General features: G+C 43.1%; 1 protein-coding gene and 1 long non-coding RNA gene across 2 annotated transcripts; both read right to left on the bottom strand.

Moving 5' to 3' along the window:
• Positions 1-2,408: 2,408 nt before the first annotated feature.
• On the bottom strand, positions 2,409-13,795 carry LOC309970903. The gene is made up of 3 exons (XR_014326710.1): positions 13,602-13,795; positions 3,725-3,842; positions 2,409-2,509 (listed from the first exon to the last, which is right to left on the bottom strand). It is a non-coding gene; the product is annotated as an uncharacterized lncRNA (long non-coding RNA).
• Positions 13,796-41,733: 27,938 nt separating this feature from the next.
• On the bottom strand, positions 41,734-62,821 carry SPTSSA (serine palmitoyltransferase small subunit A). The gene is made up of 2 exons (XM_082834114.1): positions 62,655-62,821; positions 41,734-42,999 (listed from the first exon to the last, which is right to left on the bottom strand). The coding sequence occupies exons 1-2, from the start codon at positions 62,755-62,757 to the stop codon at positions 42,896-42,898; spliced, it is 207 nt and encodes a 68-aa protein (XP_082690240.1). The 5' UTR covers positions 62,758-62,821; the 3' UTR covers positions 41,734-42,895.
• Positions 62,822-72,089: the final 9,268 nt, after the last annotated feature.

Raw genomic sequence — 72,089 nt, 5'->3', positions numbered from 1 at the left:
TTCTCTGGGGATTATGAATAACTGCTTCTTGAAATGGAAACTCTGCAAAAACAATTGACATTTCTATAATCCTTAAGGAATAGGACTTAGAGGAAAAATGACTATTCAGGTGGCTCTCTGAACATCAGTGTCTGAATAGCTAATATTCATCCTTGCTTTATGTCACCCTCATTAATCAGCTCCTATTAAAGATAATGCCATATATGTAATTATATGGCATAGCATTATGTTAAATATTTAAGACTTTCATATTGCACCATCTCTTAGGTGTGGTGATATATTGCCCTGATTTAAATACATGTGTCAATTTTTCATAGATTTCATCTATATTCATGGCTCAAGGCCCCTTAGCAAATTAATAACCAAAAGAATGAACTCCTCTATTTGTAAGTCCATAGTCGGTTGCTTAGCATACTTCTCCACGCTTGTTTTATCTCTAAAAGTCCTATTCGGCTTTCTAAAAATACGCCTACCCTTTGTTTTCCAATTGCCCTGGTTCCCATGTTACATGTTTTCAATCTAATCACATGTGATTTCAAAATTGCACCACACTTGTAAACCGAGTCATCAAAATAGACGATAAGGAAAATAAACAATACACCATAAGGGAAGCCAGATTAAACCAAGTCCAAGATATTGCAATGAAATTTAACTTATTCCGCATTTTTAACATACAACAAAACTCATCTTTTCAAAAAAATACTCATCTTTATAAAGTTTCCGAGTGCTCACACGGCATTTCATTCATGACTCCTTACAACAACCTTATGAAAAAGAGTCAGCAGTGTCCTAATTATAAAATCAGGAAAACAGAGAAAGCAAGAACCCTTGGCCAAATTTCCATGACGAACAGCTGAATGGGGATTAAAATTCTGTGTTCACACACTTATAGTCCATTTTCTCCTGCACATTTTTTTGTGAAAATTCTGTTATCAGGTACCTGGCCTCCCCAAGGCCACTCACATCAATCATTAACCACCGTTAAATCAATAAACTCCTGCTGCTTCCACCCTAAGCCCAGCCTGCTCTTGGGAAAAGCAGCGTTGTCAGAATTTAGTGCCTGACACTGCTCTGAAGGTGGCTGCCTCTCTGCAAAGGACCCCCTCCTTAGGAACTCCCAAAGTTCATTTCCTTTACCCTGTCTTTTAAGTCAGACAAGCCCAAACATGCTCTTCTAATTTGATGAAAATCTATCCAGCTGTTTTCATTTGATGTAATGACGAACAGGCAGAAACTTTATCCAAGTGGGTAATACTATCCTAGGTGCAAATTCTGTGGCAGTCAGTAATGCATGTTCTAATGCAGTAAACACTGCTTTGGGGCTTCCCTGGTGGCGCAGTGGTTAAGAATCTGCCTGCCAAGGCAGGGGACACGGGTTTGAGCCCTGGCCCGGGAGGATCCCACATGCCACGGAGCAGCTGGGCCTGTGCATCACAACTACTGAGCCTGCACTCTACAGCCCGTGCTCTGCAACAAGAGAAGCCACGACAATGAGAAGCCCTCCCACCGCAAGGAAGAGTAGCACCCCTTGCCGCAAATAGAGAAAGCCTGGGTGCAGCAACGAAGACCCAACACAGCCAAAAATAAAAACAGATAAATAAATAAATTTATATTTTAAACTGCTTTGGTATGTGGTGCTGATTAGAAGGCTAGATTATTATTATATTATATATATATATAACTTTATATATTTTAATATATAATTTATATATATTATATATGTTATATATTATATATATTATTTTTATATAAATAATATTATTATATTATTTTTCCATGGGTGGTCTTAGAACAAGATACTTGTTAAAATGCAGATTCTTAGGCCCCAACACAGACCTACCAAATCAGACTTAGGAGTGACGATACATTTAAACCAACAGCACTGTGATTCTTCTACAGCCGGAAGGAGGAAAGCCCCAGGTTGGACTAGGGCTTCTCACACTAGACTGCACGCTTCTGAGGACAGGAAGCAACTCCTATTCACCCTCATAGTCCCAGTATCCAGCTGAGGTGCTTAACAATGTTCAGTGCTTGAACACATATGAATTGATTGTGTTAATCAGATATGCAATGTAAGTGTTCAAAAGCTTTCATGTTAGAATTAGTTCATGCATAGTTACTTAGGAAGCAGTGTAAACACTTCTAAACACTACATACTGATGTTTAGCTATGTCCTACTCTGGGTCCGTAGAGTACAGGGTTGAATGAGCCAAAGGCATGTCCTCTGCAAAACTCACATGCAGACCTTCTCCATCCCAACCTGAGGCTCAAAGAGTCTCCAGTCCCTCAGAGCATAAAAGTCCTGTGGTCATTTTAGGCAAAAATTCTAGCCTGGTCAAAAAGCCAGTCTCCAAACTCACATTCAGTTAAAACTTCTCTCTTCCCCCAACTGGGACCTACCTTGCTAGGAAAACTGCTGAGAATGGGATGCATGGGCCGTAGTCCGCTCCTTCTATGCCTCCTCCACTGTGCCCTCTGTTGCCTCTGGGTCCCCCAGGGACCAGGAGTGCTAGGAGGGAAGAGAGATGGGGAGAGTGAAATCTTCTTCCACTGGTGGAGTTGTAATCCAAAAGCAGGCCTCAGCACAGCAGACACACAATTACCAACACTTCTTCCTCACAGGGGAACCCTCCTCCCCACCAAGGACCCTGATGTAGTCACCGCTATAGATGGTACTGTTACCTAGTCCGAGCTCAGACTGCTCGCCACAGGACAGGACAGTAAACTGAGAGACGAGTTATTGCGGCAAGAAATAGCAACTTTCAGGGCTTCCCTGGTGGCGCAGTGGTTGAGAGTCCGCCTGCCGATGCAGGGGACACGGGTTTATGGCCCAGTCTGGGAGGATCCCATATGTCACGGAGCAGCTAGGCCCGTGAGCCATGGCCGCTGAGCCTGCGCGTCCGGAGCCTGTGCTTCGCAACGGGAGAGGCCACAACAGTGAGACGCCCGCGTACAGCAAAAAAAAAAAAAAAAGAAATAGCAACTTCCAGAAAGCTGGCAGACCAAGAAGATGGTGGGCTCATGTCCCAAAGAACCATCTTGCCTGAGTTAGAATTCAGGCTTCTTTTATACTAAAACGGGCAGGCGTAAAGTCAAGCATTTCCTGGTTCCCATCAGCCTTCGGAGGGGATGTGTTAATTTTTTCCTCCCTGCAGTCATTCACAGGTGGGCCTGGTCAGGATGTTTCCTGTGAGCTAAACAAAGGTATTTTAGCTTAGTGCTCATTACCTGGGAGGCAGAGTTCCCAGAAATTGGCTATTATGTATAATTTAAGCTTACAGGAAACATCCCTTTAGTGGTTAACTTGTAATAGAATACAAAGGTTCTTCCCTATTCTGGCCACAGATGCCATCCCCTCAGCTCTAGTGTCCCTACTGTCCACCTCCAGACTCTTGATGCTGGGTTCACCTTGCCCCTCCATGAGATTCTCTTTATTATGGTAAAGTTCCACTCCCTCTGTCATGGGTCCTCACCTGTTCACACCTTAGTTCCTGCACCCACGGGAGTCCAGCTCCTCCATCAGTGCCTTCTTGCTTCATTCTGCCAGCTCTTGTGAAAACAGGCACCAGTCCCTCCACCTGAAACTCTGAAGGCCCCCCAATTTGGCTTACTACGCTGGGGGAGACAGCTCCCCCATCCCCGAGGAAGACACACTGACAACTCTTTCTCCAAAGGATTCTCACTGTCCACCCCCATGATGATTCTCCCTCCTCTTCCCCCTCACCTGAAGCACACGAGGGGTGAATACTGGCCACACCAGTTCCGCGGTCTCTTAGCACATCCCACATAGGTGGTCCAACGTCTCACAAGGAAGTAGGGACATTTGTCACTGGTCGTAGTATCTGGGGAGACACAGCTAACATCCAGTTACATTAGTCAGTCTCTTAGTTACCAGTAAAAAGACTCAATTCATCTTAAAGAGTGGAGGTTTGAGATAGGAATACTGGTGGAAATAAGGAACTCTAAAATACCATGGCAGCCCAAGGACAGACCTTGGCTCACGACAACTAGAATGCAGTTTGGAGTGTGGAACAGATCTGACGACCCGGAACTCGACAGAGCCACCACTCTGTTTCTGCTGCCATTTCTCCTTTTACTCCCACCCACATGCCAGCTCCCACTCCAAACATCGTTCCCTGGAACATGGTAAAATGGGAACAGGTGAGAGTTCCGTGGTCAAATATATCTGGGAAACACTGAGTTAACAGTGTGTAGACAAGTTTCTTGCTGTGGGATCTTCAGAATCTTTAAAATACTAAAGCACCTTGTGACTCTCCAAGAGACGATATGCATGTGGTGTTTCCCAAATGCACTGGCCTAGGAAGTCCCATTCAAGGAACACCTGTTACCATGATGGCTGGAAGCTCTACATGCCCTTCCTCTACCTCTTGACTTCAGCTTACTTGTGGCTTTGAGGCCCCGTGGCATCTGCAGAAGGCCCTCTCCACGTACTTGCAGCACCTGCTCTCAAACCCACCGACTCTCTCTACATCTTGATCCTCTTAAAGACAAAGAAATTGCTTATTCCAGTGTGGTCACCATCTGGACAGTTTGGGCAGATGCTTGGCATTGAGTCATCTTAGAGGCCATTGACCCATCTGCAGCCTGACTCACCTTGGCCTGCGTGCCCACCCCTGACCAGGAGGGTGGAACGAAATATGACCTCCCACCCTGAGCAGGAGACTGTGAAGGGGACAACACCAATGGTGACCTATAAACACCACAGTCTCTGTAAGCCCTTTGTGACAGCCAGCCACTAACTGAAGGCGTATAACTGGGAGACTTAAGTCAAATAAACGTTTTTCATGTGCCTTGAGAGTCCCCCCCCCAGCCTAGTGAAGTATACTATGATCAAGATGGTACCAGGCTAGATACAAACTACTATATATAAAAAAACAGATGAACAACAAGGTCCTACTGTATAGCACAGGGAATTACATTCAATACCCTGTGATAAACCATAATGGAAATGAATATGAAAAAGAATATATATATATATATATCTCAATCACTTTGCTATACATCAGAAACTAACACAACATTGTGAGTCAACTATACTTCAATTTTTTAAAAAAAGACAGAAGGGAATATACTAGAAATACAGAGAATCTGTATTTGTGGAGAATTAGACTCCTCCAAATCTTGATTTCAAAATAAATAAATAAAAATAAAAAAGATAAAACCAGGCTCCATATTAATGCCTCTAAGTTTCTTCACTGCAGAGGTGAGCCACATTTTAAGTTCACAGAGCACTGAAACTGTGTGTGGGTGTGTGTGAACTCTGTAAGAGATAGAGTACATTTTAATTATATACAGTATATATGTTTAAGTATATATGTAACATTGACTTCTTCCCTCAACCCACTATGTAGCTCAGAGTCAAGGGTAAATTGTTTCCATGCTTTTGTTTTTGATACTTATCCATATGCTTCATGTCTTTAACAGCTAGTGGCAAACCCATTGGAAATGATTTTTTAACTTAATCCAAAGTAAAGAATGGATGCAAAACTGCTTTGTAGGCTTCTGTTTTTACAAATGCTTATTGGCAACACTGAATTTAAAATGTCTGTAGGTGGGCTTTCATGTCCCTGGCATGAAGCTTATGCAGCCCTGCTCCAGTTAAATAACTCAGTCCTAATCTATTAGAACTGGGAAGCATAGTAAAGCTGGGATTATTTTGGAAAATCAAGAGAGAGGTTTTTTCCCAGTTTGTTGGTTTGTTTCTTGAGAAGAGGAGGAAAGTCACATTTGCTGAGCACAAGATACCGTGGGATGCCCCTTTCACATAAAAATATTATAATAATAATAACTCATCCCTCCTCATCTTCACCTCAGCAGTCACATTCAGCCCATGAGAGAAAAGTACTGGTTCTTTAAACTCATTCCACAGATTGGATCATAAAAATGCACCTTCAGGGATTCCCTGGTGGCGCAGTGGTTGGGAATCTGCCTGCCAATGCAGGGGACACGGGTTCGAGCGCTGGTCTGGGAGGATCCCACATGCCGCGGAGCAACTGGGCCTGTGAGCCACAACTACTGAGCCTGCACATCTGGAGCCTGTGCTCCGCAACAAGAGAGGCCACGATAGTGAGAGGCCCGCGCACCGCGATGAAGAGTGGCCCCCGCTTGCCGCAACTAGAGAAAGCCCTTGCGCAGAAATGAAGACCCAACACAGCCATAAATAAATAAATAAATAAATAATAAAAATAAAGGAATTCCCTTAAAAAAAAATGCACCTTCAACATTAGAAAAACATGAGTTGGCCAATGTGACTAAAAGTCAATTTTAAAAGTCATGTCCTCTTCCGGTTGCTCCTTCATAGGGCCATCTGTGAGCCATAATTAACATACAATGTCAAGACAGAGGACTCCCCAACCAGGAGAAGGTTAGTGCAGTACAAAGTGCATGGGCCTGGCCTCAGACAGACTAGCTCCATGACTCTGAGCCAGTGTGCTAAAGTTTCTAAGCGTCAGCTTCCTCTTCTATAAAAGGGTGAGTGTCATATGTAATGTTATGACAGAGGCTGTGTAATAAAGGACCTGCTCTGTGCCTAGAACACAGTAGTTTCCAATAACAGTGATGGTGTTTGTAGTGGAGGTGATAACAGTGGAGATATCTCTTTGGTTGTCTTTTTTTTTTTTTTTGTCTACCCAACATGCCTTTCCTCCGTGTTCTAAAAACAACAGCCCCATTTCTTTGGGTAACTGCCCCCCGAGTTCCATGCGGTTCTGGGTGAAGTCTCAATCAGAGTTCTCCACCCCTCGACCATAGCAATGGGCTTCTGATCTTAGGCCTTTGTAGTAAGTGGTGTTCCCCTTCCTCCTGGACCCAGGGATTGAAGGGAGCAGGGGAGGGGGAGAGCAGGTAGGACAAATGAGTAAAGCAGAATGAATCAGAGTCTTTCCTCAGGAGTTTACAGAGAGATGTTGAGAGAGAAAAGCTCTCAGTCTTCTGGGGTGGCTGCAGCCACGCTGCCTTTCACCTCCTGCACACAGGGAACACATCTTGAAATAGAGAATGTGGCCAACACAGACAGTAGCAGAACAGAAAGAGAGAAAAATAATAATGATAATAATAACATTTGTATCCCTGGATCCAGCTCTACCCCTAGATTTACCAGTTAAATAAGTTAATAAATTCTCTTTTAGGCTTAAGCTAATTTGAATTGAGTTTCTACCCTTTGCATTAAAAGATTCCTGTCTAATATAAATATACTATCTTTTGAAGTTGTTTTTGTTTTGCTTTGTTAGTTTTTTCTTTTCTTTTTTTTTTTGTTTTTTGTTTTGTTTTGTTTTTGCTTTTTGTTTGTTTTATGTACAAAGATCTAGCATTGTTTCTGGGGTAAGGTAGGCATGTTGGGTGACCCATTCCAGGAAGTTCACTTAGTCCCACTGAATGAAGCCGATATCCTTGGGGTACTATCAGAAACACTGGCAGCACTTATGGAGGCGGCATTTTCGGATCAGACCAGCTGGCTTGAGCAGCCACTGCAAGAGGAGAACCCTGGCTGAATTTTCTCATGTGGCTCCAGGAGAGCTGCCTGTGACCCATCTTGTTTTCTCAGGTACAATGAGACAAAAGGCTAACTATACTTTTTAAAAAAGGAAGAAAGAAAGAAAAAGAGGAAGAGGACAAGAGAGCACAGAAGCAATACCCAGAGGCACCCTCACACACTCATTTCAGCAGAGAAAACGGAAGCCCGCAGGGTCTGCATCACTGCTGCACCGCAGTGAGCAAAGGCTGGAGCAGCACAGCCACTAAATCAGAAGCAGGCGACCTGCTGGGGTACACAGAACACCACGTGGCATCACTGTGATTTCTTGCCCATAGCTTAGTCAGTGGAGGGAGCAAGGTGAACCTCGACTCTGTTTTCCCGGCCACAGGTGTCCCCCTGCCCCACCCCAAGATAGGGAGACAAAGGCCAGCAAAGCTGGAGGAGTTCATAGGGACCATGTTATGGTGGCCTCACTGTGAAATATAAAGGATCTTGGATTTTCTCCAGGAAGCCATGGGAGCCATTGAAAGCCTTTTTAAGTAGGAGAATGACATTTTTGTGTTTTTGAAAGCTTTCCCTGGCCTCAGAACGGTGCCTGGATTGGAGAAGGACAAAGCTGGAAACAGGGAGACCTATGGAAAGATTTAGCAGCAATCAAGTGAGTACTTGAATAAAGACAAGCCAGCAGCAACAGAGAGTAGAGAATGTGTATTTAGCAGGTGAAATCTACAAGACTTCATGATTGATTGTATGGGGTAAGGTAGGGGCATGCAGGTAGAAAGAAGGAAGGAACCCAAACCATATGGTCACCAGCTGACTTCAGAGATCCAGAAAGAAGGTCTGGCGCTAGGTGTGAAGGAAGGGAAGGCATTCATGCTGGCCGTGCTCAGCTGCAGAATCCACGGGGATATGCAGGGAATGATGTCCAGTAGGAAATCAGGTGATCTGAGTCACTGCTTCTGTGATCATGGACATGTTACTTAACTTTGTAGAGCCTCAGTCTCCTTATTTATCAAGTGGGAATAATCTTCCCTAAGCAGAAATTTTAAGTAATTTGTCCAAGTCAGCCCAGCATAAAACATCACCCTTAGAGAGGAAGAATTGATAGAAAATCCTACCTACTCTGAGGGTGAGATTCCTAGGAGGTCGCTGGTCCTGGGCTCCCCCAGTCATGCCCCAACTCCTGCCTTATCCTAGGGAAGCCCAAAGGCTTGAGTAGCTCAGGCTTTGTCCTGAGGGATACTCTTCGTTGCGGTGCGCGGGCTTCTCATTGTGGTGGCTTCTCTTGCTGTGGAGCACGGACTCTAGGCGTGTGGGCTTCAGTAGTTGTGGCACGTGGGCTCAGTAGTTGTGGCACACGGGCTCTAGAGCGCAGGCTCAGTAGTTGTGGTGCATGGGCTTAGTTGCTCCACGGCATGTGGCATCTTCCCGGACCAGGGCTCGAACCCGTGTCCCCTGCATTGGCAGGTGGATTCTTAACCACCGCGCCACCAGGGAAGTCCCTGTAACTCAGTCTTTTTAAGGGACTTAAAAGACTTGGACTTGGACCCGCCTTTGGGTCTTTGAGTCTATTTTTCTTTCTCACTGGAGCATCCTTCTTACACTGGTTTGCCTACGGAAATCCTTTGCATTCTTTGAGACTTATTTCCTATCACCAGCCCTGTGATGTTTTATCTGCCTCATCTCCCTGGAACAAATCTTTCTCCCTTTAAGTCACCAGATTGTCCCTTAAGTCGCTGAAGTCTGTAGGCCTTACCTATCATGCTAGTTGACACAACTTGCAACAGTCTGAATTTAGACACCATTGAGGTGTGTGCCAGTTACTAAGCTCTAGTCTCTCAGCTCCAAACCCATCTTTCTATGCTGTGCCTTGTGGTGCTGGAACTAGGCGTCTGCAAACCACATTTCTGCCTGGCCAGCAGTCTCCCTGTCAGGTTCCACTCTGATCAAGGGAGACTGGGAGGTTGGAGAGAGAGAAGGGACTCCTGTCTGCTCACAAGTACTGTGAGCGTCACACCAGCAATGTGTCTGCCTCCACCCCCATGGAAGTATTTAAATCCAGTTTGCAGTTTTTCCAACACGTGTAACACTAGCCTCATCCCAGCTGCTGTCTCCTTCCTAGTGGTCTGGTTCTCAAGCCCACAGGGATCCTTCTCCAAGCTCAGAGATGCTGGTCCCAGTAGAGCTGTGGCTGCCCCTGAGGCCTGAGCTCCACCCACAGGCCCCGCCTCCCAGTGTCTAAATTTTAGTAATGCTAGTCTTTGCTGCCCAAACCCTGTGAGTGGTAGTTGCTTCCTGCAGTTGCTGTCTCTGTGATGCGTTGGTGCTCTTTTCTTGCCTTTTCGCTTACTTAGTTAACAACTTTATATCTAGTTAACAGTGTATATATTAAATTCTCTTTGTCCAAACAATTGTTATGGTTTATGACTTGACAATGACGGTACAAGGTGCTTTTAATGTAAGCATAGAATTGGCTTGGATCCATATGTTTTATAGGATCAATGAGTCATTTTTGCCTGGGGGGGGGGTCCCAGCCCCTAAGTATCTGGCCCTTAATGTGATTCTGTAACCCAACCCCTAAATGCCTGTCTACCTTGATATAGTAATTAGGCTGCCTAGGCTACCAGCACAAATTCTTTCCAGAGTCTGAACCCCAGAGCAGGCCCCATTCAAGGAGAGCCCAGTGGAATAGCCTAAGGCAATGGGACATGCACCTGCCTCTTGCCTTCCTAGACTCTGTGGGGAAGAAGGGGAGAGCCCCTAGGCAGAAGGGCAAGGGTGCATATAGGGTTAGGTTCCAACCATACCAACAGTAGAGAGGGGAGGGTGGCGACATCCTAGTGGACCATGGATACTAGACAAAGCCTGGTTATTTCTTATCCTGCCCTTCTGCCTAGGGACCATCCCCTTCCCTCCCCACTGAGTCTAGGAAGGCAAGAGGCAGCAGAAAAGTTTACTTGTGTTTTACTTGTACCCTACGTAATTGTGTCTCATTAAAAAGGTCCTTCCATTTGGAGGAAAAAAACTCATCTGTTTCCAGTTCCACCTCCAGAGCCAACCAATTAGTCCTGAACCAGCTGAACACAAATGGTGACCAGAACATAGTGCCTATCCCCAAGGAGCTTCCGTCCACTGGGAAAGGCGACAATAGGTTTGGGGGGGGTTCTTTTTTTTTTTGAGAACTCTTTTAGTACTTTTTTTTTAATATTTACTTACTTATTTATTTATTTAGGCTGTGCTGGGACTTAGTTGCAGCATGCTGACTTCTTAGTTGCAGTGTGCAGACTCTTAGTTGCGGCATGCAGGATCTAATTCCCTGACCAGGGATCGAACTCGGGCCCCCAGCATTGGGAGTACAGAGTCTTACCCAATGGACCACCAGGGAAGTCCCCAGACAATAGGTTTTTAATTAGAATACAGGTTCGGATGCATGAAGCAGAGACCCAAAATTGCAGTGAGTTAAATAAGATTTCTCTCTCTCTCATGAAACAGCCCAGATAAAGGTGTAGGGCTGACAGATCTGCTCTATTCCATGGGGTTGTCCAGGGACCAAGGCTCTTTCAACCTTGTTGCACTACCATCCTTTGAGGGTTGCCATTGTCCACAAGCTCTAAGATGACCTGCTGTCATGTTTACATTCTACTCAGCACAGTAAAAGAAGAGAAAAAGAAAGGGCATGCCCTTCTTTCTGGAAGCTATACACATTACTTTCCCTCACATCCCAAATGACCAGAATAGAGTCATATGGCCACAACTAGCTGCAAAAGGTACAGGGAAATGTAGCCTTTATTCTCAGGGCAACCATGCACCCAGCTAAAAACTAGAAATTCTGTCTGTACTTGAACCGGCTTGCAAGGCAGAAATAGAGACACAGATGTAGAGAACAAACATATGGACGCCAAGGTGTGAAAGCGGGGTCGGGTGGGATGAATTGGGAGACTGGAATTGACATATATACAGTAGTATGTATAAAACAGATAACTAACTTTTAAAAAAGAAAAAAAAGGAATTCTATCTGTACAGAAGAAAGAGAAAATGGATACTGAGGGGAACTAGCGGTCTGTGTCATAACAGACAATTATAATAATGTGGAAGGCGGGGTATACTGAAGAAAGGGCCTGAGAAAGCTTGAAGGAGTCTTCATTTTCCTGTGCCCAAGAAATGCTTAACACACTTTTATTTAATAAATCTGGACAAACACAAAAGCAAATAGGAGTTCAGATGCAAACTGAACTGAAATCAAATACTACCCAGCAAAAGCCAGTGGAAAAAATATATAAACTGTATCATTGTGGCAGGGCTGAACATCAGGATACAAGATCTTCTCTTCTTGCCCCAGCTACTTTCTTGTTTTACTGATAATAGTAAATCCAGTATTACCCATGATTCAATGTTTTAAAGAACATGCCAACAGGCTTTCACTTCAGACAAGCCAGAAGCACAAAGAGCTTGACTCTGAGTGTTCCTCAAATTCGTATGTGATGACGTCTTTAAACAAGAGGGATCCAGATTACCACATCCTCATTTTTACTAATGACTAAGGTATCTTTCAATCCTGGGACATACAGAAAAATCAGTTTTGGTTTCTCCTAACACAGGGTTTTGCTACTGCCTAGGGTGTTGGTCAATGATGCCTGAAGGATGAGACAGTTTCCAGAGGGTCACCAATAACAGATATTTCTTTTTCTCTCAAATTCATTAAAAGGGAAACCAAATGTCTTGGCTAAGGAGAGAGCTGACCTACTACTAAATTTACAGAAGAAAACACCTCTTGGCCAACCCAGAGCTCCTTGAATCAAAAGGGAAGTGCAAGGCCACTGCTTTTGTAGATAACAAATCAGTTCAGTCAAGGAAAGACTGTAGATCTGACAAGGGAAAAATGGCATGCTCAGAGAAGATGAATTTTTACCATATTTCATTATAAAAAACCACAATGAAAGAAAAAGGACTTCATCGGCCCCATTCTAGGAGCCCTGGCAATGCTAAGGATAAAAGGAGAAAGCCTCTGGAACTGGCTTCCTGTCATACAGGTTGCATCCATCAATTCAGGGCAGCTTCAGAGAGGCACACGCAATCACCGCTGACAGTGGATAAATCACAATTATCAAGACCTTATTAGCTATTGCCCTAGAGTTAAAGAGGGTCATTTGCCTCTATCGGGTAGCAATCGATTGCTTTGTATGGGCTACAACTTATAAAGCCAAGGTCAAGGTATGGTGATGGAAAATTAGGTTAGATATCATAAATCCTCCAGCGCCAATCCTTCTTATCTGAACGAGAGTGCTAGAAACTATTAACTCTGAAGACAGGTTTGTGGGAAATGTAACAGAATCCAAAATCATAGCAAACTTTCTGATGGATGATACACTACACCAGAAAAACCTAGAAAGACTGACCTTTCTTCACTTGATAAGAAGAAAAGAAAATTGAATTCACCCTGCTTTGATGCGCATGGTTAATTCTTCAGACCAGTAAGTACTCATCAAAAAGAGGAGGGGGAGGGGAGGGAGACACCTTATAGAGAGAATATTCACTTATTTCCCCTCTTCACCCCTTGCTATGATCCAAGAGAACCCATGCCCTAAATGAATGGCTCACAAGTAGCAGATACCACGAGGTAGGCACTGATGAAAGTGAGGGGATGATTCTATCACAGGGTCTTTTTGTCTCTGTACCTAATCACCAAGAAGCAAACTACCAAAAAAAAACAGAAACAAGATATAATTCTCAACTACCCAAATAAAAGATGTAACTTTTTAGACTGTTAGAAAATATTAACAATATTTAACAATCAGTAAACTGAGGTAAAAGCTATTAATATATGCTGTTACTTATACCATTCTTCCAAGACTTCTGAATTACTGAAAATATTCCAATTTAAAAGTTGAAAAAAATCTTGTCATAGTTGGTACTAAAGTAAAAGCAGCTGTGATTTAATTCTAAAAATAATTTTATGCGCTCCTTGTTTTTCTGTTTTTTATATAGCTTTTTACTTTTGCCTTTCTTACATCTTTTTACTTCTATACCTAGAATTGTACCAAATAGAAATATTTATAAATCAGCGTTTTCATACTGATCATAACAAATATTCAGTAAGTGAACCTACCTGTGTCCTTGTTTGGCAAGTTTTTTGGGGGGTTATTTTTCGGCTGCATCGGGTCTTAGTTGCGGCATGCAGGGTCTTCGCTGAGGCACGTGGGATCTTTCGTTGCAGCATGCAGGCTCTCTCATTGAGGTGCAAGAGCTTAGTTGACACACTGCATGCGGGATCTTAGTTCCCTGACCAGGGATTGAACCCACGTCCCCTGCGCTGGAAGGCAGATTCTTTACCACTGGACCACCAGGGAAGTTCCTTGTTTGGCAAGTTTAAAAAACACTGAAGAAGATAAGACACAAAGGCAAAAATTAACATCATCTCCGATGACTGTCTTTAACATAGTTGAATCAAGCAAGAAAAAACTGAATCAATTTTCTAAACTTTTACACAGCTGAAAAAGCATAAAGTTTTATTAAGCCCATGAGAAATGACAGATATAAAAGCATAAAGTTGGGCTTCCCTGGTGGCGCAGTGGTTGAGAGTCCGCCTGATGCAGGGGACACGTGTTCGTGCCCCGGTCTGGGAAGATCCCACAGGCCGCGGAGTGGCTGGGCCCGTTAGCCATGGCCACTGAGCCTGCACGTCCAGAGCTTGTGCTCCGCAACGGGAGAGGCCACAACAGTGAGAGGGCCGCGTATAGCAAAAAAAAAAAAAAAAAAAAAGCAAAAAGTTTCATTAAGTCCATGAGAAATGACAGGTATTTTTCAAATGAGTCTTGTTTAGAAATATCAGAAGTTAGAGATTGTCCTTAAAAACAGTGAGCAGGTCTAGAGGTGGAGTCAAGACGGTGGTGTGGGAAGACACCAAGTTAGCCTCTCCCCCCAACTAGGGTGCCTTTGGCCGCTGGTGGGGGACTCTGACCCCCAAGGAGATGGAAGGAACCCCACAATGAACTGGTAGGACGTAGGGGGACTGAGGGGGGAGGAGAAGTGGAGGCCAGACAGGATCTGTGCCCCTGAGGCTGGGGAGATCAGGAGACTCAGGTGGGAGGGACTCTCTGGGAGGGACTCTCCAGGAAGAGTGGGAGACGAGCAGAGGGCAATTGCCTGGCCCACTCAGGCCAGGGAGCCTGCTGAGCTCCCAAGCTGGTACCCCCCTTCAGAGCCCCACCCAGGCTGCGTGGGTCCTGGGCGCATAGGAGGGTGGCCAGGGGATCAGGAGAGGCAGGCGGGAGGGGCCCTCCAGGAGGAGCGGCAGAGGAGTGGAGGGTGATTGCCCCGCCCACTCAGACACGGGGAGCCTGCTGAGCTCCATGATGAGGTCCCCTGCCCTCTGAGACCAGGGGTGAGGGCACGCCTGGGCCCCTTCTGTTCCTTGAGCCTAAGCCCCACCCTCCACAGCCCCAGGGCCTTTTCCAGCCCTGTGGGTCCTGAGCATTGGCCCCGCCCACTACCCAAACCTCACCCTTGCTTAGGCCCCGCCCCCCACAGCCAAGGCCCTTCCTCCCCCTTTTTTGTTTTTTCTTTTAGCTCCTCCTCTTTTTTACTACCATGGTACTGATGTACCTTCCGGTCATTGATTCATCTATATTTTTATTTTTATATTCATCCTAACACATCTGTTAGTTTCCTAGTCTAATTTTATTTTTTACTTTGTTATTGTTCTTTTTTTTCTTTTCTTTTCCTTGCCGCCCCACATGGCTTGCAGGATCTTGGTTCACGAGCCTGGGGTCATGCTGAAGCTTTTGCGGTGGGAGCTCCAAGTTGGAACCACTGGACTAACAGAGAACCTCAGACCCCAGGGAATATTCATCGGAGTGAGGTCTCACAGAGTTCCTCATCTCAGCACCAAGACCCAGCTCTACCAAACAGCCTACAAACTCCAGTGTTGGAAGCCTCAGGCCAAACAACCAGTAAGACAGGAACACAATCCCATTCATTAAAAAAATTTAAAAAAAGAGACGGCCAAAAAATATGTGACAGATGAAGGAGCAAGGTAAAAACCTACAAGACCAAATAAATGAACAGGAAATAGGCAATCTACCTGAAAAAGAATTCAGAGTAATGATAGTAAAGATGATCCAGAATCTCAGAAACAGAATGGAGGAACAGATTGAGACAATACAAGAAATGTTTAACAAAGATCTAGAAGAACTAAAGAACAAGCAAACAGATGAACAACACAATAACTGAAATTAAAAATACACTAGAATGAATCAATAACAGAAAAACAGAGGCAGACTGGAAGACAAAATGGTGGAAATAACTGCAAAGAAACAGAATAAAGAAAAAGAATGAAAACAATTGAAGACAATCTCAGAGACCCCTGGGACAACACTAAACACATCAACATTCGAACTATAGGGGTCCCAGAAGAAGAAGAGAAAAAGAAAGGGTCTGAGAAAATATTTGAAGAGATTATAGTTGAAAACTTCCCTAACATGGGAAAGGAAATAGTCACCCAAGTCCAGGAAGCACAGAGAGTCCCATACAGGATAAACCATAGGAAACACACACCAAGACACATAGTAATCAAATGAACAAAAAATGAATTCAAAGAAAAATACTAAAAGCAGCAAGGGAAAAACAAAAAATAACATACAAAGGAATCCCCATAAGCTTATCAGCTGATTTTTCTGCAGAAACTCTGCAGGCCAGAAGGGAGTGGCAGGATATACTTAAAGTGATGAAAGAGAAGAACCTACAACCAAGATTACTCTACCCAGCAAGGATCTCATTCAGATTTGGGGAGAAATCAAAAGCTTTTCAGACAAGCAAAAGCTAAGAGAATTGAGCGCCACCAAACCAGCTTTACGACAAATGCTAAAGAAACTTCTCTAGGCGGAAACCACAAAAGAAGAAAAAGACCCACAAAAACCCAAAACAATTAAGAAAATGGTAATAGGAACATATATATCAATAATAAACTTAATGTAAACGGATTAAATGCCCCAATCAAAAGACACAGACTGGCTGAATGGATACAAACCCCAGACCCACATATATGCTGTCTACAAGAAACCCACTTCAGACCTAGAGACACATACAGACTGAAAGTGAAGGAATGGAAAAAAGATATTCCATGCAAACAGAAATCAAAAGAAAGCTGGGGTAGCAATACTCGCATCAGATAAAATAGACTTTAAAATAAAGACTGTTACAAGATATAAGGAGGAACACTACATAATGATCAAAGGATCAATCCAAGAAGATATAACAATTATCAATGTTTAAGCACCCAACATAGGAACACATCAATACATAAGGCAAATGCTAACAACCATGAAAGGAGAAATTGACAGTAACACAATAATAGTAGGGGACTTTAACACCCCACTTACACCAATGGACAGATCACCCAAACAGAAAATAAATAAATAAACACAAGCTTTAAATGATACAATAGACCAGATAGATCTAATTGATATTTATAGAACACTCCACCCTAAAGTGGCAGAATACACTTTCTTCTCATGTGCACATGGAACATTCTCCAGGATATATCACATCATGGGTCACAAATCAAGCCTTGGAAAATTTAAGAAAACTGAAATCGTATCAAGCATCTTTTCTGACCATAACACTATGAGATTGGAAAGCAATTACAGGAAAAAAACTGTAAAAAACAAAATTACATGGAGGCTAAACAGTGTGCTACTAAATAACCAAGAGATCACTGAAGAAATCAAAAAATAAATTATAAAAATACACAGAAAAGGGCTTCCCTGGTGGCGCAGTGGTTGAGAGTCCACCTGCCATTGCAGGGGACACGGGTTCATGCCCCGGTCCAGGAAGATCCCACATGCCACGGAGCGGCTAGGCCCGTGGGCCATGGGCACTGAGCCGGCACATCCGGAGCCTGTGCTCCGCAATGGGGAAGGCTGCAACAGTGAGAGGCCCGTGTACCGCTAAAAAAAAAAAAAAGAAAGAAAAAAATGACAGTGAAAACAAGATGACCCAAAACGTATGGGATGCAGCAAAAGCAGTTCTATAAAGGATGTTTATAGCAATTCAACCTCAGCTCAAGAAACAAGAAAAATCTCAAATAAACAATCTAATCCTACACTTAAAACAACTAGAGAAAGAAGAACTAAGGAAACCCAAAGTCAGTAGAAGGAAAGAAATCATAAAGATCAGAGCAGAAATAAATGAAACAGAAACAAAGAAAACAATAGCAAAGATCAATAAAACTAAAAGCTGGTTCTTTGAGAAGATAAACAAAATTGATAAACCCTTAGCAAGACTGATCAAAAAAAAAGGGAGAAGACACAAATCAATAAAATTAGAAATGAAAAAGGAGAACTCACAACTGACCCTGCAGAAATACAAAGGACTATAAGAGACTAGTACAAACAACTATATGGCAATAAAATGGATAACCATGAAGAAATGAAAAAATTCTTGGAAAGGTACAATTTTCCAAGACTGAACCAGGAAGAATTAGAAAATATAAACAAACCTATCATATGTAATGAAACTGAAACTGTGATTTAAAATCTTCCAACAAACAAAAGTCCAGGACCAGATGGCTTCACAGGCAAATTCTATCAAACATTTACAAAAGAGCTAACACCAATCCTTCTCAAATTCTTCCAAAAAACTGCAGAGGGAGAAACACTCCCAAAGTCATTCTACGAAGCCACCATCAACCTGATACCAAAACCAGAAAAAAAGATCACAAAAAAAAGAAACTTATAGACCAATATCACTGATGAACATAGATACAAAAATCCTCAACAAAATACTAGCAAACAGAATCCAACAGCACATTAAAAGGATCATACACCATGATCAAGTGGGATTTACCATGATCAAGTGGGATTTATCCCAGGGACACAAAAATTCTTCAATATACAAAAATCAATCAATGTGATACACCACATCAAAAAATTAAGGAATAGAAACCATACGATCATCTCATTAGATGCAGAAAAAGCTTCTGACAAAATTCAACACCCATTTATGATAAAACCTCTCCAGAGAATGGGCAGAGAGGGAACCTACCTCAACATAATAAAGGCCATATATGACAAACCCACAGCAAGCATCATACTCAATGGTGAAAAACTGAAAGCATTTCCACTAAGATCAGGACCAAGACAAGGATGTCCACTCTCGCCACTCTTATTCAACATAGTTTTGGAAGTCCTAGCCCCAGCAATTAGAGAAGAAAATGTAATAAAAGGAATACAAATTGGAAAAGAAGGAGTAAAACTGTCACTGTTTGCTGATGACATGATACTATACATAGAAAATCCGAAAGATAACACCAGAAAACTGCTAGAACTAAGCAATGAATTTGGTAAGGTTGCAGGATACAAAATTAATGCAGAGAAATCTCTGAAATTCCTGTACACCAACAATAAAAAATCAGAAAGAGAAATTAAGGAAACACTCCCATTTACCACTGCAACAAAAAGAATAAAATACCTAGGAATGAGCCTGCCTAGGGAGGCAAAAGACCTGTACTCAGAAAACTATAAAATACTGATGAAAGAAATCAAAGATGACATAAACAGGTGGAGACGTATACCATGTTCTTGGATTGGAAGAATCAATAATGTGAAAATGACTATACTACGGAAAGCAATCTACAGATTCAATGCAATCCCTATCAAACTACCAATGGAATTCTTCACAGAATTAGAACAAAAAGTTTTACAATTCGTATGGAAACACAAAAGACCCCGAATAGCCAAAGCAATCTTGAGAAAGCAAAACGGAGTTGGAGGAATCAGGCTTCCCGACTTCAAACTATACCACAAAGCTACAGTAACCAAGACAGTATGGTACTGGAACAAAAACAGAAATATAGAGCAATGGTACAGGATAGAAAGCCCAGAGATAAACCCACGCACCTATGGTCAACTAATCTATGACAAAGTAGGCAAGGATATACAATGGAGAAAAGACAGTCTCTTTAATATGTGGTGCTGGGAAAACTGGACAGCTTCATGTAAAAGAATGAAATTAGAACACTCCTAACACCATACACAAAAATAAACTCCAAATGGATTAAAGACCTAAATGTAAGACCAGATACTATAAAACTCTTAGAGGAAAACATAGGAAAAATATTCTTTGACATAAACCACAGCTAGATCTTTTTTGACCCACCTCCTAGAGTAATGGAAATAAAAACAAAAATAAACAAATGGGACTTAATTAAACTTAAAAGCTTTTGCACAGCAAAGGAAACCATAAACAAGACAAAAAGACAACCCTCAGAATGGGAGGAAATATTTGCAAATGAAACAACTGACAAAGGATTAATCTCCAAAATATACAAACAGCTCATGGAACTCAATATCAAAATAACAAACAATGCAGTTTAAAAATAGGCAATCAAAGCAATCTTGAGAACGAAAAAAGGAGCTGGAGATATCAGGCTCCCTGACTTCAGACTATACTACAAAGCTACAGTAATCAAGACAGTATGGTACTGGCACAAAAACAGAAAGACAGATCAATGGAACAGGATAGAAAGCCCAGAGATAAACCCATGCACATATGGACACCTTATCTTTGATAAAGGAGGCAGGAATGTACAATGGAGAAAGGACAGCCTCTTCAATAAGTGGTGCTGGGAAAACTGGACAGGTACATATAAAAGTATGAGATTAGATCACTCCCTAACACCATACACAAAAATAAGCTCAAAATGGATTAAAGACCTAATGTAAGGCCAGAAACTATCAAACTCTTAGAGGAAAACATAGGCAGAACACTCTATGACATAAATCACAGCAAGAGCCTTTCTGACCCACCTCCTAGAGTAATGGAAATAAAAACAAAAATAAACAAATGGGACCTAATGAAACTTCAAAGCTTTTGCACAGCAAAGGAAACCATAAACAAGACCAAAAGACAACCCTCAGAATGGGAGAAAATATTTGCAAATGAAGCAACCGACAAAGGATTAATCTCCAAAATTTACAAGCAGCTCATGCGGCTCAATAACAAAAAAAAAACAACCCAATCCAAAAATGGGCAGAAGACCTAAATAGACATTTCTCCAAAGAAGATATACAGACTGCCAACAAACACATGAAAGAATGCTCAACATCATTAATCATTAGAGAAATGCAAATCAAAACTACAATGAGATATCATCTCACACCAGTCAGAATGGCCATCATCAAAAAATCTAGAAACAATAAATGCTGGAGAGGGTGTGGAGAAAAGGGAACACCCTTGCACTGCTGGTGGGAATGTGAATTGGTACAGCCACTATGGAGAACAGTATGGAGGTTCCTTAAAAATCTACAAATAGAACTACCATATGACCCAGCAATCCCACTACTGGGCATATACCCTGAGAAAACCAAAATTCAAAAAGAATCATGTACCACAATGTTCACTGCAGCACTATTTACAATAGCCAGGACTTAGAAGCAACCTAAGCGTCCATTGACAGATGAAGGTATAAAGAAGATGTGGCACATATATACAATGGAATATTACTCAGCCATAAAAAGAAATGAAATTGAGTTATTTGTAGTGAGGTGGATGGACTTAGAGTCTGTCATACAGAGTGAAGTAAGTCAGAAAGAGAAAAACAAATACCATATGCTAACACATATATATGGAATCTTAAAAAAATAAAAATAAAAGGCACTGACGAACCTAGTTGCTGGGCAGGAATAAAGAGGTAGACATAGAACACGGACTTTATGACATGGAGTGGGAGGGCGAAGCTGGGGCGCAGTGAGAACAGCATTGACATATATACACTACTGAATGTAAAATAGTTGGCTGGTGGGAAACAGGAGCTTAGCACAGGGAGATTGGCTAGGTGCTCTGCGATGACCTAGAGGGATGGGATAGGGAGGATGGGAGGGAGGCTCAAGAGGGAGGGAATATGGGGACATATGTATGCATATGGCTGATTCTCTTTGTTATGCAACAGAAACTAACACAGTATTGTGAAGCAATTATATTCCAATAAAGATCTATTTTTTAAAAATAAGTAAATAAAGAAATCTTCTAGCCAAACTAAAAAACAAACAAAAAAACAATGGGCAGTGAGAATGAATCTGATAAATTCTACAGGCCCAGAAATGGAAACATGAAAAATGTAAATCCAAAGCTGTCTCTGAATTTTCAGCTAGTTGAACAATCCTTGACACTAAATCAAATTTAGCTTAAATCAAAACTGAATTTTTCTATAGATTTCCATAGAGATAAAAGCAGGAAGCTTCAGAAACACATCGGTATGACAATTTAAACTTTAAAAAAAAATGTATTTTCTTCACATATAAGGTAGGCACACTAACCCTTTGACCCTTTGAAAATAACAGGAATACATTAAAGGTACTGGCAAGGATTTGGTCACCATCCATTCAAAACAGTGGTGTTAACACACCACCAAACCCCCAAATGATCTCTCCTTTTCAATTATGAATGATTCGTTCTTTCAGAGGTGAAGAAGGGTAATGTTGAAAGACATGAGATTTGTCTTGTATAATCAGGAGTGCCCCAATAGTTTTTCGTTTTTCTTTTTTCGATACGCGGGCCTCTCACTGTTGTGGCCTCTCCCGTTGCGGAGCATAGGCTCCGCACGCGCAGGCTCAGCGGCCATGGCTCACGGGCCCAGCCGCTCCGCGGCATGTGGTCCCCTGCATCGGCAGGCGGACTCTCAACCACTACGCCACCAGGGAAGCCCAATGTCCCAATAGTTTTAAATCAGTTTGAGGTCTATTTTTATATAGAAAAATCTTTGCCTTCCAAGGAACATTTCAAAATCATCAAGGAATGTGCATACTGCACTTTATACTTATTAGGAAGGAATACTTTAACCAGTAACTTTTTGTAAGTAAAAGCTGCAACATCAAATCATACGTGAAGCAAATCTTAGGTGCAGAACTATCTCCACTGCTGCGAAAAGTGCAAAGAAAAAAAGAAAAATCAAGCTTTGCTAACCGTTTAGGCAAATGCCACGTCCGCAAAACCTCGGAGGCGGGGTCTTGGTCCCTGGTAGAGGGTCTCCAAAGATACCATCATTCAGTTCGATGTATGTACGAAAAGGAAGGTCAAGGCGCCCTTCCGCGACCTTTACGAAAAATTCCCAAGAATTCTGCCTTTGCCCCAGGGTGGAGCAGTCGTTGGGCAGTCTCCTTGACATCCCCCAGGGAAGAGGAGGTGCCCGCGACTGTCTCTCCTCAGAGCCGGTCCGGCACGAGCAGGCTCCCACGTGGCGTGCGCGGGCGGGCTCCCACGTGGCGCCCGTAGCCCGCCCACAGCCGGCTCTTCATCCCCGGCCAGCGCTCTGATTGGCCAAGGACGGCGGAGCGTCTCCGGAGCCGGCAGCAGCGACTCGGCCAAAATGGTCGGGCGCCGAGCAAAGCGTCGCAGCCAGGGGGGCAGCTACCCGAGAAACCGGTCCCGTGCGGGGGCCCCATGTCGGCGGTGAAGATACCGCCGGGCGCCTCGGTCGCGCAACCCCACGTGGTCCCTGGTTAGCGGCAGGCACCGTCACCCTCCACCCTATGTCAGGTAGCGCTCACCTCAGCGCTCGAGGCGCCTCCACCTTCAGCTTTTTGGGCTTCGGCTCCTCCTCAGCCGCTGCCATTTTCACACTCCCACCTCACTTAAGCTCCAGCGCTCGCCGGTATGACAACTTTCAAGGGTTAAACATGTATTACTATTATTGGACACTATTATCTCCTAAAATGAACCACTGGAAATGCTAGATTTATCATCTGCTACTACATCTCAGAGTCTCACTAGCCTAACATAGTTGCAATTACTCAGTGACAATCTGTTCTAGTAATCTTTCAGTTGTAAGTATAATTTTTGACCAGAATCTTGTATTTCAAAATACTGGGATCCTCCACTACTGTGTCAAATTAAAAATAAAACAAAACCCTGGTTACACTGCTAATTATAATAAGTTTTAGAAGATTTGGGGAAGTATAAAAGCTTTCTAGATTTAATTACATTTTTACATTATTTATGCTGAAGATTTAGCAAAAACAAATTAGTAACTATAAGGGAAAAATTGTCCTGGAAATGTAGATTCTTCTGCTAGCTAAACTTTCACGGTAAATAATAAAGCTTTTTCTTTCCAGGCTCCTAACTAGAGGACTTATGTTTCAGGAAGACTCTTTTTTAAAAAAAATTAAGTATGGGAGATGTCAGGAATGGAAGGCAAATTCCCAGCAACCCAAAAGTTGGGCAGCTGGTCTGTAAAGCAAGGAGAGATATCCAATGGTTCCACAAGATGAGAGGTGAGCTGTGAAGTCCCAGAAAATCCCTGCAATCTCACCAGGACTCAGATACATACAGGTCTTGCTAGAGAGAAAGTCCAGATCCCACTCTGAAAACATCTGAGGCCAGTGATGAACTAAAACAAGTTGCAGTAAAAATGCACAGTCAGCTCAATGACAGATCAGATTGACTCGTCCACTCTAGTAGCCTGGTATTCACCCTTCTGAAGGTGAACAATATTTACTTCAGTCTCTTCTATTCTTTTATATTAAATGCCCAGAATGCAATTAAAAAACAAAATACATACGGAAAAAACAAGAAAATGTGGACCCATGGTCATAAAAGAAAATAATCAATAGAAACAGACCCTGGCCTTACCCAAATATTGAAATTATCAGACTAGGACTTTAAGATAACTATGGTAAAAATGCTGAAGTACCTAATGGGAAAGATGAAAATATGTTTGAAGAGATGAAGACTTTCAACAAAAACATGGAAACTTTTTTTTTAAGAATCTAATGGAAATGCCAGAAATGAAAAATATGATATCAGAAGTAAGGAATTCATTGGATGGGTGTAACCACAGATCGGACAAAGTAGAGGATAGTATCACAGAGCCAAGTTTAGATCAATATAAGTATCCAAACTGAAACAGAGGAAAAAGAGAGAGAAAAAAATAATAATAACTGAACAGATCTGTGGGAAAATATCAAATGGTCTAACATTAATGTAATTGGAGTCCCAGAAGCAGAGGAGGGAGAAAGTGAAGTAGAAGAAATATTTGAAGATACACTGGCCAAGAACTTCCCAAAATTGATAAAAGACAACAATCCAAAGATTTAAGACTCTCAGTGAATTCCAAGCAGAATAAACACAAAGAACTGACCTAGTCATAGCAAAATCAAATTTCCAAAAATAAAAAATAAAAAGCAGATCTTAAAAAGAGCAGCCAGAGGAGCGAGGGGTGGGAAATACATTATATACAAGCAGGAAAGGACACACATAAAGGCTGATTTCTCCCCAGAAATACTGCAAGTCAGAAGACAATGGAGAAATTTCTGTAAAGTAATATAAGAAAGATAAAAGTCAACCTAGAATACCATATTCAGTGAAAATATCTTTCAAAAATGAAGAGGAAATAAAGATATTCTTAGAAGATAAAAGTTGAGAGAATATGTCTCCACAAGTTTTACTATGAGAAATGTGAATGGTAGTTCTTCAGCCTAAAAGGAAATAAAACAGACAGAACTCTAGTACTGCAGAAAAAAAATAAAGGGCAAAAGAAAGGATAAATTATCTGAGTAAATGTTTAAAAAAATTTAGTACCTTTATTTTATACATTTTCTTCTCAAATTTCTATAGAAGACCATCGATTTTTAAAGCAAAAATTAAGAAATTGAGAAGCTTATAGCGTATACAGCAATGAGAACATAAAAGGCGGAGTAGGTCAATGGAATTGTGCTGTTGTAATGTCCTTATACTCTTCATGAAATAGTCTGATATTAAGTGAAAGTAGATTATGATAAAGTAAACATGCATGTAATACTTATTCCTACAGCAGGTTATTACCTAAAAGTTTTGCCTTAAGTTAAATCTGATTTTCCAATAGAAACAATGGCATTAAAAGAAGATGGGGCTTCCCTGGTGGCGCACTGGTTGGGAGTCCGCCTGCAGATGCAGGGGACATGGGTTCGTGCCCCGGTCTGGGAAGATCCCACGTGCCGCGGAGCGGCTGGGCCCGTGAGCCATGGCCGCTGAGCCTGCGCGTCCAGAGCCTGTGCTCCGCAGCGGGAGAGGCCACAACAGTGAGAGGCCCGCGTACCGCAAAAAAAAAAAAAAAAGTGAAATTGGACTTCCCTGGTGGCATAGTGGTTAAGAATCTGCCTGCCAATGCAGGGGACACAAGTTCAATCCCTGGTCTGGGTAGATCCCACATGCCACAGAGCAACTAAGCCCACATGCCATAACTGCTGAGCCTGCGCTCTAGAGCCCACAAACCACAACTACTGAGCCCGTGTGCCACAACTACTGAGCCTGCGCTCTAGAGCCCGCAAGCCACAACTACTGTGCCACAACTACTAAAGCCCGTATGCCTAGAACCTGTGCTCCACAACAAGAGAAGCCACCGCAATGAGAAGCCCATGCACCACAATGAAGAGTAGCCCCTGCTCCATGCAACTAAAGAAAGCCCACGCACAGAAATGACCCAATGCAGCCAAAAATAAATAAATAAAATAAATAATTTATTTTTTTAAAAAACAGTGAAATTAATATATATTTAACCCAATACATTCAAAATATTATCATTTCAACATGTAATCAATATTAAAAACTATTAATGAAGTGCTTTACATTTCCTTATACTAAATCTTCATAATCCAGTGTGAGTTTTATACTCACAGCACATGTGAATTCCACCTAGCCACATATCAAGTGCTTATTAGCCATGTGTGGCTGGTGGCTACCATACTGGACAACCCAGTTCTAGCAGGTATAAAAATCAGGAAGGAAGTTACCCCTATAGGAAAGAAGTAAAATTGTAATTGGGAAGGACCCTGGGGACTTCGGGGGAACTGGCATTATTATCTTTCCTGATATGAGTGTTGGTTACATGAATGTTTGCTTCATAATTATTCATTAAACCATAATATGAACTTTATGAGCTTTTTCAAATGTGCTTTATTTCATCAAAAAAAGTTTTAAAATTACTGAATGTAGGGACTTCCCTGGTGGCGCAGTGGTTAAGAATTCACCTGCCAATGCAGGGGACACAGTTTCGAGCCCTGGTCCGGGAAGATCCTACATGCCACGGAGCAACTAAGCCCGTGCGCCACAACTACTGAGCCTGCACTCTAGAGCCTGCGGGGCCAACTACTGAGCCCACATGCCACAGCTACTGAAGCCCACACGCCTGGAGCCCGTGCTCCACAACAAGAGAAGCCACTGCAATGAGAAGCCCACGCACCGCAACAGAGTAGCCCCCGCTCACTGAAACTAGAGAAAGCTCGCACACAGCAACAAAGACCCAACACAGCCAAAAATAAATAAATAAATAAATATTTTCTTTAAATACTGAATGTAGGGCTTCCCTGGTGGCGCAGTGGTTGAGAGTCTGCCTGCCGATTTAGGGGACATGGGTTCGTGCCCCGGTCCGGAAGGCTCACACATGCCGTGGACCGGCTGGGCCCGTGAGCCATGGCCGCTGAGCCTGCACGTCCGGAGCCTGTGCTCTGCAACGGGAAAGGCCACAACAGTGAGAGGCCCGCATACCGCAAAAAAAAAAAAAAAAAAAAAAAAAAAAAAAAAAATATATATATATATATATATATATATACACTGAATGCATATTCTTGTAATTTATTGTTATAAACTTGAGCAAGTATTTCTGAAGGATAAATTTATAGAAGTGTAACTACTGGATCAAATGATACAAACATTAAAACATTGAATAGTACTAAATTACCTTCCAAATGCTTATACCAATTCTCACTCCTACCAATAACGAGTGAAAATTCCCATTTCTCTACATACTTACTAACACTGGGTTTTATCAATTTTAGGACATTTTGACAGGTATGTGTAAGAAGATATCTGAAGAGTTAGGGTCATTCAATGACTATTTCAAGAAATTACAAAGTATTCCATTCAGTACAGGTTCTCCTTTTGCACATGTAGGCACTAACAATCAGCTTGGCGGTCCTCCTGGTGCCTCTGAAACAGATGGGACACCTGTGTTCTTGGGTTACCATTGCCCTGCACTAGCAGCTTTACCCTGCAGCTAGATAATGTTTGAAATAGCCTTGCTTGAAAGTGCCTACACCAGCCTTCATTCTGACTGAACACGTTAGCATTTGATACTTCGCCTCAGGGCTTTCATGCTTTCAAGCTTTGGCTTGAGTGGTGGCCAAAAGCAAAGACCTCAAAGCCAAAGATGACCTTGATTCCACAGACTGAAAAAAAAAAAAAAAAAAAAAAATCTTACATCTTGGCACTATTCCAAACTTTCTCCTCTAGTGGCATTATAGTCCTGTTTCCTTGTATGTGACATTTTAAATGTTTAGAATATGTTTAGGACTCCTCTAATAAAATTGCCTTCAGAGATCAGCCACATAAGAAAAATGAGTCCTATTACTCTATAATCACAAAATACTCCTTTATTTGTCAGATTCTTCGCTCTCTCCCTCCCCTCTCTTTCCTCCTTCCCTTTCCTCTTCCTTCTCTCTCCCAACATTGCTTAGCTTAGTTCTGATCTCTCTTTCCTTGCTCTGCAACAGCCTGAGAATCCCAGAGGCAAGATGCCCCAGGACCAAAAGGTGGGCAACAGAGAAGTAAGGAACCCTGGAGACAAATTGAGATTTTAACCACAGAAGCACTTACCCAGAGCATTAGCAAGTACTACTAGATAGCCGATTGTGTTAGCTGGGTACCTAGGCTAACTTTGTAGAGCTTATGAACAAACTGGACTCAACGAACATGCTCTCTGAACAGAACTTGTTCGTATGTAGGGGACTTACTGTAGATCTATAGAGGAGGGCGTCTAGTGCTTATTTGCTAGCAGGAGTCAATAACATGGGCACAAATAACTTGGTCCCCAAGTGAAGTAATCAGTAATTAATTCAGGCCTGCTTGTACTTTTCTCTGAAGTGAGAAAAAGAGACTGTCTGGTATTGTAGAACTATGATTACAGAACAGGATATCCGACTAAGTAGGGGTTTCTAGGCTCCATTGCAGAACTCCTGAATCAGATTCATCAAGCATGATCCTCCTGGTTAGGAACCACCTAAGAGAAGGAGGCACACAGAGGTTCAGCCTAATAGCCCAAGGCATAAATCTGCAGACACACACACACACACACACAGGCCCATCACTTATTAGTATGTGACTTTGAAAGTCGTTATGACTCTTGCTTTTCTTATCAGTAGGACAGAGATGATGCCTACCACAAAGGGCTAGTTTAAGGATTCTGTGTGTAAAGCACTTGCATATAATACGTTCTCAACAATAAGTACTTATGATAATAATCAGATAATGATTTTAACAAGATGATAAGTGCCATCCAATTTTTCTGAATCTTTTTACAATAAGCTCATATTATTTTTATGCTTAGGGGAAAAAATTAAGCTCCTTCTATTTTTAATGGGTCTTGCTTTTTCAACAGCATAGCCTTTAAGTACCATTATAGAACCTGCTATTAAAATTTTAAAGAGGAGGGGGAATGTGGGTCAGTTTCATGGAATAGGAACTAGGGAAAAAAATAATTTCCATCTCTTAAAAACATAACTTTTTTTATCCCAGTTATATTTACAGGTACTGAAATAGAAATGAACAAGACAGACATAAGATCTACTCTTAAAGTCTTTATGGAGTAGAAGGAAAGCAACGACTTATAACAGAAATCACTGAATTGTGCTAAGTGACACTGTGTCACAAGGCCCCTCACCAGGTCTGGAGGGTCACAGAGGTTTCCTGAAGAAGAGATACCTGTGCTGGGTAGAAAAGAGAAAATCTAGAAGAAGAGTAGAGAAGCACTCACCAGGCAGAGGAAGGAGCCTGGGTAAACTCCCTGAGGTGGAAAGAAGAGTGGGAGAGGGAGCAGTAGTTGGTTGAGAATCATAAGAAAAAGCTTGTGAAGCACAGAGGGGCAGATCGTCCAGGCCTGTGAAAAGGTTAAGGATTTGGGACTTGATCCCAAATACAATGGAAAGCCATGGGTGGGTTTTAGGTAGAAGTGATATCATATGACCTATTCTTTCATAGAGTAGTCTGGGTGCTTTGTGAAGCACTGAGATGTTGTGATATAATGAGAAATACATACTTGGTCTTCATCCCAGGTTCTTGGCACAGAGCTTCTAAAACCCTTAGAATTTCCTGAGTGGACAGAGGTGACAGGAGTGTTTTTTGTTATTCATAAGAAGTCATTTTCAACCATACCTGAGGTGAATGAGGAACTCTTGATAGGGCCCTAGATAGTTTTAGGGTGGGGCTGGGGGAACCAACCATTTGATTAAAATGTGGGAACTTACAGTCCCACCCATCCAAGGAGAGGAGAGGGGCTGGAGATTGAGTTTAATCACCAAAATCGCAGCAATATCTTCTTGGATCCACCTCCTAGAGTAATGAAAATACAAACAAAAATAAACAAATGTAACCTAATTAAACTTAAAAGCTTTTGCATAGCAAAGGAAACCAGAAACAAAACGAAAAGACCACCCACAAAATGGGAGAAAATGATGTGACAGACAAGGGATTAATCTCCAAAATATATAAACAGCTCATGCAGATCAATATCAAAAAAACAAACAACCCAATCAAAAAATGGGCAGAAGATCTAAATAAACATTTCTCCAAAGAAGACACACAGATGGCCAAAAAGCACATGAAAAGATGCTCAACATCACTAATTATTAGAGAAATGCAAATCAAAACTACACAGCAGTAAGAATGGCCCTCATCAAAAAGTCTACAAACAGTAAGTCTACAAACAGTCTACACTGTTGGTGGGAATGTAAATTGGTACAGCCGCTGCAGAGAACAGTACGGAGGTTCCTCAAAAAACTAAAAATAGAGCTACCATATGATCCAGCAATCCCACTCCTGGGCATATATTTGGAGAAAACCATAATTTGAAAAGATACATGCACGCCAGTGCAGCACTATTTACAACAGCCAAGACATGGAAGCAACCTAAAAGCCCTCTGACAGAGTTTAATCACCAACAGTCAGTGATTTAGTCAATCATGCCCATATAATGCAACCACCATAAAACAATGGGGTTGGGAGAGCTTCTGAGTTAGTGAACACATCAAGGTGCTGGGAGGGTGGTACACCTGAAGAGGACATGGACGCTCCTTGCCCCTTCCCACATACTTTGCCCGATATATCTCTTCCATTTGTCTGCTCCTGAGTATTCTTGGAGTCAGGCATGATAACCATTTCACCATGAGGTCCCTCTAAGTATTCTTTATAATAAACCAGTAATAATAAGTAAAGTGTTCTCCGGAGTTCTAGCAAATTATCAAACCCCAGGAGGGGATCATAGGAACCCCTGATGTATAGCCAGTAGGTCAGAAATACAATGGTCCAGACTTTCCATTGGTGTCTGAAGCAGGGGCAGTCTTGTGCGACTGGGCCCTAAGCCTGTGGGATCTGACACTAACTCCAGGTAGACAGCGTCAGAATTTAATTGAATTGTAGGACACCCAGCTGGTGTGAGAAAATTGGTTTTGGTGTGGGGAAGAAAAACATACATTTGGCTTCATAAATGTTGTGAGTACAGAAAAAGAGTTTTACTTTAAGAATGGATTCAGGGGAGGTAGGAATTAATGGGAAAATGGCAGTATAGGTAAAAATGAAAAATAGACAATTCTCATCAATTATTTAGGAGGTAGAATCAACAAAACTTGATGGTGGATTGGAAATGGCAAATGAGGAAAAGTGAAGCAATAAGGGTAAATCCTAGGTTTCTGATTTGGATAACTATGCTTGGGGGCACCATCTACTGAGATGGCAAGCACTGAACCAGGGTCAGGTCCTGGGGGCCAAGAAGAGGAAATTAGAGTGTCCAGTACACAGCAGGAAATAGGCACTCAGAAGCAAGGTCTGGACTGCATTATCAATTTGGGAGTGGTCGCCCCAGGAATGTGTCATCAATACGTCCCCAGACCCCATCTCCTCCAACTGCAAAGTGAGGCCACATCTCTATGAACATCTAAATTGCTTCATCCTTTCCCAGGGCTCTCCTCCAGAAATACCCAAAGATTCTCAGGGCTGCTCACACTGGCCCGGCTCTCCCAATCCTGATGTGCCTCTTGCTGCCACCACAGCAAGGGCAGAGGACTCAGACATGCCCCTCAAGTCAGGTCTCCACCACCACTGACCCCTCTGTGGCCAAGCCTACAGGTCACCTCCAGCACTTTCTTCCTGGATGGCAAAATCAAAGACCAGTGTTGCCATCAAGGGAAGAACTGCTCTCACTCCTGATTTCCTTGAGGAAAGGTTTTCCTTCAGTGCATTCCTAGCCCCTCTCCATTTGGGGACGTAAAATGACTTACCCGCTTGGAAATTTGGAAAGAACTGGAAACGCAAGATACTCACCTATCTTCTTGGGAATGAGCTACCCCCTGGGAGACCAATTTGTCTGCTCCTCCAGAGGCTGGCTCTTCCCCCAACATCCTGGTCCAGCACTGCCTGTGACTGATAGGGAAATTCTGCCTAATTCTGGGCTTTGAGATGAGCAAAACCATTTTGAATAACAGACCTAAGGTATATCACGCCCTTTGACAGTAAAAAAGGGGGAGAGGTGGAGATTTTGGCCCATTGTGGTATCTAGTACATACCGTTCACTATTTGCTGTCCCTCCATAACATAAACTAAATGTGTACATCATTTTTAAGTATAAATACACCATAAGTTAACCAGTCCTCAATGAACAGCCATTCATCTTGTTACCACTTTTCTACTGTTTAAGCCTCATCTCAATTAATATCTTGAACATATAATTTAACTGTCTATAGACTAAGAGTAGAGCTGCTGGGTCAAAAGACATATATATATGTTTTTGGGGTGGGAGCTGCATTGGGTCTTCGTTGCTGCGAGCAGGCTTTCTCTAGTTGCGGAGCGGGGGCTACTCTTCGTTGCGGTGCGTGGGCTTCTCATTGCGGTGGCTTCTCTTGTTGCGGAGCACGGGCTCTAGGCGCGCAGGCACAGTAGTTGTGGCACAGGCTCTAGAGCACAGGCTCAGTAGTTGTGTCACACGGGCTTAGTTGCTCCACAGCATGTGGGATATTCCTGGACCAGGGCTCGAACCCATGTCCCCTGCATTGGCAGGTGGATTCTTAACCACTGCGCCACCAGGGGAGTCCTATATATTTTTTTGTTTGCTTGTTGTGTTTTTTGTTTTTTTAAATATTGATACGCCTTGAGACAATATACACTTCTACCTGCATGAATGTATTAGTATTATACTGATACATAATAAACAAACTTAAAAGCATAAAAGTGTCTGTGGTTGGGGAGTGTAGGTACAGCTGAAATGTTGGTACAAATCAACAATCTCTTATCTGCAATCCCCCAAATCAAAAAGACTCTGAAAATCTTAAATTGTTCACAACCCATTTGGTAGCATAATCTGGTTTGATATGAACTTTTTTGTCAGCAAAACGTTCTCTGGACTGATGCAAAACTATTTATAGTTTTATTTACCTCATTTACTGTGAATATTCATATAGTTCAATGCAGAACTAAAAATATATTTGATAAACTGCATATTGCCCTGGGCCTCACTAGGAATATTAAATAATATACAACACTTACCTTTCTAAAGCCCCCAAAAATCAGAATTCTGAAATATTTACAGTCCCAAGTGTTTTTGAATAGGGGTTATGGAACTCTATTTCTTATTGATTTCCAAAATGTTTTTGTAGATTAGGAAAGTAAACATATTTTCATAGATATTGCCAGTTTTTCCCCATTTTGCCATGTTCCAATCTATCATATAGCATTATAGGATTTTTTAATTATTAATTAATTCATGTTCATTGCAAAAAACCTTCAAATATAGATTATAACAGTGGTTCTTAATCCTTTCAAGTAAATGATGACTTTGAAAATCTGATTAAAGCAATGGGAAAGCTCCCCAGAAATTTTACATATAATTTCAAGAGCTTTATAAGCTTAGACACCAGATTAACAGCCTCTGCCTTCTATGCGCTTCCTAGGAGCTTCCATCCTTTCCTTTGACTTCAATTATCATCTATCTATGACATACATACATATATATAAATATATATAAATATATATATATATATATATATATACATTCAGCCCAGATCCATTTCCTGATTATTATCTCTCCATATTCATCAGACTACTAAACAGCTCCACTCAAATATTTCATCAAGGGCTTCCCTGGTGGCGCAGTGGTTGAGAGTCCGCCTGCCGATGCACGGGACACGGGTTCGTGCCCCGGTCCGGGAAGATCCCACATGCCGCGGAGCAGCTGGGCCCGTGAGTCATGGCCGCTGAGGCTGCGCTTCCGGAGCCTGTGCTCCGCAACGGGAGAGGCCACAACAGTGAGAGGCCCGTGTACCGCAAAAAAAAAAAAAAAAAAAAAAAAAAAATTTCATCAACATCAAACTCGACACATCAAAAACTTAAATCATTTTCTCCTATTCCAAACCCATTCACCTCTTTATATTAATTTTTAATGAATCAAAAATTCATTAAAAATTCAATAACCACTCAACTGAGTCAGCCAAAAATCTGGTCAGCAACCATGACTTCCAAATCTCCTCTACCCTTGACATCTCTCAATTTTATCCACTTCTCATCTCCACTGCAACAAACTTAGTTTGACCACCATGCGCTGCCTGAATTACTCTAACAGCCTTTTAAATAGTTTTCCTACCAGAGTTTTTATCCTCTCCAATCCATGTTTAACGTTGTAACCAGAATGATCTTACTAAAATGCAAATCTGGGGAATTCCCTGGCGGTCCAGTGGTTAGGACTCTATGCTTTCACTGCCGAACACCCGGGTTCAATCCCTGGTCAGGGAGCTAAGATCCCACAGGCACTGGGTGTGGCCAAAAAAAAAAAAAAATGCAAATCTGATATCACGCCCTCGTTTAAAACTCTCCAATGACTTCCACTGCTCTAGGGCTTACAAAGCCCTTTATCGTTTACAATCCACTCACTCCCGCAGGATCACCCCTACACCTGATCGTTTCCCCCAAGCTCCCATGTCAGTGAATGTCGCCACTTACCGAGTTGCTCAGGACAGAAACCTGGACTCTCTCCTCCCCCTCACTCTCTATATCTACTTAGTCACCATATCTTGCTTCTACCTCAGTGCCACCACCTTGGTCCAAGTTACCCTCTTTTTCTCACCTAGACTACTAAACTAGCCTTTCCTCATTGAGGAGGGAGCAAAGTAGATGGTTCTCATGAATAGCTTGACCAACCATTAGTAAAGAGTTCAATTTTGTACTGTAAAAATATTCGTGTAAGGACATTTGACATATGCTTTTAAAAACCCTGGTGAATATTTAAGAATCAGAGAAACTAGAGTTTCCATGTAAAGTATAAAATAAAATAAAATAGGGACTGTCCTGGTGGTACAGTGGTTAAGAATCCGCCTGCCAAAGCAGGGGACACAGGTTCAAGCCCTGGTCCAAGAAGATCCCACATGTCGCGGAGCAACTAAGTCTATGCGCCACAACTACTGAGCCTGTGCTCTAGAGCCCGCGAGCCACAACTACTGAGCTCACGTGCCACAACTACTGAAGCCTGTGCTCCGTGACAAGAGGAGCCACCTCAGTGAGAAGCCCACGCACCGCAATGAAGAGTAGTGCCTGCGCGCCGCAACTAGAGAAAGCCTGCATGCAGCAACGAAGACCCAAGGCGGCCAAAAATAAATAAATAAATAATTTTTAAAAAAATAAATTAATTAAATTAAATTAAATAAAGTAAAATAACAAGAGCAAGGCTTTGTATATATTCCAAAGACTGAAAGCTGACAAATCAAGAAAACAAATACCAAGAAAAAATATTATGCTTTAATAAAACCATGGTACTATTTTATTACTCAAGGTAAATGAAGTAAAGAAGTTTAAAGGGACCGAGATTTCATTCTGCTTGAAAGCTCACAAGTTAGCCTAGTAACTGTCTGACGGATGCTGACAAAGACAGGAGACTCCAGGGTCAGAGACAAAGGTCTTTATTGCCCTCAGCAACAGCAGTAGCTGGAGGATAGCATTTCTTGTTAAGGATCCTCGAGCTCTAATTCTCACAGAGAGACATAAAGAGGGCCTAGGTAACATCTATACATACAATGGGTTTCATTACAGGCGAGACCCTCTGAACTTTGAGAACCCAAATCTTTTTATACTGGACAGTAAGCATGTCTCTGCCTTTTGCTCCAGAGACGAACACTGTATCTTCCAAGGTTCTAAGCAAACCTACCATTCACCCTAAAAGGAGACACTACATCTTCCAAAACTGTTCCTTTAACAAACATCCTTAGAAAGATAGTCGGGAACAAAGGCAATCAGAACCACTGTTATAAGACATGCAGAAAATGTGAGAGGCCCACAGAGAACTATCTCCCAACAATCTCCACTCCACGCACACATTAGTTTCTATACATCTCTCTTTTTTTGGCCACGCTGCTTGGCATACGGGATCTTTGCTCCCTGACCAGGGATCGAACTCACAACCCCTGCATTGGAAGCGTGGAGTCTTAACCACTGGACCGCCAGGGAAGTCCCAGTTTCTATACATCATTACGCCGCTCCATCAGCCACTCTAATTAATCTAACCAACAGAGGCTGGAACCAAATCAACTTATCTAGCACAGCATTTAATTAAGGCTACTATCCAATAGGATTCTGACAACAGGATGAGGCCATCCTACCTTGATCTCAACCATGGCCCCCAGCATCCTAGAACCAACCCAGCTTAACAAATCCCCAGAACTATCAGGGTCTAATTTAGAAAGCCATGTTTCTGTATTGACCTTTCCACTTGGCCCAAGGCATTAACCCAGGCACAGCAAGGTGTACTTGAGATTGCACAATTTCCACCTTGGCCCATAAGGAGGAAGTCTAGGGCAATTCTCTCATCCGTAACAACTTTGGCTAATGAGTTGAGGCTGACCTGAAATCCTTCTAAGGCCAAGGCAGTGCCATGGATCACTTCAGCTAAAATCATGAAATTCTGTACCACCTTTTCTAATTGGATGACTCCTGTTATAGGGATCACTGCCCATAAGGTGTACATGAATAGCAAATCAGTTACCTTTCTGGAGAGCCTTGTGGGAGAGATCTCCGCAGTCATCTGAGGGCCACATGATCTGTCAGGGGTATTTCTAAACACTTGCAGGTCTCTCATGATTGCCCCAGAGGGTGTTTTTCAGGAGACAAGTTAACTCCTGACTTCCACACAAGAAATAAAGTCCAGAGGTCACATGTGGTGTCCCTGGAAAGAAAATGTTTTTACAATTGTTGGCCTCAAGTGAGACCTCCATTATTCAAAGGGCGTAGGTTGACGGTTCCTCCAAGGGGCCTCCTGGCAAGCTGGTATACCTTAGTTAGGGTTCCCAGTTCAGTGTAAATAGTTGAATCTAGTCACTATTTTTGGAGGGATTGCCTGAGGGCCGACAGTCCAAACTGTCCTGTCTGTCCAGTGCCAGCAGGAAGGTGGCATTTGTTCACCCCCTGGAGACTGAGCGATGGCTATGGAAATGGAACATATCCAGAGGTGTTAACCAATGTTTTGCATGGGAGATGCAGAAGCTGGGGCTATCCTCTGCTTTATTTGATAGACTTCTTGGTAAGGTCAAAGGGAATGGCAATCAAAATCATGGTCAGAGCCATCTGGAGGTGCAGGAGGGGGATGGCAGATTCGGCAGTCAGTTCCATTTAAGGGGCTTGCACCATTGGGAGAGCCACATCAGGGCATTTTCCTTCCTGAGGAAGGATCCAGGGTGGCTCTGAAAGACAAAAGATCATTAGAGTTCCTTCCTCCCTGTCCTGGAGTTTAAAGTGTTCTCACCTCAAGCACTGTTCTTTCTCTCCATCACCACAAAATCAGTCTGTCCCATTCCAGTAGCTATAACTTCGCCTTTTTTCCAATCGTCTCTACTCACCCAGACCTCTCATTTGGAAGAGGCAGGTACAAAAGAGATAAGGCATTTTATAAAACTTATAGAAACTCATTAGGCCACTAACCTTGGCCTGCATGAACCACTGGGTGAATCCCAAGGTGGTGTACTCAACCACGTACCGATTAGCCTTATGATACGGAGCTCTATCCATCCAACAAGAGAAGCCAGGGGACTGAGCCGGTTTGAAAGCCCTAGGCCCCCTTTTGGCTGGGCAGCCAACCTACCAGCCTGGGGTTGCCATGAGTGAACAGGAAAGCATCATGCCCAGGAATGGTCAGGGAGGAATCCCAAACTGTAAAATAATAAAAGATCATCCGAATCACTAACCAGAGAGTGGATGAGAAGAGATGGTCCCTTTCTGAGCACAGCCACATACAGTGACCACACTGCCTTATTAAGGTATATGCACCAGGAAGAGATGAGGGATTAAGAGTCAAAAATATATTTAAATTGATTTTTCGGGAGGCCATTCCAATACTCCATGATATCAGATACCTGTGAATGGCAGGCAGCATGAAATGGCCCTCGAATACCTTGACTGTCAGCGCACGGTTGAGTAGCTTTTGTGATTACAAAAAAAAAAGCACACCACTGTCAAGCTACAAATGGGCCATGAAAACATGACACAGAGCAGTTTCAAGGGCCACAACAGTGTGGCTGGAATCAGCTGATTAGGCTGGAACAGCAATATTATAAGCCCAGAAAATGCCAACAGCCGTGAGGCACAACAGACAGCCCCAAGAGGAAGTCAAAGTTCTGATGTATTCAGTTGGCCAAGAGCAACCAAGTCGGGGTGAGGGCCCACACTACGTCACCCCCCTCACCAAAATGCTTTTGGCAGGAGTCACAAGTCTGGCTTGTAGTGGTAGCCTCTGCATCAGAAATGGAGTCCTTCACCTTGCACAGAGCCTACAAGGGTAGCTGTGTTGCCACGTCCAGTACAAAAATGGACCCAGGCAGTAATGGTGGCAATCCGGGTGGCACAGTCTTGATGTGAACAGTAGCTTCGTACCAGAGAACTGGCCCATATTATGGGCATCTACATAAGGGACACAGACACTTTGATCAGCAGCTGTGATTCATGACATTTTGCAGCCCCAAAGAAGGATGTCTTTAACCTACCGATCTGTAGTTTTCCAAGTGACAGACCAAACTGCTAGACCATTGGCTACAGCCCAGGGGTCAGTAAAAAGATAAGTTGTATCAAGGGGAGTATTGGCCAGGGCTGTGAGAACAGCCTTGAGTTTTAACAGCAAATGGAACAAGCATGCCCATGCTTGGTTCTGCAGAGCTGACACTGAGGCTGAATAGTAGCAGAAGCTCAGCAGATACCATCAGGTTTAAGCTTAGCCAAACCACCAGTGAAGTAGACCTTAGCACTCAGCATAATCTCTGTGAACCGAGGTCCCCACTGAACCAGCAGTTTTGCTTCAAGCAGCAGAACAAGAGGTAAAGTATTCCCAGAGGGAGGGCTGCCCTTTTTCATGTAAAGCTGAGACGCTACCGGAGCCCGGTCAGCTGCACGCTGGAATACAGCATTTCCCTCTGACAGCGAGGCTGGTTTGGCCTCCCCATCCTGTTTGAGTCCAGCTGATTCACCCTGAAATGAAACTATCATGCCGGAGTCAAAAGGCTTCCATGAGTCAGTTCCAAGAACAGCCCAGTAGCAAGTTCCTAGCTGTTTACAAAAGGAGAGCCACTACCAGGGGGCAAGGGGGCCCAGGAGTCCAAATATCCAAGGAGCACCTCGGAAGACGCCTCTTTTTGCCAGCCTCTAAATGGTTAGACCATTAGTCATAGAGACTTGTAGCTCAGAGGGGTCATTTGGGTTGTGGGGATCCAAAGGTACTAGTATTTCTCTACATACATCTCTTCCCGAACATGAGTGTCACCTCTGGCACTGACAGGCACTGATAGCACAGACATGTAAACATCAATACCCATTACGCATTCACCAGTGGAAGCTACAGCAGTACACTGAATAGGCCCAAACGGCTGCATCCAACAGGGTCACATAAATTTCCGTTCTCCACTGCAAAAACTGCCCAGACTCCACTAGTTGAATTCTGGTGCCCCTCCTCCCACAGGAATGGGTAGGATAATGACTTGGGTAACTTACCCAACGGAGCCGTGAAAGTTTGACTGCCCTCTGCGAAGCTCCCCAGCATACTAAGGCAGGATGCACTGAGTCTCAACTTTGGTCATCTTCCTCCTTAATGAAACTGAAGCCAGGATAGAAGAGAAGGGGGCACGGAGGGAGACAGCAGCTCTGAGCCCATTAGCAAGGTTTTGCATTCAGTTCACCTGAATAAATGTGAAGTGTTTCAGACCACCCAAAGGTCTCTACTGAATACCATGCCCCTCACTGCTGTCACCATTTATTTCTGTTTTGGGGGTTCCCTGGCTTAGCAGCCACAGCTACATTATCTTTAGAGCCGTCCCATTACCCTAAGATTCCTTCTTCCACCTGCCCAGAGGAGCGTGCCCAACCACTAAGGCACTGTGTAGGCAGCTTGCTTCAATCATTTTTCTCACCACTCAGCCTCTAATGATTAAGTAACAAGTAGGAGAGTGGAGGACCCTGGTTCCCCTAACCCACCCGATACCTGAGCAAGAGCATTTCCTACTGGACACCAGGGTATGTCTCATCTCTGAATCTGCCCCGTGGGGCCATCATCCTTTCTCTTCTAGGAGACCATGTCTCTTCTTTGTTGCATTCTCACCACCAAAACTGTCAAGAACAGTGAAGGGTCTGCCAGCTAACAAGTTAGTTTGGCACAGTTTTGTGGGTACTGGCAGAAGACATGAGATTCAGGGTCAGACACAATGGACTTAATTACTTATAGAAACAGTCAAAGTAGGGGTTTCCCTGGTGGCACAGTGGTTAAGAATCCACCTGCCAATTCAGGGGACACAGGTTCGAGCCCTGGCCCGGGAAGATCCCACATGCCATGGAGCGACTAAGCCCATGAGCCACAACTACTGAAGCCCGTGTCCCACAACTACTGAAGCCCACGCACCTAGAGCCTGTGCTCCGCAGCAAGAGAAGCCACCACGATGAGAAGCCTGCGCACCGTAACGAAGAGTAGCCCCCGCTCGCCGCAACTAGAGAAAGCCCATGCACAGCAACGAAGACCCAACCAACACAGCCAAAAATAAATAAATTAATTAATTTAAAAAGAAAAAAAAGAAACAGTCAAAGTACCATTTTCTTGTTTTGGTTTCCAAGCTCCAATTCCCACAGGACAATGTAAAGAGGGCCAGGTGACACCTGTACACGCAGAGGGTCACATTACAGGAGAGAAACCCTGAGCACAGGGAACCCAAATCTTTTATAGTGCCCATTGCTTCAGAAGGAGATGATCTTTATATTCCAAGGCTCTAAGCAAACCTGCCCTTTGTTCTGGAGGGAGACATTATCTCTTCTCTATCTTCTCTATCATACAAACATCCTAGAAAAATATTCCAGAAAAAAGGCAGTCAGTATCTCTGTTCAGAAGACATACTGAAACATAAGCGACCTATAGAGAATTGTCTAATGCCCACTTGTAAACAGATAAAGTTAAATGATCTCCCCATTTGTTATTTACTGACAAATAGACCAGACCCTTGCATCAGTGGGTGAGGATATGCTTCCCTGATTACCTCTCAGTGGACCTGCTCCTATTTCTCTTTCTGACTCTTCTCAAGATTCTCTGTAAGGCTAAACTTATCTTCTACCTATCTCACAGGCCAGTGTTTCGTAACAACCATTAAATACAACAGTGATTTAATGGATTTCAGCAGAGTGAGGATGAATTAAAGATTTCTGAGTAGAGGACTAGAATAGATCATCTGGATACCCATCTAAACTAGTGATTCTTGACTTTTCCTGTCTTCAGCTCACCAGAGATCCAGACATTAGAATCTACTTGTCAGTGGTTAAGGGGGGGAGGAGGGATGTCAATGGAGGAAAGCCAGATTTAAGCATTAATTGAACAACTCCAGGCTTAAATCTTCATATTCATTATTCTGCTTGAGATAGTGTGAATACTATAATTATGCCATAACCAGACATAACCATATCCAACTACTTTTAAGCACTTCAAAACTAAATACTTACATATTATTCTCACCCTCCCTAATAGTAATGATATAAATTGATTCTCTAAAACTACCAGACTTTTATATATTACTTAGTACCTCTGGACTGGAAAACACTCCAAAAGTCTAATTCATACAATTTGGGGCCAAAAGTACTTACATATTTTTTTTAAATAGTAAAACATTCTGGGAAGTATGTTAAAAAATGTCTAATGTTTTAAATTAGCAATACTTTTATGTTGAGAGACATGTTAAGATATACTTACTGCTTATCTGTCCACAGCAATCAATCCAGAAGTATAAACATTAGATCAACATTTAACCAACGAGAAAAAAAAAATACTGCTACATCAGCTGATTTTTCTCTCTTTGAATTTAATGAGTTTACATCAAAAAATTAGGTAGTCATTTTACATTTAAGGAATAAAAATCTTTTTAAAAAAAAAGCAATACAAAGAGTGAGAGGATTTTAACCAAGTTTACATTTCTTTTTGCTGTAGTTTTTAACAATTCATCTCATCATATTACAATGTGCAAATGCATTTGCAGCACCCATTACAATCATGACACTAAATTTAAAGAAGTACATTGTTACTAATGGCCCTCAGAGGAAATTGATTTACCTTCTAGTAAAAACTCTGCTATATAGAAGCATTACATAATAATGCTACTTCACCACCATGTGTCACAAGAACCATCACCAAAGTTTTCTGGAAATGAGTCCACACGCAAATTAAATATTTAAAAGGTGAAATGTTCCTTATTTGAACTTCAGCAAGATCTTTCTTTTTCATTGTTAAGAAACACTTTAATAGTTTTAAAGTAAAAGCTGTTAAGAGTAGAGTCCAGATAGCTAAAACCGTACTCCTGAGTTCAAACTTACAGGTAAGTCTTTTGTAAATAGTTCTCAAGAAAATATCCTCCCTCCCCAGCCCCCTGCCCCAGATCGTGAATTTTTACTTACAAAACTTTGGTCAAGAGTAGAAATATATCCAGGCAGATAGGTATGCCATATGATAGCAAGAACCGTAAAGCCCAACTAATGACTTTGGGTTTTAGAAATAGAAGGCAATTAAAATGTACTCAAAATTACATTAAGAAAAGCTTTCACTGGGTAATATTGAAACAGTCACAAAGGTTAAGAAAATACTGATATCAAAGTACAAATGACTACAATGTTAAAATAGACAAAAACTACTATACAAGAGCCTCTTTTAAAATTAAAAATAAAGAACACAACACATGAGTCAGGATTGTTTTCCTGTTCTACTCATAAATTTTAGTCTTTATATTCAGAGGGTCGGTTATGTTGACATCTAGTAGAGTTTCTCATGACATCTGATGAAGTCTCGTTCCAACTTCAGACAGTGGCTCTTCCCTAAAGAACCTCTTGATTTTGGTCACATCTTGGTCACTGTACAATTTCAAAGTAGTGCAGTATCGCCATGATGTGCTGAGGCATGAAGACATATCCTGTGTACAGTGCCATCCCCACGATGGAAACCAGCATGGAATCTGAGTTGTAGTTAAGGAAACTTCATTTAATTTACTTTTTCTCAGTTTATCCAAAACTAAATCCCCAAATGTTTTCAACAATTGTTCTATGTGGAAGCACCCATTCATTTAATGCTTTCTCATACCTACCAAGTATTTATAAAGAACAAATAACTGTAATTATAGCCACTAACCTTAACTATGTCTGACACCATTCTGTTTTTTAAGCTCATTTTGTCTTCACCGTCACCTTACATGGTGCATACTATTATTCTCCCTATTATATTTCAAAACATCAGGCTGCTTAAAATGAAGCAGAGAAAGTAACTCTGTTCAATCTAGGAAACAGAAATGTATAGGAATAAAATTGTACAGTATTTAATGACTGCAAAATGTCTACAAGCTTGAACAATAAGTCTTGTCTGATCCAAGAATTTTAGAATTATTTAAACTAGAATGTGGCTAAGATATTGGCTTTAGAGCCAAAGATAAGATCAATCATATACTAGTGACATAAACTGATAATAGCTGCTACTATTAAACATTTATTATTATTATTATCACTAAACTTTGCAACAACATCAAATAAAAGTCACCTTGATAACCTAAACCATAAACATTCTGCACTGTGGTCCGTTCTCCGCATTCCAAAAGGAATGTAAACTGTATAGGGGGCTTCCCTGGTGGCACAGTGGTTAAGAATCCACCTGCCAATGCAGGGGTCACGGGTTCGAGCCCCGGTCTGGGAAGATCCCACATGCCACGGAGCAACTAAGCCCATGCGCCACAACTACTGAGCCTGCACTCTAGAGCCCGTGAGCCACAACTACTGAAGCCTGCATGCTGCAACTACTGAAGCCCGCATGCCTAGAGCCTGTGCTTCACAACAAGAGAAGCCATAGCAATGAGAAGCCCTTGCACTGCAAAGAAGAGTAGCCCTGCTCCCCAGAACTAAAGAAAGCCCACGCAGAGCAACGAAAACCCTACGCAGCCAAAAATAAATAAAAATAAATAAATTTATAAAAAATAAATAAACTGTATATATGCAAGTCAACAAGGAGCCCTCCTCTTGGGCCACACGAAATACTGCTAACAAAAATTATGTAAAGGGCTTCCCTGGTGGCGCAGTGGTTGAGAGTCAGCCTGCCGATGCAGGGGACATGGGGTTGTGCCCCAGTCCGGGAAGATCCCACATGCCGCGGAGCGGCTGGGCCCATGAGCCATGGCCGCTGGGCCTGCGCGTCCAGAGCCTGTGCTCCGCAATGAGAGAGGCCACAACAGTGAGAAGCCCGCGTATGGCAAAAAAAAAAAAATTATGTAAAACCTGAGGGCTTTTTGCTTTGCAGAGTCATGCTAAGGGGAATAACTACTTCTGAACTGGGACTGTTTTATGCATTCATTTATTCATTCATTCATATTCTCTCTCTCTCCCCTCCTGTCTTACATACTTTCAGCTCTACATACTAGTAGTTCTATAATACCTTACATACCTTTATGAGAATATAGGGTTTAAATAAACAATGTGCTTACTACCAGCTAATATTTGTATAACAGTTTAGTTGACAAACCTCTTTTATGTATTATCTTGCTTGACCTTTACGGTTTTCCTGTGAAATGTTTATTCACTAGTACTCATCAGAGACTGACAAAACAGAGGGGACTTGTCCAGGGTCACACAAGAAGCTGTCTTTAGAGCCACAGCTCAAAACTGACTCAGACCCTAAGTTCATTCCCCTCATCTGGCAAACATGGGTGAAAAGTCTCCCATAATCATTTTTTTTGAAATGAAATTAAAATCATAATGATTTGGGGACTTCCCTGGTGGTCCAGTGGTTAAGACTCCACGCTCCCAATGCAGGGGGCACAGGTTCGATCCCTGATCAGGGAACTAGATCCCACATGCCACAACTAAAGACCTGGCACAGCCAAAAAAATAAATAATTTTTTTTTTAAAAAAAGATTCCCACATGCTGCACAGCACGGCCTTAAAAAAAAATCATATTGATTTTATAGTGGGATTTTACAGTCTTCATGGGAGAGGCCAGCCTGCATTCAGTCTTAGCTTTTAAGCTAAGGTTGGTCAAGTGTGGGTCCCGAGGTGGGGAGGGCAAGTGCTTGCTGATTAACAACCATTATTTGGTGATTTACATTTTTCTGGGGGGTAGGAGGAGCAGCTGGGTGATGGGTAAGGGGGTTAGGAGGAAGGGCCTTAGTGACAGGGAGATGGCCACAGTGGACATTCTTAGTCCTTCAGTGTCCCTCACAGTGCCCAGAATAGTGACCGGGACAATTTGGACACAGGGATATCCTGAAGCGGGATTTATGAAGAAGATGGACAGGACTTTGGAAATGGGTCACTGCATATGGCGGCAGAGGCCAGTGTCACATCTGCGGCCAAACCAATGACCCTGTTGGGGGTACCTGGGTTGGTGCTGCTCTCCCTGTGAAGAACTTCACAAGAGGGAGGGTGTTTGCAGGAAGGAGATGTGCACTGGTAGAGATGCAGACGTCACATGTGGGTAGTTCTCCCACTACCATTGTTTTTTTTTTTTAGCCGAGTTGGGTCTTTGTTGCTGGGCGCCGGCTTTCTCTAGTTGCAGCAAGTAGGGGCTACTGTTTGTTATGGTGCGTGGGCTTCTTGTTGCGGAGCACGGGCTCTAGGCGTGCGGGCTTCAGTAGTTGTGGCTCGCAGGCTCCAGGGGCAGGCTCAGTAGTTGTGGCTCACAGGACTAGCTGCTCCGCGGCATGTGGGATCCTCCCGGACCGGGGCTCGAACCCGTGTCCCCTGCACTGGCAGGGAGACTCTCAACCACTGCGCCACCAGGGAAGCCCTATGACCATTTTTTTAATTTACTTTTTAGCCTCCCTTAATCCAGTTCTTTCTTAAACAACCACCTTGTATTCACCACTTAATTTCTTTAAAAAAAAAAAACAAAGTACAAACTTGCTGCTTCCATATCATTACTCATCACCCACACAACCATCTGCCTTCTACCTCTCCAGGCTATAGACACTGCTCTCAGGGCACCAACAACCTCCTATCAAATCCAATGGCTCTCTGAATTGACACTATTTTCATCTTTCCTCTTCAAAACTCCTTCAGCTCTGGGCTGAGGTACTTCTCTGGTGCTCTCCTCCCTTCTCTCGCACCATTTTCCTAGTTCACTGGCTCTTTTTCCCTGTCTGCCACTAATGTGTAAGATGATTAGAGTTAATTTTGTGCTTTTCTCCCAAACATCCACTCCAGCCCTCCTGCTAGTACAGGAGCCATGCTCTTTGGGTGGGCCTAACCCTATCCCAACTCCAGGGATAAGCCCTGACTGGTCTGAACCAGTTAAGATCTTCTCTTTTGAACAATGCCCACCCCCCAAATCTGATCAACCAGCTCAAAGTTTAGGAGTTCTGCCAGGAATCCAGGAACACAGATTCTCCTTCTAGAATATGCAGTTTGCTGATAGAATCCTGGAATCACTGGAGTCACTTTGCCTCCATAAGGAAATCAAAACTCCGAACAAAGTTGACAGATGAAGGTGGTGGAACAAAAATAATCACAGAAAAATGGAGCTAGAACACTGATCAAATGACCTGAGGCCCACCTTACCACTGGATTTTCAGATACATAAGCCAATAAATACGCCCTTTAGCCATAAGCCACCTTTAGATATTCTTTGCCATACTTGCAGTTGAAAGGATTCTAAATGATAAATGGAGTTCCCAATGATTTGTCTTGGGCCTACACACACTTATAACTTAAACAGCCACCTTAATGTTGTTGACCTGACCCCACCTTCTATACTGCAGACAAGTATTTCCTATGATACTGGACATTTCCACCTATGACGGGCTTAAATTCACAGAGCCAAAACTGAACTCATTAACTTTCTCCAAAACTACTTCTTCCTATAGGTCCTATTTTTCCAACGATTTGAAAATAGTTGACACACTATCTGATATAACTATAGATTAACTATTTGCCTAGTCACTCAATCTAGAAATTGCTTTGATTCCTTCTCCCCAAATTCAAATTATTTAAGACTTCTCCGTTCTTTCCAACCACAACAAATGACTTTTATCTCAGGTTCCCCTACCTTATCAATGATAAATGATTGAGGTACTTATCATTCCTTACTTAATCACTTAAAAGCTCCCACTTTAGGCCTCAGGGTATTTTCCATGTCTCTCTTTACTAGAGTTATCCTTTTAAAATGCATGCTTCCCAATGCCTCTAGGATAGCACTTGGAATTCTAAGCCAAGCATCTGAGGACCTTTCCAATCTAGCTCAAGTACCTGGTCTTAGGTTGGAGTGCAAGAAGTAGGCAAGAATTGAGAGGCTGGAACAGGGATTCTTGCATAAGTTATTCTGAAGGGAGTTTTATCAGAAGGGGAGTGAGCAGAACAGAACAGAGCAGGGGGAAAAGCTGAGGAGGTTCAGGAGCTCAGCTCCCACAGGGCGCTCTGGAGCATGAATTGTACCACATGTTGGTGTTGCTTTGAGGCAACAGGCCTGATCTTTTGTATTCCTTAATCTGTCAATCACTGGCTGTAGATAGGCTGAGGAAAAACCACCTGGGCGAGACAGCTGCCTTGGCCAAGGGCAGTAGTCTGGAGAAGGGGGAAGCTAGAAGGCAGTAGCAGACAACACTCCCAGCAGCGAGGGAGAAGTACATCAGCTGGCAAAGGGGATCAAGGTGGGGACCAAAAGCATCTACAGTTGACCCTTGAACAACATGGGTTTGAATGGCACAGGTCCACTTATACGTGGATTCTTTTCAATAAACACCTACTAAAGCACTACACAATCCACAGCTGGTTGAATCTGCAGATGTGGAGCCACAGATACAGAGGGCCCGACCGTAAAAAGTTATACTTGGATTTTCAACTATGCAGGGGTCAGCACCCCTAATCCCTGCTTGTTCAAGGGTCAACTGTACCATGCTGCTTTTCCATCATACCTCCCAACACTCCAAATCATCCCCCAACAAACACACATCCTACTCATGCCATATTACACGAGTCTCAGAAAACAATGTTCTATATTTTCATACTGCTCTGCCTTTGATTACGGCTTAATAATGTGACTAAGGATAACAGCAGTGGCAGCTTTCATTTTGTCTATGTGCGCACGGCACTGTGTTAAGCCCTACAGTGATATCCCGAAATCAGAGTAAGCAATGGAGCCAATTCCAAACCAAGTCAAACTCCTAAAATGTGTTCTTAACCATTACACTATAATATCTTCCTATGTACGAAAAGTCCTAGTCCTCCAAATAAAACCTAAACATTCTTAGAGCTCAGCTAGTCATCTCCTCTCGTTTGAGGCTCTCCCTAGCACTCATACTTTTTCTATTCTTACCCCAGCGTCCTGGCAGAATTAACTATTCCCTAATGCTCATCAAGTTCTTCACTCATATCACACAGAGCTTATCACCTGACATTACCTATTTGTAGATGTATTGATATTTATCTCATCCAGATTATCAACTCCTTGAACACAGGAACAATGTCTAATCATTTTTGTATCTCCCACATCTAACGTAACACACGCTTAACAAATATTTGATGAATAAAGCAATTGCTTAAGAAACATTATTTGACTCTAGATTCACTGTGGTGCTTTCTACGTATTCCACATATTACTGTGACCAACAAACTCTAAAGCAACTACAGCAAAGAAAACCAAAATCTGTTTCTAAGCAATACTATATTTTCAAGATGCTTTTTGGGTTTTTTAACAGCTTTTATGCAAGACTTACGAATGTATACACAAAGCAAATGAAATGGTATAGTAATAATCTTCAGGTCATTGGCTCAAATTCAAGTAAGAATTAACTAAAAACAGCTATTTGAATGATTATATTACGTACTCTTTATGGCACTATAATTCTTCTATTTAGTATGGAGAATATATCAGTCAACATGCATAAATTAGCTTAACAGAGATTGCTCTACTATAAGACAGGAACCTGAAACTTAGGCTCAATTTTGTGAACACTAAATTGTCAAACCTTTAATCTTTTATATGCATATAAAATCAGGACATCTTTCCAAGTGAAACAAGAACTTATCAAAACTTTTCTTTTTCTTGGCCACTCCAAAGGAAATGTAGGATCCTAGTCCCCCCACCAGGGATCGAATCTGTGCCCCCTGAAATGGAAGCGCAGACTCTTAACCACTGGACCACCAGGGAAGTCCCCAGAACTTATCAAAACTTGAAAAGATGTTTTGCCTGGTTAAAATATTAGACATTAGAGTCCATGACTTTCTACAGCATTATGCTGTGATGCATACATGTGGAGTAATAACAAATAAATGGCAATTATATATGCTAAATTCAGGATAGTGGTTACTTAGTGGGGTGAAATGGGAAGAGGAAGAAGGGAGATCAAGTGAGAAGGGGCACAAAGGGTCTTCAAATGCATGTTTTTCTTCAGTAGTTGGTATGGGCACACTTTCATTATATTATTCTTTATGGGTTTTTTATTGCATGCCTGAATAGTTAATAAGTCTTACTTATTTTTTTAATAAGTAAGAACTGTAAAGGAAAATGGAACTGCATATAGTACTAGACTAAAAACTGTTTTATTTGAAGGATCTTTTTCCCTGGCAAAGTTTGGGTTAGGCATCACTGGATCTAATTTGCTACTAGGAAATAAACAGAAAATCTTAGCTCTCAGAAACAGAATAAACAACTCTCAATTCTGACCAAGAAAACAGAAAATTACCAAAAGTCACTTGCACCTAGATGCAAATGCCAATTATTAGCTACTCAAAATAATAACAATAATAACATTAAACCTAACCTTTAACCCAGAGCCACTTATTAAATTTAACTTTTAATTCTATTTCCCTCAAAAAAAAGTTTCTGTATTCTGATCCCACTTCTCCTAAGTATTTCCAGAATCACAATAATTAAATAAGCCTCTAAAAGTAAGTTTTCTATACAATTAAATTTCAAAATTATTCCCCTAAATTATCCTAAAGATCTCAACCATAAGAGAATATTTTTTACTGAAGTATAGTTGATTTACAATGTTTCAGGTGTATAGCAAAGTGATTCAGATATATATATATTCTTTTGTAGATTCTTTTCCATTATAGGTTATTACAAGATATTGATTATAGTTCCCTGTGCTACACAACAGGTCCTTGTTGTTGATCTGTTAATCCCAAATTCCCAATTAATCCCTCCCCCCCCAAATAAGAGACTATTTAAAACTGACTTAACTATACAGTGAAACTCATATTAAATGAACAAGTAAACAATGGGACCATGAGGAATTTCTACTAGCCTTAATAATCACCTTGCAAAACATGCAAAACAGTGCCTTTTAATAAGTAACCTTCTACAAATGCAATTTAAGCAATTTTAGCCATGTAGCTGAAATAGCTCCAATACACTGAGTTGAATACTCCCTGAGATTATGCTTGGCACCATTCCAAATGGCAGTTTTATTGTGACATTTGCAAGGCTGGGGAACTTGTGACCTTCATCTTCTTAGAAATGTTCTCACAAACAGAGCTAAACATACACCATTTAGAATATAACAGCTATTATTTGCTATCTGGGTACTTGAGTGGATTTCTCAATCCACTGCGTTCTTTAACACACCTCTCAAAGTTTAACGTATCCTTGACACACTGTGAAGTACAAGAAATGGATACTGGAATCACCATGGCACTGGAAGAGAACCTAGGCTTGAGCTGCAATTCTGCCAATCCCTGGTTGTGTCAAAAACTCTCTGATCACTAGTCTCCTTATCTATGGTTTGGGGACACACATCACCTACCTTTCAGGGTTGATATAAAAATTTGGAATCAAATCTATTCTGCAACAAAAGGTAATATAATCTTTATTGAAATTATTGCTTGAGGGCTTGGGCACTTAACATTATGACTCAGACCTCTGTTTGGAAATTGCCCAAGGTCACCCTGCTATTAACTTGTTATTTATAGTATAATCCTAAGGCATCACAACCTCTCTGGACCTGAGTTTCTTCTCCATAAAATGAAATCCCTTCCTGGATTAATGTTAGGATCCCACTTGCTTGGAGATTTAAGCACCAGTTCTCAATCATCCTTAATGTAATCTTCTCTTTGAGACACCGAGGCACGCGCGCGCGCACACACGCACGCGCGCACACACACACACACACACACACACACACAGAGAGAGAAAATGTAAATATTCAGTGTTATATAATACACATATATTGGAAGGTAATACACAAAGTGATAGAGTAATCTTTCCATTTACCAAGCCCTTACTGCTGCTTGTATAAGTATCAGCAGCTGTACCAAGATTAATCACGTTTATGTTTTAGAGGGGGAACCATGATTCAAGAAATAGAGAATAAAGCTAGTGAAATCCAGACTGTAACAAACCAAAAACCTCAAAAATTAAAAACTATGTCTTTTCTGTTTTGTGTGTATGTAACTGTCTCTACCACTGAATGTTAAGTGCTTGAGAGTGAACGCCTCGGCTGCTCTTTGCTTCCGGTTGCAGCGCGTTGTTAGACAAAGCAGGCACTTCCTCAACCATTCAAGAACTGAGCAGATAATGTGCCAGGATTGGGCAGGCACTGCCGAAAGTTGTTTGTTCAAGGCCTGCGTGAACAATCAGAGGCTATTTATAACCTGGACATAACATAAATATTTTATGGGCCCAATGAATTAAAAAGCAAATAGATGTGAAACCATATATCTGTGTGCTGTTTGCTGTTTTCTTTAACAGGGATCCCCAGCTAATCATGAGCTGATAAGTTCCCAGTTAGGCAGGAAAAAATAAAAGACTTTTTGCCCATACAAGGGATTGGCCATCCCCAGTCCTTTTCTCAGCAACTTAAAAAAAAGAGGAAATGCTTTAAAGTTAAATACAGTACATCAGAAGTAAGACCACGGTAACTAACATCTCCTGCCCTAACCAGTAACCCCGTACTATCACCGCCTACCTTAGCAACCTATTCGCAAGACTTTGGAAAAACCAAAAGTAGCTCCTCATTGGGAAAAGGGCAGGGGCCTTCGTTCCAGTGGGTATGATTTATTCCTCTTCACTAGTCTAATTTCAATGTTTTCAGTCTCTGATGGCCCTGGTCACATTAAAAAACAAAGCTAAAATGTCATCTAACACAATTCAATCTTCTATTAGTCAAATTCCTTTTGTAAAACTAACTCTAAAAACCTACTTTTATTCTCAGAAATATTCAAAAGTTTTGATAAATTTAATTTTTTTAAGAAACCATCTTAATGAAAAAAGAAAACAAAGTATCTGACAAAGTATTACCATAGGCTGTTTGGTGAAAAGCCATCAAAGCTCTAAGGGAAAGCAGGTGTCAGCTGCTGAATGATGCTCCAAAAAGGACTCTTTCTTATTACTGCAGGGTTTGTCCCTTGACCTCGAAAAACTAGAGACCATCACCAAAAGTAAGGGACTTCCTTACTTCCTGGTGGTACTTCCCTGGTGGTCCAGTGGTTAGGACTCCGAGCTTTCACTGCCGAGGGCACGGGTTCAGTCCCTGGTTGGGGAACTAAGATCCCGCAAGCTGCGTGGCACGGCCAAAAATTAAAAAAAAAAAAAAAAAAAAGAAAGCTTATTTTTACCAAATATATCACTTTTGATGCTTTCCTAGTTGCCATAAATGAAAGCAAGTAGAAGATAATGATATGGTTATAGTCCTGTGTAAGTCAGCCAATTTGATATTCTTGGGCCATAGTAAAGGATATCACATCAGCATCAGAGGTTACTGTTGGCAAGCAAAACCCATTCTCTGAGCTTTCTGTAGTGTTGGTCATACTTAAGTATGGAAATTGATTTTAGAACAACTTGATGATGAACTCTTTAAAAACTAAACAAACAAAAAAGCCTGCTGCTGAAACCAGCAATGATCATGTTCAACTCTGGGCTGAAATCCTAGAAATGGTTTGTAGCTCTGAACCCAGAGACACCAAGGCTATGTATCGCTATATGTCTTTATAATTAGAGCTTCTATTAATCACATGAAGATCTGAAGTCCCAGGGTCAAGGGGGAAAAATTACCGTCTGCTCTAAAATATAATCTGTTCTGATATAACACATGTCTGGAACATCAATTAACCCATATGTGACTAGGATATCACAGGAGCTGCATGGTTTCATATGGGATTTTTTGTAAATTAGGGGAGCCAGATTAGTGAGGAAAGAATTATAATCTTCAGCAAGAAACATCCCTCAGCTCAGCAGCTGCAGTCCTTTTAGCTCTATTTTAAGAAAATTAAAAATTAGCATCTGTACCTGGGCTCCCTCTCCAGAAAGGTACACCTCCAGGCTAGCACAGCTCCCAACTAATGGCAGGATTGCACTGCCTCCTGCATCTCCTCGACGGCAGCCCACACCATCTCCATCACTTCAGCAGTTCCAGTCAACTCTGTCCATGAATTTTTAATGCCCCTGGGGCAGCGCCCAGCCTGTCTGCCCAGGTTATCCAAGTTGTCCCCCAAGATGCCAATCATTAGCACCTGCTTACGAAGTTGCATAGATTTTGAGGGGCTTATGATATTTTCCCATAAACTCTTTTATTTGAGAATTTTTCAGGAATGCATACAACATATGATGGCCAAAATTCTTGTATTAGTAGTAATTCTACTTTTCATAACTATTGATCATAAATACAATACTATCATTCCATAACTACTATTTTTTATTATTATTATTGTTTCTGTCTGCATTGGGTCTTTGTTGCTGTGCGTGGGCTTTTCTCTGGTTGCAGTGAACAGGGGCTACTCTTCGTTGCGGTGCGTGGGCTTCTCATTCTGGTGGCTTCTCTTGTTGCGGAGCACGGGCTCTAGGAGTATGAGCTTCAGTAGTTGTGGCACCTGGGCTCAGTAGTTGTGGCTTGCGGGCTCTACAGTGCAGGCTCAGCAATTGTAGCGCACAGGCTTAGTTGCTCTGCAGCATGTGGGATCTTCCCGGACCAGGGATTGAACCTGCGTCCCCTGCACTGGCAGGTGGACTCTCAACCACTGTACCACGAGAGAAGCCCCCATAACTACTGTTTTTTAAGCATTCCAATTCATGAAAAGTATATATCCTCTCTTAAGTAGATCTTTTAGAACACAGTTTTAATTATTAAAATTGAGCATTGGGGTTTTTTTTAATCTAAAGAATTTACCTTCAGCTTCCCTGGTGGCGCAGTAGTTAAGAATCCACCTGCCAATGCAGGGGACACAGGTTCAAGTCCTGGTCCAGGAAGATCCCACATGCCCCGAGCAACTAAGCTCCTGCGCCACAACTACTGAGTCCACGCACCACAACTACTGAAGCCCACGTGCCTAGAGCCCGTGCTCCGCAACAAGAGAGGCCACCGCGATGAGAAGCCTGCACACCCCAACGAAGTGTAACCCCGCATTCTGCAAATAGAGAAAGCCCATGCACATCAACGATGACCCAACCCCAACGTAGCCAAAAAAAAAAGAATTTATCTTATCCTTGCTCCTAAGCACCACAAATGTTACAACAATCAAACCCTGAGCTGGGGTGTGGGGTGGAGGAGGTCACAAGGTCTTTAAGAATATGACGCAGTGGAGACAGGATCCACATTCAGCTCTACTGAAAAATCACTGGTATCACATGCAGAAACACTGTAGATCATCTGTATGTGCTTTGTCCCCACTGCCATCAACCTCCCATGACTTTCCCTGACATCCTAGTACAGATCACCTAGTTCTTGGGTAGCATAGTTTTTCTCTTCCACCTTTCCTGAAAGAAAAGAACTTTTTCCTACTAAAGAAAAAGTTATAATATCCTAAGGAGTACAGACAAGGGATAGTCTGACATTCTCACATAGCCAGCCAAATATCCAGGCAGTGTCAAACAGGCTAGAGCAGCTGTTTTCAAACTAAAGCACAGGAGCCCTGGAGGAACAAGACTTTTCAGAGGATTAGAATCGGTTAAGGGGAATCAGTTTACAAATCTTCAGCTTCCAGTGTACTCCCTCCTCAAGCTGATCTGAGAACTGTGATCTGCTAGTTCTCCTTCCCATCCCCGCCCGCCCCCCCCCCGCCCCCCCCTTACAACTTCACTTCTCTCACTTTACTTCCAGAATCTTACAATTACGCATTTCCCCAGGGCATAAAATAACCTCTGGGACAGCAAACAAAGGAATAGTAACTCACTTACATTGTACTTTATTTCGTTCAGGTAACAGACTCCTGGCACAGCTCCAAACCTCACCTATCTATCCATCTAATCATGTGAATTTGGAAATGAGACACCTTTGCAATCTGGGCCCGGCAAAATGCCTCCAGCAAGGAGGATGGTGAGAGGGGCCGTTCTGCCATCACTGAGGTAGTGACCAGAGAATCCACTGTCAACATTCAGGAGCGCACCCATGGAGTGGGTTTCAAGAAGCGTGCCCCTCAGGCACTGAAAGAGATCCAGAAATCTGCCATGAAGGAGACAGGAGCTCCAGATGTGCACAGTGACAACAGTTTCAACAAAGCTGTCTCGGCCAAAGGGTTATGGAATGTCCCATACTGTATCCACGTGTGGTTGTGCGGTTGTCCAGAAAACATGAAGCTGAAGGTTTACCAAACAAACTCTATACGTTGGTTACCTAAGTACCTGTCACCACTTTGAAAAACCTATAGTCAATGTGGATGAGAACTAACCACTGATTGTCAAATAAAATTATAAAACAGCAACAACAAAAAAGTGAGACAGGACTGAAGGTGTTTACATAACAATTATTTGAACAGAAAAATGACACTGAGCTTTTTCTGACAGAAATTAAGACTGATTTTGCCTATTTGGCTTCACAGTGAGGACCAGCTTTGCCAATCAGGTCATGTGATGAATGTGTTCTATGAATTGTATAAGAAAAACATTATAGTTTTAAGGTTTTAGCAAAAACACCCTGAGAAAACCAAAATTCAAAAAGAGTCATGTACCAAAATGTTCATTGCAGCTCTATTTACAATAGCCCGGAGATGGAAACAACCTATGTGCCCATCATCGGATGAATGGATAAAGAAGATGTGGCACATATATACAATGGAATATTACTCAGCCATAAAAAGAAACAAAATTGAGCTATTTGTAATGAGGTGGATAGACCTAGAGTCTGTCATACAGAGTGAAGTAAGTCAGAAAGAAAAAGACAAATACCATATGCTAACACATATATATGGAATTTAAGAAAAAAAAATGTCATGAAGAACCTAGGGGTAAGACAGGAATAAAGACGCAGACCTACTGGAGAACGGACTTGAGGTTATGGGGAGGGGGAAGGGTGAGCTGTGACAGGGCGAGAGAGAGTCATGGACATATACACACTAACAAACATAGTAAGGTAGATAGTGGGAAGCAGCCGCATGGCACAGGGATATTGGCTCGGTGCTTTGTGACAGCCTGGAGGGGTGGGATAGGGAGGGTGGGAGGGAGGGAGGGAGACGCAAGAGGGAAGACATATGGGAACATATGTATACGTATAACTGATTCACTTTGTTATAAAGCAGAAACTAACACACCATTGTAAAGCAATTATACCCCAATAAAGATGTTAAAAAATTTTTTTTAAAAAATTAAATCTTTTGTTAATTGTCTAAATTCACTATGAAAGATTTCAGATGTCAACTTAAATGAGTGAGAGGATACACAGTATGTGCTTTTTGTTCTTTTAGGGAATGCACAAATGAAAAGTCTGAATACCACTGGGCTGGAGGGTTGGAAGTATTAATTTATCAGTTACAGAGACCTCCCTGGCGGTCCAGTGGTTACGACTCCACGCTTCCACTGCACAGGGCTCCGTTTTGATCCCTGGTCAGGGAACTAAGTAAGATTCCACATGCTGCACGACTCAGCTACAAAAAAAAATTTTTTTTAATTAAAAATAATTTATCAGTTACAGTTATTCCTAGCTCAGCTTTCCTCATTTAGCCCTCCCTGGTAATGGAAAACTGCATTCATTTCTACAAAAGGAAGATCAAATGAAATGGCATAGGGCGTCCCTGTTGGCGCAGTGGTTAAGAATCCACCTGCCAATGCAGGGGACACGGGTTCAAGCCCTGCTCCAGGAAGATCCCACATGCCGAGGAGCAACTAAGGCCGAGCGCCACAACTACTGAGCCTGCCCTCTAGAGCCTGCGAGCCACAACTACTGAGCCCGAGTGCCACAACTACTGAAGCCTGCGCACCTACAGCCCATGCTTCGCAATAAGAGAAGCCACCACAATGAGAAGCCTGCTCACCGCAATGAAGAATAGCCCCTGCTCGCCACCCCCACCCCCCGCCGTCTATGCGCAAAGACCCAATGCAGCCAAAAATAAATAAACTTATAAAAAATAAATAAAATAAACTGTCAAACATGTTAATTACTCTAGTATATTGACAGGTGAAGAAAAATCCTTCTCAATTCTAGCTTCAAGCATTTGAGGATACAGCGAAAATCTGAGAAAATAACTTAGTCGCTACTGAAAAGAACATACAGCTTAAAATATAGCGCTGGGGAGGGGGAGGGGCAACATAGGGGTAGGGGAGTGGGAGATACAAACTATTGGGTGTAAGACAGGCTCAAGGATGTATTGTACAATGCAGGGAATATAGCCAATATTTTGTAACAACTGTAAATGGAAAGTAATCTTTAAAGTTGTGTAATTTTTTTTTAATTTTTAATTTAAAAAAAAGGAATGCTTTTTTTCATTATCATTCAAAGCCTATCTCAATCCAAAATATCTACCTTTGCTTCTACCCTTGCCTCCTCCAGCCACCCTTAATTTATTCCAAATCCTGCAACCAAAGTAAATCTTTTCAAACTTAAAAAGCCAGATTGGATCACTCCTCTATCAAACCTTCCAAGAGTACCTTTTTTTTTTTTTTATAAATTTATTTATTTATGGCTGCATTGGGTCTTTGTTGCTGCATGCAGGCTTCCTCTAGTTGCAGCGAGCGGGGGCTACTCTTCACTGCGGTGCGCAGGCTCAGTAGTTGTGGCTTGTGGGCTCTAGAGCGCAGGCCCAGTAGTTGTGGCACACAGGCTTAGTTGCTCCATGGCATGTGGGATCTTCCCAGACCAGGGCTCGAACCCGTGTCCCCTGCATTGGCAGGCAGGTTCCCAACCACTGCGCCACCAGGGAAGCCCAAGAGTACCCTTTTTTACCAAAATTAAAGTCCTTACAAAGACCTCCAGGACCTCCAAAGAGTCTGACCTCACCTCCTAGGACTCTCCCGCACACTCACTCTGCACTAGCCATACCTGCCTCAGTGATGGCCTTCATCCATGCCAGGCAGGCTCTGGACTCAGGGACTTTGCAATGGCTAGTCCCTCTGCCAGCTCTGCTCTTCCCTCAGATTTCTACCCTGCTAACTCCCTCACCTCCTTTATCTTTTTACTCAAATATGCTTTTGCAATGAAGCCTCTCCTGATATCCTCTTTAAAAACAGTAACTCCATCCCATCCACACATTTCTTATCCCCCTGACCTATATTTCTGCTTTCCATAATGCTTACCACCTAACATACTATATATTTCACTTTTTTTTTTTTTTGGTAACACCTCGCTGCCTGCAGGATCTTAGTTCCCTGACCAGGGATCAAACCCATGCCCCCTGCAGTGGAAGCACAGAGTCCTAACCACTGGACTGCCAGGGAATTCCCACTATATATTTCACTCATTATCAAAGTTTCCCAAGGACAGGGATCTCTGTCTCATGTGCTCACTGATACATCACAAGCATCTAGGCCAGCATCTGGCACAAGGTATGCACAGAAGTGTCTGTTCAATTAAAAACCAGTCTCAACCTGCTTTTTCAACTTTACTTCCCACCCACTCTGCCTTAAAGAATCCCTGCTCCAGCCAAGTCAGCCTGGCGTACTCACCATCCCAACACATCTCTGCACCCCAGTCCACACCTTCTCCCCACCTAGGAGAAAATAAAGCAAAGAACTCAAATACCTCCCTGAAAGTTCTCTGAGTCCGCCATGCTCTTCCTGCCCTGCATCCCAAAGCACTCACTGCCCAGCTCTTTCAGCGGAATAACAAGGGGTGGGGCAGGGATCTACCTGAGAACATGTGTCAATTCTAATTTTTCCTGAACTTGGATCTAATTTCCTTGAAGAAATGAAGTCCATCTTCTTGGAAACTTAGAACAGAACTCAGGATGTTGAAAATTTTTTAAATTAAAATAAATTTTAAAACCCTGTTCCTAGGATTTTTTTTCCCATTCAAAATGAAAAGAGCTTTGAGTCTCATGGGGAAAGGAAAAATGTATATTCCTGTGGTTTATTTTCCTACTTTATTAAATACAGTTAGTCCCCTTCAGCTCTACCATCTCCCACCTCCTCTCCCTTCTCCAGTGAGTAATTCTTCTTGTCTGTTCACTCGATGCCAGCCCCTGTATGCCAGCTGTTGTACTATACTACTGTACTTTTCAAGGTACTGTATTGTAAGATTAAAAATGTTTTCTTTATTTTTTGTATTTGTTTTCTATTACAGTACAGTACTATGTAGCCAATTGTGTTAGTTGGGTACCTAGGCTAACTTTGTTGGACTTAACGAACAAATTGGACTTAACCGAATGCGCTCTCGGAACTCGTCTGTATGTAGGGGACTTATTGTATTTAAATGTCAGTGAGAAAAATGTCAGTGAAAAAACTGTTACTGGATTTGAGTGACTCTACTCAAAAGGTATGAGCACCTCCCTTCATCTCCAGAACTCTCACTCCATGCCTAGGAGGCCCTATGGGAACAGATATGACCTCCTTTCCTACTACTCACCCCCACTAACTCTACCCCAGACACACCAGCGACTCAGCTATCCCAGAAACAAGCCAGATATGCTGGTGCTTCAGGGCATTCCTAGTTACTGTTCCTTCTGCCTGGAATGCTCGATCCTCTGGAATTTTTCCCCTGCTTAAATCTTTCTAAATGTCCCCTCCCTGACCACTCTAACTAAAAATCAAAGAACATGGACTCTTTCCTAGTTCCTGTCCTCCTCTCCATTTTATTTTTCCCCATAACAGCTATAACAATCTAATAATCTAATTTTTTACTTATTTATCTAGTGGGATTAGAATAAATATTTTTATCTGTTTTATTCACAGGTAAATCCCTACTATCTAGAATAGTATCTGGCAATTAGAAAGTATACAATACTTGTGGAATACAGAACTCAGCAAATGTACATGTTTTACAAATGAGTAGACAGAGCAAGGCAAATTTTGTTAACATCTCCAAAATAAATCAAAGAAGTTCTTTCAATCTATAGCCTTTTCTACTTCTTTAAGCTTGAATTCTCTACAAGAACTGAATGTTGTTCATCAGGAACAGTCAAGTTCCAAAGCTACTCTAAAAGTGGCTTAAAATCAGTGCTTCTGAAATTTCTTTGAAATGACAAATCAACATATAAACAAATGTTTGTCATAAAAAAAAAAATGTTTGTCAAGCATTATTTGTGTGCCCAGCACTGTGGTTGGAAAAAAAAAACTCTTTCCTTGAAGAGACATGGACTGTCTTTCAGGGGGAATCTAATTCTAAACATAAACCAAAAAAACTGCCTGCATTTTGCTTAAAATAAATAGAAATATAAAATGTCATGGAAACATAAGAAGCCATTACAGAATAAACCTTTGTTTTTTTAATTAAAAGAACAACGCTAAAATAACTTTTACTTATGCTTCCAATTATTTTAACAAAGATTTTTAATTTTCTAGCTCCCCTCAACAGCATGATTACAATGTTACCCAGTAAGGCACTACAGGGAGTGTCTCACTGGTTACAAAACATGTCTTGGTTACAAAACCTGGTCTTTTCCTTTCCCACTGATGGCTGCCAATAGGGAAAGGGGACTTTCGAAACATGTTAAAACTTCCCCTCCAGAGGTAGATGTCAACAGGTCCCAGCAGGTCTCTTTCAGGTTGGTTGCAAATCTCACTAGTGTGTGTGGTTTTTTTTTTTAATGAAATCATGTGGTCCCATAAACCAATGAGAAGTCAAATGCTTCAAAGGCAAAAACCCACAGAGGTACTACATATCATTTCATAATTTATTCGTAATTTATTTCTCCATCCCCCCCAAGAAAAACACGGAGGTATTTATGACACTATTACTATTGCAATATAATACAGAAAAACCTTAACACCACTGACACCATAGCATTTATCTATGTGCCAACAAAAACCTTTAAGAGTAAAATTAGAGTGTGGACTCTGAAAGTGGGGCACTACATTCAACTTGATTTAAAGAGTTTCGATTTAGCACAACATTGTTTATGTTTAAATTCACTTTTTAATAACTTTAACTGAGTCAAGAGGTGGTATATATTTTAGTATACATTTTACAAGGATGACCTCATGAGCTCCAACCTATAGAACTTAGAGTGAAACTAAACTGCAGCTACAAGTAAATGGTGCAGGAAATTAGGGCATACTTTACATTCAGACTTTAAATCCAAACTCTGCATTCTGCTTCTTAAACTCCAGGTTTGGAAAGAAATGCCAACAATAATAAAACTAAATTTCCTTGTAAAGCAGCTAAGATGCCTCAAAGTGTTGAGACAAAAGACTCAGCTTTGAGTACAATCCTATGCTATTTGTTCAATCCTATTTGTTCAAGACAAATAAACACACTTATTAAGGCTTGGAATGAAATTACCTCAGTCACTCTACCACGTATTTGCAAAGTTGTTCTGAAGCTACTCCAAACTAAACCACACTGAAGACGAGAGGCCCTGTATGAAGCAAGCATGCTATATAAAATAGTTGTTTCATATTGGCCCTCAAGTTTTTTTAAAAAGTTATCTCTCATTAGTATTTATTCTGCAAGAATAATATCAAGGGATGTCAACATAGACAAATGAAGACAGACTTCAGGAAGCCTCTCTTCACAACCTTGAGTTATTAATTGAGCTTATGAAAGTTAGATGAGTTAAGATACAGGCAAAGCACTTAGCACAGTTGCTTGGCTGGTAGTAAATGCTCTATAGTCGTTAACGAGTAGTTATTAGCCATCTACGAAAACACAGCTTCAAACACTATCTACAACTAACCACATATTCCTTTTCGGGCTCGACTGTTACGGATTGTGCAAACATCGAATTAATGAGTAGAACAGACTTTTTAAACCATCTTGAAGACCAAAAAGGGGTGATTAACGAACTGCTTTCAAAAACTGTATTGGGATGCCATGAGCACAAATTCACAACCTGACTTAAAAGCCGATAAACTGGTTAGCATTCTTATTAGGACCAAAGCCAGCTAAATCAGGGACAGCTAAAGGTCAAAAGCGTCCAAGCCGGGAGCGATTTGCTCCACTTACACGGTCCCTGCCTCCCACGGGAACAGGAGATTGAATCAAAGGCTGGCACGGCCGAAGTGCAGGCGAGGGCACACCAGGTAGACATCGCCCTAGGGGATCTCCGCCAGCAATAAAGGCGCTTCTACCTCGGTCCAGTGACTCACCGGCGACCTCAGATCTCAAAAGAGTTCTCGTCCCCCACCCCACCCCCAACCGCGGGAGCGCCACCCTCGGCCCCGAGACCTCGGTCCCGCGTGCCCGCCGCGAAGAGGCGAGTCTGCGCGCGCAGTTCCCGCGGGGCCGCCTCTCCGTCCTCCCGCCGCCCCGCGCCCGCCAGGCCCTGGGCCCGGGAGGATGCCGCCCGGGCCCCCGCGCCCCGACCCGGCCCCGCGCCCGCGGCCCGTGCAGGATACTGAACACAGTCCGCTCCCAGGGCTCCAGCATGTAGAGCGCCGTGACCAGCAGGTACTGGTAGTAGAACCAGGACATCTGTTTCCAGGCCCGCGCCAGCGCCATCCCTGCCACGCGCCTCCCGCGTTGCAGCCAAACGTCAGTCTGTCCGGCCGGCCTCCCGTTCGCGTCCTAGAGCCCCTGGCCGCCAGGCCCGCCTGCCCCGCGCCCATTGGCCGGCCCGGCCCGGAGCGTCACCCGTGAGCACGCCCAGCCCCGCGCGCTCCCGGGCAGCCGGCCGCGAGCCCCGCCCGGCCGGCGTTTATTGGCCAGGCCTCGGCCTCGCGCCGCGCCCGCTGTTCCCCCTCACGGGGCTGCGCCCACGCGAGCCCCAGAACTGTCCCCGCGAGAGTGCCCCGCCCGGCCCCGCCTCGCCCGGCAGTTGGTTGGGGGGCGGTAGTGCCCGCTGGGGTCCTGCCGCGGGGGTTGCCCGTGGCTCCCTTACGCGGTGGGTCCCCCGAGTCGGGCCCAGAAACGCCAGTCGAAGAAATATTTGTGGAATACCAGTGACGCCTTAGGCGTCCTCCTGGGCTGGGGGAATTACAGGGTGAATAGGAGCATATTAGGATCCTTACCTCTTGCAGTTTACGATCTAGGGGAGGAGACAGGCATTCACAAATGCCAGAAAAGCTGTGATCGGTGCAGAGGGGGAGAGTAAGGTGCTCGGAGAGGGTGGGGAGGCGAGCATCTCCCAGTCAAGCCGGTCAGGAAAGGCATCTGTGAAGAATGATGCACACACTGCCCTCTTCCTCCTTCCCCAGCCACACGCGGGCTCACACACACAAAAGCACACCCACATAAACCAACATACCCCGTGCACTCCTTAACCTAAAGACAAGAGAGAGATTACCATAAATATGTCAATCTGCCCACCTCTCTTAGTGGCGAAAGGTGCCGTGTAGGTCAAGACCGGGAGAAGGATGGGGATCTGGTCGGTTCTGCAGATGACAGACTGCTTGAGATCCGTATGTGGGACAGATACCTCCTGGAGATGCACTCTTAAAAGTCCAGATTTTCCCACTGGCAAATGGGCCAGCAACATTGCACTCACCTTCAGGAATGAAGATGCACGATTAGTGTGTGAAATGACACAATTAATGGCCTGCTATTTAGATGTTAAATGGTTTCTAGGTTAAGTAGCCTTCTGCTCAAACTTTACAACTTTGATGGTTGATCACTATTTATTTATTTAGAAATATCAAGTACTGTTCATGAGCAAAACATTGGGGATAGAAAGCCAGATAGACTGAGATCTTCCTTCATAATGTACCCAGTCTACCAGAGAAGAGAAGCAAGTTAACTGATTATAGTGAGATGCGGTAAAGGGCATTTTTATGTTATGTGTAGGATGCCTTGATAGCCCAGAGAAAATCAGATTAGGGTTGTAAAAGTCTTCTAGGAAATGGTGCTTGAGCTGAGTATTGAAGGAAAAGCAGAAATGGCAGAATGAATGGGGTTAGGGTGGGGAGTATATTACATCACAGGATTATGGAACCCCTATATGAAGGCCTGGTGCTTTTAAAGAGCTGGAAGAATTTCACGTGGCTAAAGCAAAAAGAATGTGTAGACAGCAGCAAGAGATGGGGCTAGATAGTAACAAGGGACCATATCCTGAAGGACCTTGTGTGAGGAGCTAAGGAATTTTTAACTTACTGTTCAAAAGTTAAAAGAGCCAATGGCTTGGACTTCTCTGGTGGCACAGTGGTTAAGAATCTGCCTGCCAATGCAGGGGACACAGGTTCGAGCCATGGTCCAGGAAGATCCCACATGTCGCGGAGCAACTAAGCCCGTGCGCCACAACTACTGAGCCTGCGCTCTAGAGCCCGTGCCCTGCAACAAGAGAAGGCACCGCAGTGAGAAGACCACGCACCACAACAGAGTAGCCCCCACTCACTGCAACTAGAGAAAGCCTATGCGCAGCAACGAAGACCCAATGCAGCCAAATAAATAAACTAATAAATAAATAAATTTATTATTTAAAAAAAGAGCCAACGTCTTAATAAGATTCGCTTTTTGGACAAGACATGGGAGTGAGCAATAGCCTGGAGGAAAAGAGGGTCCAGTTGGAGACCTTACAGAGGTAGAAACTGTAAATGGGACGTATATAAACCACGCTCACTTGGGGCCTCCTTATCCCTGAGAGATCCAAGTACTCTCAGCCCTCCCACTTCTGAATCTTACTGTGTTGGGCTTCTCTCTGCCCCTGATCCTCTTTGAGCTATCTCTCTTCAGATCTGTTTGGGCACAGGCAAGCTCCCTTGTTCCTTTCTCTTCAAGAATTCCAAGTACCTCTGCCCTTGGTGATGCTCGGTGAAGTTTACACAAGGTTGGAAGCATCACCCATAGCTACCCTTCCCACACTGGGCCAGCTCTCTAAGTGCCATTCCTACCATGTAGTCCTCCCTGCTGTATGTAGCCCCCCAATCCACTGCATCTGCCAAGCCAATCTCCATCCCTCAGCTTCCCCGGGATTCCAGTGAACATAAATCCCTCCATCGCTCTAAAGTTGATGACTGACTAGGAATGGTGAAAAGAGGCCGGTTCCCTGGATAATGACAATATTCACAAAGAATCCAGGAGAAGAAGTCTGGCTGAAAAGATATGAATTCTATTAGGAAGAGGCTGAGTCTGAGGTACCTGAGGGACATTTAAGTGGAGGTGTCCAGGGGGCAGTTGGGCATGAGGGTCTGGAACTTCAGAGAAGCCTGAACAGGAGCTAGAGGCATGTGAATTTTCAATCAGCATTGGTAATTGAAGCCATGACTGCAGACGGGGTCAGCCAGGGAAAGCAGCCAGCGTGGGGAAAGCAGAGCACAGAATAAACCCAGCAACGCTGCATTTCGGGGACGAGAGTCCAAAGGGAGCCAATAAAGGGCACTCAGAAGGAACTAACGGATTTGACAGCGAGGAGGATTAGACAAATGGGCAAAGCCAAGGGAGGAAGGGACAGCCAGTAAATCAGATGGCTCGGGGAGGACAGGGAAAGGAGGCAGGGAAGTGCCTGCTTGTTTTGTCCACATGGGGTTCAACTGATGATTCATTCACTGTGGAGTGATAAGGGCAGAAACCGGATTAGAGAGGGAATGGGAGGTAAGAAGAGAGCTGATCAGCCTTATCTTTGCAGGAAGTGGGGGGAGGGGGTGATAACAAGAGTTTTTGGTTTGGTTTGATTTTCAGATGGGGAAAGTGTGAGCAAGTTTATGAGCTTAGAGTAAAAATACTGGTGCAAATGGTGGGATGGGGAGGCCAGATCTAAAGCCTTAATAAACAGGAATCAGTAGCTCTTTTCCTAAGAGGGGAAGGATAAGAAGATGGGAGCCAGATGGACACAAACATGGAAGAGTAAGTTAAGGCACTCCCTACTTTACAGCCTCAGTCTCCGTAAGGAAGTAAGGCCTTCTGCTGAGAGTGAGCAAGATGTTGACGTGGACAGTTGGAAAAGGAAAAGGGGGAGTGGGAGAGACTGCCTAAAGCTGGGTAGGGATCATCAGGCAGAAAAAGCTTATCAATTTCACCAGCAATCCACAGGACCCATGTATGGAACTGGAGAGGATGAATTAGGAGGCTTGCTCCAGGGTGGAGTCTTGCTGGCTGAGCACAAGGGAGAGACAAGGAAGCAAGAAGGGTGGTGGGAAGAGAATCATTGAAATAACAGCTGTGAGAATTGGATCAGAGATGGAAGTAAATGCAGAAAAGTAAAAATGGAATCGTCAAGAGCTGTGCAAGGGCTTCCCTGGTGGCGCAGTAGTTAAGAATCCACCTGCCAATGCAGGGGACACAGGTTCGAGCCCTGGTCCGGGAAGATCCTACATGCCGTGGAGCAACTAAGCCCGTGCGCCACAACTACTGAGCCTGTGCTCCAGAGCCCGCGAGCCACAACTACTGAGCCCGCGTGCCACAACTACTGAAGCCTGTGCACCTAGAGCCCATGCTTCGCAACAAGAGAAGCCACTGCAGTGAGAAGTCCGCACACCACAATGAAGTGTAGCCCCCGCTTGCCGCAATTAGAGAAAGCCCATGTGCAGCAACAAAGACCCAACGCAGTCAAAAATAAATTTAAAAAAAAAAAAAAAAAGCTGTGCAAGGTTGGGAACTGCAGGAGTACACGAGTGGGAGAGCTTCTGTCCTGGAGGAGAATAACCACGGATATGCTGCCAAAGCTTGAGATCACAAAGACGGGCCAGTCCAAGGCAAGGACGGGCACAGGCTGTGACCATGGGACAGGCAGCCAGAGTGGGGTGGAGAAGTAAGGGACCGTCGTTGCCAATGGTGTTGGCAGGGCTGGCCACATGAAAGTTGAAGTTATCTAGGATGGTGGCAGGACTAAGGATTGAGAGGAAAAGTCCGCAGACCAAATGTCGAAGTCTTCAGGGAGCACTGAGAAAGCTCCAGAGAGAAGTGGAACGGTGGGGGCAAAGCCCGGTGGCATGTGGTCTTGCTTAGGATGCAGTAATGGGACAAGAAGAAGGCCAACCTGCCTTGCCCACAGCACCGTGGTGGGAGGAGATGGGCCCTTCCTCAGGGAACAGGGGGTATGCAGAGCATCCACCATGAGGTCAACAGTAGAGGTGACTTTGTTTATATGGGAAAGGAGAGTCTGGCCCAAGAGAGGGTCGGCAGGGAGGGCTCGGTGCAAGGATGTGTCTAGACGAAGGAAATGCCAGAGCAGAATGGGAAGGTGGGACATTGGTACCTTAGGGAGGCAGTGCTAATGACAACATGGGCTAGGCTGACCTCCAGATCTGGCTTCCAGAAACATCACTGTGGACACGGCAGGCCCCAAGTGGTGTCCAGGGCTAAGGGGCGACCACTGACTGCAGTCCAATCAGCAAGCCAGGGCCTTTGCTCATTCGCAGCCTGTCTTTCAATTTCATGTTAGTAAGAAGTCATTTTAGGCCTCAGCAAAGCTCAGTCCTGGGGTAGCAGGTCATGCAGTTGATAAAAGTGACCAATAGCCCGTGCAAACTGCCCACCTCAGGCTCCTGCCCAGACAGGGGAAGGGGAGGGGGAAACATAACAGCTCAGGGCTTCCAGCTTCTGCAAAGAGGAGTCCTAGGTAAAAAGTGAATGGCACAATTAGGTCTAAGTGTGAAAGAAAACAATGTACACTGCAGCATCTTTACAAGAAACACACACATACACGCATCCAAGCACAACCACGTAGCTGTATTCACGAGTAAGATCAATGCCTGACTGACATATAATGAAAGTAACTTAATTCAACCAGCATTTATTAAAGATCTAGTCCCTTCCTATCTATTTAGATTTGTATGAAAGTGAATAGTTCTTAGTTGAATGTGACAAATGAACATCTGTATTTGCAAATTTTTGTATGTGTTTTGTACCACAAGAAACATTTGCTAACTAGCTAGCTCTCCTTCCCAGCACAGTTTCAGAGCTTGTCTTCCTAACTGCCCAACTTCTCTGCAATTCTCTCACTCTGTGCTCCTGAGTGGCCCCTACACTGCTCTGCCAATACTCTGAGACCCTCACATTTACCCCCAGCCTCCAAAGGGTTCTCTCTAATCTGTAAAGCCACTCCCTCTGCTTAGACTGAATGTCACCCTTTGTCCAGCTCCTCAAGAATCTCCTCTCTCTCCCCCCATACTTCCCTGCAGCCTCAATACATTCTCAGCCAATCTTTCTGCCCCTACTTTACCCTTCAAATTCTTTTTGAAATGAAAGTATAGAAAAAATTATCAAACTGTCTTCCTTTTGCCACTAAGCACCTATAGTTGTGGTGATACCCACAGCTGCCACCTCCTCTCCTCCAGGACCTTAGCACCTAGTCCCAGCCACTCCAAAACACATGAAGTCTGGGTTCTACCTCAACCCCCTCCTGAAACCATTTACTCAAGTTTACCAGACTCAATGGAGTTTAATCATCTCTCTTCTCCCTCAACCTCTCTGCAGCATTCGACACTGTTGAACATTTCCAGCTTCTAAAAATTCTCCACAGTCTTGGTTTCTACCACCCCACACTATCCAACCCTGACTTGGAGTTCCCACTACTCCTTTGATTCAACCCTTTTTTCTTCCCCATCCGTAAGGACTGGCTGGCCCCTCCAGCCCTCTCCACTCATGCCTGCTTCCTTCTCCACTCATGCATGCAAACTTCCCTTTGGATTCCAAATTTCACCTCGAGTCTTTTTTCTAACTGCTGGCAGAATATGTCTAAATATAATTAAAATAAGAATAAAGGGGGCTTCCCTGGTGGCGCAGTGGTTGAGAGTCCGCCTGCCGATGCAAGGGACACGGGTTCGTGCCCCAGTCCGGGAAGATCCCACGTGCCGCGGAGCGGCTGGGCCCGTGAGCCATGCCGCTGAGCCTGCGCGTCCAGAGCCTGTGCTCCGCAACGGGAGAGGCCACAACAGTGAGAGGCCCGCGTACCGCAAAAAAAAAAAAAGAATAAAGGTTATTGTTACATAATTGGTCCTTCCCAGCTTTCAAATTTCAAAGTGCTCTCACATTTATTATCTCATTTCCTCAGAAATGAGAGCAAGTACAATCCCTATTTAATAATTATGGACACTGGAGTTCAAAGACATATTCAAGTCCAAACTAATCTTGCACCCAAAACTCACTTTTCTTATCTCTATTAATGGTGAAAAGTACTTTGAACTCCAGGCCAGAAACCATGTACCAGTCTTAATTCTCTTGTCTTCTCCCCACTCCTGATTTCCCTCCCTAAGTGATAATGGAGTCATTCTCCCAAGTATCTTAGATTTGCCTCCTTTGGTAAGATCTGCCCATAATCTCACTCTTTTTTTTTTAAATTTATTTATTTTATTTATTATTTATTTTTGGCTGCGTTGGGTCTTCATTGCTGCACGCGGGTTTTCTCTAGTTGCAGCGAGCGGGGGCTACTCTTCATTGCAGTGCTCAGGCTTCTTATTGCGGTGGCTTCTCTTGTTGGCACGTGGGCGCAGCAGTTGTGGCCCGCGGGCTGTAGAGCGCAGGCTCAGTAGTTGTGGCGCATGGGCTTAGTTGCTCTGCAGCATGTGGGATCCTCCCAGACCAGGGCTCGAACCCCTGTCCCCTGCATTGGCAGGTGGATTCTTAACCAGTGCGCCACCAGGGAAGTCCCCATCATCTCGCTCTTATCAAGATAATGAGCTGGCTGTTGTCATCCAAACTTGGCTTATCAGCTACCACTGCCTATTCCTGCTTGAAAACTTTCATCCTGAAAATAGTTGCAGCCTATGAGAAGAGGATGACAGATTTTCAAGAAACTATCCCATGTTGTTTGCATCCTGAAAGTTTTCACTTGAATCATCTTTTCAGTTAAAATGGCCCAGGAGTTCACCAATCCATTCCCCGACCGCCCACAGTATGGCAGCTGTGCCAAGGCTGGGTTACAGAAAGCCCAATGCAACATGGCCGCTGCCCTAAGAGTTTATGGGCTAATGAGAAACATGTCCCCGTGTCCCATGGAAAGAATGTTACAATTAGGTTTAAAACTGCTGTGAGTGCCTCGTTCGCCAGGGGCTGTAGGAGTGGCAGGGCGGGTCACCCAGAGCCACACTTAATGGCAAGGAAAACACGGGATTCATCCTGCCCACTAGGTTCTCATGATATTCCTGCACCAGCAGCCATAGAGGAGACTGCTCATAGAGAAGTCTGAGGCTGAGGGGGCAAGGAGGCTGGGGAAGCAGAGAAGGCTGGGGGGACAGAGGCACATAGGCTGCTGGGACAAGAAGACGGCAGGGAGCAGTGTCTGGCTGGAAGGGTGGGGTCCTGCAGGTAGATCCAAGTGCAAGAGCTAAAGGTACCCTTTCAGCTACCCACAGCTGCAAAGCTGCTTGTCTCTTTAGCAAATGAATGTAAACTAGAGGACCCACTTAAGCCTCGCATTAACAGCTCCTACTTCCTCTAACTCAGTCTGCTTTCCAAGTACAAATACAAGAGTGATTTCATGGTTAGTTTCCTTTATGTTGCAAATAAATAGCTGGCCTTGTCTGTGGTGTCATTCTTTGTAGCCTTTTTAATAACCTCTATAGAAATATAATTTATCTTAAAACTTTGCTGTGGGGACTCTCTTGGTGGTCCAGTGGTTAAGAATCCGCCTTCCAATGCAGGGAACGCAGGTTCGATCCCTGGTCAGGGAACTAAGATCCCACATGCCGCGGGGCAACTAAACCTGCGTGCCACAACTATTGAGCTCGCGCACCTCAACAAGAGAGCTTGCCTGTGGCAAACTACAGAGCCCACGCACTCTGGAACCCGCGTGCCACAACTACATATCCCACACACCCTGGAGCCTGTGCACCACAACTAGAGAGAGAAAACCTGCACACCGCAACTATAGAGAAACCCTAGCAGACTGCACACCGTAATGAAAAAGATCCCGCATGCCTCAACAACGATCCCGTGTGCCGCCAACTGGGACCCAACGCAGCCAAAAACACCAATATGGAAAATAAATAAATATTTTTTTAAAACCCCAAACTTTGCTGTGAAAAGTGAATCATTCTGACAGGTGATCATCAGTTTTAGGGTGCTGAACTTTTCAAGTCTAAAATTCATACGCAAGAGATTTGGCTACTTTAGGGAGATATTTGAACGGATCAGCAGTTCACCTATGAGGCAGAATTCTACAAAATAATCATTTGGTAAGGTAAAATAACCTCCCTTGTATGACTTTGAAAATTATGTCAAATAAGTTTTGAACTCTGCTATTTATTCTAGACATAATTAAGTCAACTTAAGGTTCTGGAAGAGCTCATCCAAAACTTAAGGTGGAGGTGGTTTCCAACTATGTGCTTAAATTGCACATCTACTCATTAAAACGAATTAGTGTTTTCTGTCATTAATGCTAGAACTCTATGCTTCCTACTGCTGAATTCCAATCCCATCCGGAACATATATCACACAGGCCAGGGATTCAGGAGCAGCTGCCCTGAATGCCCTTACATGTTATCTCATTATATCTCAATATCTCACTATAATTTTATAAATTATATATATATAATAAAAGCTGGATTGATTACATGACATTGCCCTCACAAGTTCTAGGAATTGGTGTCTCTGATACTCTCCTAAAACAAATCTTTATGCTGGCCCAGTACTAATACTGAAATTCAACCAGTGTCAACACACTCTGAAGACCTGTCAGAATTCTCTCAAAGTCTTTAGATAAGCAGAGTAAGACAAGAAAAAAAAATCAATCAATCAATCTTTCTCCCAAAATTCAAAAATAAGAAAGGCTTCAGAAGCCACTCTGGAACATAGTATGGAGATTCCTTAAAAAACTAAAAATAGGACCCCCCTGGTGATCCAGTGGTTAAGCCTCTGCACTTCCACTGCAGGGGGCACGGGAAGTTCCACATGCTGCCACAGTGTGGCCAAAAAAACCCACTAAAAATAGAGCACCACATGATCTAGCAATCCCACTCCTG

The sequence above is a fragment of the Leucopleurus acutus genome (genome assembly GCF_964270905.1).
Source record: "Leucopleurus acutus genome assembly, chromosome: 1".
Taxonomy (NCBI): domain Eukaryota; kingdom Metazoa; phylum Chordata; class Mammalia; order Artiodactyla; family Delphinidae; genus Leucopleurus; species Leucopleurus acutus.
The sequence above is the reverse complement of the archived record's forward strand: the minus strand, read 5'-3'. Positions and strand labels throughout refer to the sequence as shown.

Excerpts from the sequence above, each read along its gene's own strand:
- SPTSSA (XM_082834114.1), bottom strand. The coding sequence starts at position 62,757 with ATGGCGCTGGCGCGGGCCTGGAAACAGATGTCCTGGTTCTACTACCAG. Across the intron at positions 43,000-62,654 it reads CTGGGAGCGGACTGTGTTCA|ATTCCATGCTGGTTTCCATC; the intron begins GTATCCTGCACG and ends ACTACAACTCAG.